This window comes from Pongo pygmaeus, chromosome 11 (genome assembly GCF_028885625.2).
Source record: "Pongo pygmaeus isolate AG05252 chromosome 11, NHGRI_mPonPyg2-v2.0_pri, whole genome shotgun sequence".
NCBI lineage: Eukaryota > Metazoa > Chordata > Mammalia > Primates > Hominidae > Pongo > Pongo pygmaeus.
The window spans coordinates 22,852,898-22,924,986 of NC_072384.2; positions in this window are offsets into that span (position 1 = coordinate 22,852,898).

Consider the following 72,089-nt stretch of genomic DNA (forward strand, 5'->3'; position numbering starts at 1 on the left):
TAAATTCTGTGTCTGTTATTTCAGCCATTTCAGCCTGGTTAAGGACCATCACTAGGGAACTAGTGCAGTTACGTGGAAGAAAGAAGACACTCTGGCTTTTTGAGTTGCCAGAGTTCTTGCACTGGTCCTTTCTCATCTGTATGGGCTAATGTTCCTTTAACTATAGTGGGATTTGAGTATAATGAGTTGTCTTCATTTCTGGATGTTTTCAGAGGGCTAAGTATTTGTGCAGGGTCTTTATTTGTAGCTGAACTCTTATCGTTCCTTTCACAGCAATGGAGCGGGGATACAGCGAAGTATTTTTGGTGTTGAAGTCTAGGCTGTGATCCAGTAGGTGGCGCTTAAGTGCAATGACTGGTAGGCTCTTAGCCAAGTGGCTCCTCTGTATTTCCTCATGATTGCAGCGGTGATCCCTCGCACTGCTCTGAAGGTGTGGGCTCTTCTTCCACTCAAATGCTGGATGCAGATCTTGGCTTGCCACTCCTGGACTGCACACCATAGCCGTGGAGCTAGCTCAGGCTTTATGGTGCCTCCGAAACGTGAGGGTAGCAGGGGCAGAGACCTTGGCAGTGGTAATGGCAGAGGGCCAGAGGGCCTTTCACTTGTCTCTCAGGGCTGCACCCCAGCACAACGCAAAGCAGTTATCAATCAGAACAATCAGTCTGGGGTGGGGCGGCTGTGTTGTGGGCCCAAGCTAGACAGCCCTGCCTAATGATGAGTAAGGGGATGGGGGGCGCTCGCGAAGAAGACAGACTGGGTTCTATTTTCCATCTTAATTGTTAAGAAAAAAATGTAAAAACTCCAGAAAGACAATCAGAAGAAAGAAATCCTGAGTTGAATATTAGATGCTTTTAAGCAATTATTCAGGAAAGTTGTTAATTTTGTTGTTTGTGATAATAATATTGTGCTTGTGTCTTTTTAGAGTTTACATCTATAAAAGTTACATATGGAAATATACACAGGTAAAGTAATATGTCATATTGAATTTGCTTAAAATACTTCTCTGTCCAAAAAAAAAAAAAAAAGAAATGGCAGGGGGTGATGGATGAAAGAAGAAGGAAGAAGAAAGAATAGAAAATGGCAACATGTTAATAATTGATGAAGATGGGTGATAAGGGCTAAATATGAGTCTGAAAATATTCATAAGATTTAGTTAAAATAGCCATTGCAACTTAATTATTAGCTATGTGATATTGGACATGTTTTAAATTTTCTGAGCTCTGATTTTCTCATTAATGAAACAGGGATAAAAATGTTTTTCCTTCCATGATCGCTTTGAAGATTAATTAGTGTAATAGGCCTGAATAATGCCAGGCTCCTACTAAGTACTTAATAATACAAAAATCCCTTGTAGATATCATGGAATATCCTTAAAACTTTGTTTAGACCAGTCCTTCTAAGTGAGCATATTCCAGCTCAGTAAAGCTGCAGACAGTGTTCCTTTTGAATCCAGATTTAAACATGACTTTTCCCATGGACGTTTCTTGAGGACATGGATTCTGTCTCATTCTCGCCTGAATTCCTATATAACAGGATGCTGGCTGTGTAGTGAGGTTGTGTTTGTCAGCTGGCTGACTGAATGAATGAGCGAATGAATGATGCCTGATAATATAGCCCATTTAAGCATGGCTAACATGCAAGTGAATGAAAATGTGGCATAGACTACTAGAGGAGGGGTGAAAAGGAAGATAGAGTTGGTGAGAAGACTGTATGAATTAAAATGGGCAATGGAAAAGAAGAAAGACTCAACTGTAAACTTTCATCAGGAGCCAGGCAATCAGTGGGAGGAGGTGTGTGAGACAAGGACAGAGAAAGAGTGGTCAGGAGACTTTGGAAAAGTACAAACAGGGAGAGAGCACAAGAGCACAAATGCAATCCTGCTCAGAGCCAGTGAAACACCTTCTCAACAGTCCTGAGAGCAACAGATCATGAATTCAGATGGAGACTTTACAGACTACAGACCAAGAAGTAGTTAGAACTTTGTTCAATACTGGACAGTTCCCTTAAAAGTTCATCTAAAAGTTCTGCAAAATTTATTTTTAGGTATTTGCATCTCCTAAAACAAGAACCACATCTTTAAATAAAAATATGATAAACTATGTCTGGGTGCAGCATTGAAATGAAATAGAAGAGCTTAGTAGAAAGGCATAAAGGTTATATTTGGGGAGTGAATATTTAGAATTAGTCAGAAATGTGCAAAGATATATGGGATGTGAGAAGATCCATTCAGTACATCACTTAGGGTTTTGAAGAACTAGAGCCAGCACAACAGGCGTTGTTAATGCAAGAGCTCAGCCAAAGAATCTCATTTTGCTCCATGCCAAAAATGGATACTTCAAGTTGAGTTCCAGTAAAGGAAAATGGCAACATAATAGAAAATGTGTTATACACAACATATCTCATTATAGAGAAGAGAACATCTTTTTGGAAAGTGATATCAAAATCAGAAATGATGTGATCAGAAATTAAAGGAATTGGAAAGTAATCTGTTGTATGTTTCAATTTTTGAAATACTGTTTGGAGGGTTTCTTATTGATAAATAATAGATTGATAATAAAGTCAAGTTAAAGGCATCAGTTTATCTTGAATAACAGGGAAGTCATTTGTAACCCAGTAAATGCCCTCGTGCCTCAAGAAGTATGCCAGAGTATAGATAGGAATGAATGAGGCTATTTCTCTTTGCATATCATGTCAAAAACAGTGTGATAAATGGGGATGCAATTTTGAACTGTCTGAGCCTTTCAGAAGTTGGAAGCCTTTTAAGAGATCTGATTAATTTAACATGTCAAACCTAATGGTGAATGAGTTCAATTTCTCCAAAGAGCAGTTAGTCAACAGAATAAATTAACATGAGATATTGTCAAATGCAAAGACTGTGCTCATTGCCAAAGATAAAACACTTTTCTGCTATTATTGAACTTGCTTCTTTGTTCTATGAAGGGCTTCTGTGACATAATTCCCTCACTGACCCCTGTGCCTGGAATAAGCTGCCGTCATTTCTTGTCTGGACCACTGCAAAAGCCTCCTAATTTGTCTCTCCTTAGCCACACTTATCCACCTCCTGTCTGCTCTTTGTATACTATCCACATGATATCTGAAAACCACAAAACTCTTTTTGAGAACGTCTTAATAACATCCCACTGTGTTTGGGAGAGACAAATAAGATTAGGGTATCTTGCAAAGCCTGAGTCCCTAAATACCCCTCAATTCCAGCCACCTCCCCTGACCCCATATCACTTTCCCATATTCTTTGTCCTTCTTTCGTTTCTTTGCACTTGCCTTGCTATCTCTGAGTCTTCTCACATCCTGTTCCCTCTTCCTGAAACACTCTTTCCCCTCCCCAGTGTCTCACATACTCAACTCCTTCTCATTCTTTAGACTTCAGGACAGATCTCAGAGCTCTTTACTTGGGAGAAACTTCCTGACATCCTGAGGAGGCCATGATTCTCTATAGTGTATTCTCACTGCCTCCTGGGCTCTGGTGTAGCACCTGTCATGGTCCCCACATCCTCATTATAAACCTTTAAGCCCTTTCATTCATGCTTCCAAAGCCACCTATCGACCAAAGTATCCTTCCAACACTGCCATGACTCTTCGTGTTGTCAAATGCAGTGGTCCCTTCTCTGTCACTTGACATCTCATCCGCATTTGACACAACTGAAAACTTCCTTCTTCTAAAACACTCATTCCTCCCAGAATTAAGGACATCACAACCACCCAGTCTTCCTTGTACCACATTAGCCACCAGTTCTCAGAATTAGCTTTTATCTTCTCTTCCTCAGCTAGATCCCTTGATCTTGGAGCACACTGACCTGAGAACTGGGCTCCCTGTGATCTCAGCCAGTCCCGTGGTTTTAAGTACCACCTGCATTAAAATGGCACCCATATTTATGCATCCATTCCCAGACATCATTACTGAGCTCCTTATTAGTCTATTCAACTATGTACTTGACATCTCCTCTTGGAATCTATAGTCATCTCAAATTTACTCAATAAAAATAAAATTATTGATGACCTGCGCAGGAACATGCATAAGCACACCCCAATCTTTGGCATCTCAACAAATGGTTCTACCATCCATCCATGTGCTCAAACCAAAACCTAGGTGTCAGCATTGATTAATCCCTGCTTTCTTCCTAAACTCCTGACACTCAATCCATCTTTCTTCCTAAACTCCTGACACTCAATCCATCACGATGCTCTACTGGTTCTCCCTTGAAAAGATGTCCTATATCTGACAATTTCTCTACAACTTTATGGCAGCCATATGCTTCCCATTGCATTTAGGATAAAACCCAAACTCCTCAACAAAGCCCACAAGGCCCTATATATCTACCCTTCTGGCCTCATCTTCTTGTCTCTCTCACTTCTTTCCTAAGCTCCAGGCACATCAGCTGAGAGGGAAGCCATGAGCTAAATGTTATCAGGAAAATCAAGGAGAAAAAAATGGGGAGAATAAGTGGAAACAGAAACTAAATCCCTATCTTTCTTGGCAGAAAGTTAGTAGGTCATAACTAAAGCAGAAAAGTCAAGAAGTAACATTTGTCTGTTATTTAGAAATATGAAGGGAAATACTAAAATAATACACAAAAAGTATTTTAAATGATTGTTTATGAAGCAAGAATTAAGCACGGTAATGGTGAGAATTGATGAAGTAGGAAAATTCCTATTTTTGTTATAAATCTCAAATACAATTTAACTTTTAAAGAATATATATTACATTGAGAAAAATAAAATTTGGGGAAAAAAAGTATTGAGGAAAAGACAGTAAAATCTTGTGAAGAGACAGACAAAGAGGGAGAAAAGCCAGAAGACCTGTAGAATGTTCTATAATTTTCAAACACAAAGGAGAAAATAACCAAGAACATCTTTTATATCTGATTAAGGAGAGTTAAATTTTGGGGAAAGGATAAGCTATGCATGCACCACTCTTAGTTGCCTCAGCAACCAGACTACCTAGTAATGATAATGATTTTATCATGTAAAAATTTACATGCGAATTCAGTAAATAGTAATTAGGGGCAAAGTAACACATGGCACTGACAGGCTGCACTTTGGTAGAAGGGCTAGGACAAGGTAGTTCCAAATCAAAGGATGAGATAATGAAAAGAATAACTAAGGACAAAAATTGAGTCTGCTCTCCTGCAACTTCACTAGACATTGCAAGCACACTGCGCCTCTCTCGAATTTTGGTAAAGCCAGTGTAGGTTATAAATAAACATTTCATGCATCCATACTGCTTCATCTATATGACTATAGCTCCCACTCTACTTTGAGAACCCTTTGAAGAAGGCAGGTGACTCTAAACTTTGAATAAGTAAGGCAGGTGGAAGGAGAATGTCAGGAATTTGGGAAGAAAGCAGGGAGTAATCAATGCTGACACCTAAGTGTTGGCTTGAGCACATGGATGGGGGGTAGAACCATTTGTTGAGATGCCAAAGATTGGGGTGGGCTTATGAATGTTCCTGTGCAGGTCATCACACTTGCCCTTGCCAGATCCTGTCGCTTAATAGTCGATCAAAAAATATTTGTTGAACAAACGAACAAATGAATGAATGAACAAAGACCCTTCAAAAGATGTGGCATAGCCAGGAGCTGCCCCCTCAAATGGAGTATAAAAGCTATCAAAAGGAATTACTTCTCCCCAGCCTGGATGTGCTCACTAAGACCTTGAGTCTGTTTTGATGGTGGGGCTCATCTGGGCTTTTTGGTATTGATACTTGATAGAGCCTCTCAAAGTGTGAGAGAGCTATAATTCTCCCTGTGGAAAACCAAAACTTAAACTAGACTACTTCTATAAATGCATAAACATGTAAGTATATGCAGATCTATGGAGGCATTTATGCATCTCACATACAAGTAGCCTTCACACTGCCCATGAGTGAAGCAGCTGATTACCTATGGCATAATTCGAAGCACACAAAATGGCCCACCAGCACAAAAATGCCTCCCTTTCTAACCAGCCATGAATCTGAGACGTCTTTATTATACTTGTCACTTCAATTAATATTATTTTTAGAAAGTCCCTCTTAAAATTCAAACACATTATGTAAAAAGGAAACACCAATATGGGCAGTGAGGGTGGTGTGGAAGAAAGGAGACCTCACGAGTATGAAATCCGTGGATCCACCACTAACTAGCTGAGTTATCTTATAAAAGTTAGCTAACTTCACAAAATCTCCATTTATTAAACTGTAACATATAGAAAAACCCAACTTCATAGTATTATTATAAGAATAATAGAGTATTTGGTAAACTGTAAACCTATAATTTAGTTTCTATTACATCTTGGGGTTTTTGGGTTATAAGATAAGCTGGCAGACATCAGAGCCTTGAGATATGGAATATGAAACAAGAAATTGCATGGATAGAAAAGATGAGCTGCTGAAAGAGCAAAGAAAAATAAATTACAGAGACACTTTACCCGTTCTCTTCACTCAGTGGCACATATGCTCAAACAGGGCCCTGCCCTTGATTCTTACTGACTCCAGCCATATAACTGCACCTGAGTCCTCAGTGAACACAACATTCTTTTCAAACTGTGGGTGATGACCCTTTAGTGAATTGTCATCAGTTTAATAAGGCATGGCCAGCATTTTAATATGAAATAGAATTGAAGAGATGAAGAAAGAAAACATCAAAGTACATTGTGTATAGCAAGGGTATATACTATCTTGGGAAGATTTTGTCTTTTGTTGCAGTTGTATTTGAGTGTGTACATGTGGGTGCTGGATCACAATGTAAAACATATTCCTTATTACTCATCACAATCAAAAAAATTTAAAAACTTCTGCCATATGCCATACGCATGCTAAGATACTTTCAGTTTCCTAAATATGAAATACTCTTTCATATCTCCGGGCCTGTGCAGATGCTCTTCCTTCTAGTGGAAAGTTCTTTTGCCCACCCTAGCCCAAATGGGGTCTCTTCTCAACAATACACAGCGAAAGCTTAGTTACCTACTGTGTGACTCCACATCCTCACCCAGACATTCTCCTTTGTTCTCTCTATGCCAAAGACTGTGCTCTGTGTGTACCTTGGTCACATTCATTGTATTTAGGTTTAATCAATTGTGTCATATTTTATTTGCAATTCATTGAACACTGCTTGTCTGCCTACTAAATTCTTGGCTTTTTGAAGGCAGAAACTCTGTCTCTCTCTCCCTCATCTTTTTACTCCAGAACATGTTGTATTGTAGGTGTGTTGGAAATGTTTGCTAAACCAACACATAAAAGATAAGTTGGAAAATAGAAAAGCCATTTTTTTTCTATTGAAAAGTGCTTCCTAAGCAGCCATCCAACTCTCACAAATGGGATTTACTCAGTTATCACACAAGACGGGACAGAAAGCCCCCACCGAGATGACTCTGCAAGTCTGCATTCATCTGCCACCGAGGAAACTCTGGAGTTGCTCATGAATGATTATTTGCCGAGCATAGACACCAAATTGATATGAGGACACCTTCAAATCTCAAATAAATGCACAGATACTTTAACAAAAATAAAACAAGAGATGGTCCACGAGGCCAATATCCTTGACGCAAAATGTCAGCAAAGATTGTCCCTTCAAAAGGTAATAATATGTTTCTATAAGACATGAAACACTTTAAATCAATATATATTGTATTAAAGCCTTGCTTTTGGTGGATAGTTTTTTTTTAATAAAACATCAAAAGACGAAAGAAAAGTATTGTTTCAGCCCCCTGAATCCCTGGGGAGATACAAGCCTTTACATTCTGCTGACATGGGTACAGGAAAGAGCCAGGGACAGGGAAATGAAGTGAGGACACTGTTTTCCCATCAGGCTGGGTGTTCTGACTGGTTTCTCTGGGGGCAGTAGCTGGCACAAAGGCCCCAGACCCTCTAGGATGGCACAGCTTTGAAATAAGATGCAACAAGGGGGCAGAATCAATTATTTCTGTGAAAGCCCATTCCTCGTTTCATCACAGGGAAGTTTTATTCAATAAGTCCAAATTTGGCTATAAGTTCTTTCATTAGCACAGGAGCTAGAATGATCTTCCTAGAATTATTCAAATCTGGGCTGTAGCCTGTTCCAGGCTCAGCTCCTCTCAAACTTGAATGGACAGTTGAATCTTCTGGGGATCTTCCCAAAATGCACATTTCTGATTCAAGATGTTTGAGTTCCTGCACTTCTCATAAGCTCCCAAGTGGCTCTGGTGTTCTGGTCCCTGGAGTCTGATGCCAAATCTTCATCAGCTCACTATTTCTTACACAGGAAAATAGCAGATAACCAAGGAGTAAGGAACCCATGTGGTTTGATCATTTGTTTATACAAGGTTCTGTCAGTTATTTTATTTTATTAAAATAAAAATAACTTGAAATACTTTTTTTGAAAAAAGAGAAAGACAGCAGACCTACATCTAGGTCCTATTGTGTGACATTCAAAATGAACGATGCTCTTTTGTCTAATCCCAGCATGACACTAGTTATGACTGTCATTTAATCAAAAGCAAACTAAGACTCATATATTAACGTTTTCAAAGTCATCTAGGCAATAAGTAGCCAAGGTGGGATTTGAAATCAGTTGTCTCTGACTCCAAAGTTTAGAGGCTTTCCGTTATTTTGGTTTCTTGGATTATTAGTTAATAATACTTTCAATTAGGGTCAGGAGCGGTGGCTCATGCCTGTAATCCCAACACTTTGAGAGTCCGAGGCAGGCAGATCACCTGAGGTCAGGAGTTCGAGACCAGCCTGACCAACATGGCAAAACCCCATCTCTACTAAAAATACAAAAATTAGCCAGGCATGGTTGGGGGTGCATGTAATCCCAGCTACTCAGGAGGCTGAAGCAGGAGAATCACTTGAACCTGGGAGGCAGAGGTTGCAGTGAGCCGAGATTGTGCCATTGCACAGCCTGGGCAACAAGAATGAAAATCCATCTCAAAAAATAAAAAATAAAAATAAACCTTTCATTTAAACTCAGTTTAATAGATATGTGCATATATATAGAGAGAGAAATATAGATTGTGTGTGTGTGCGGTGTTTGTGCACAAAGAACAAGGAAAAGAGGACACATCGATGAAGAGGACCCATTCAAGCCCTCCAGGATCACACAGTCCCCTAGAAAGTAAGGCTCATGAAGAGATCACTCTACCGCAACAAGCCCAGCACTGTAGTGGAGGCGCTGGCTGAGAGGCACGCTTAGCACAGAATGCAGCTCTTGGAACAGTTGCCACCTCAGCTGGTTTTGAGGGGTGAAGAGGAGCTTATCTGCTGAAGGAAGGTAGATGCATTGCCAGGTGGATCGCTGCATCTCCAGAAGTTCGCTGGAGAAAATTCATGGAATCATGACATGAATTGTATGTATTTTAAGAATTTTTGATTAATGACCATGGAGGATCTTCACTTACTAGTTCCAAAGTTTATTAATTAAAACGGTGATAAACAAATCAAGAAAATAAAATCCCACTAGCAGTGAAAAAAAAAAAAAAAAAAAAAGTTATTATTTTTAAAGGTTCTGAGTGATAAGAGACTGACACATCAATTATGAGTTTTCTTTTCTTTTTGACAAAATCCCTTCATTTGTCTATCCAAGATCACAGATAAAAGTCATTTTTTACCTATAATAATTTCTTAGCCTCCAGCTGATAAGGCAGACAAGAAGAAATTAATCTACGCTCCAGCTCCATGGGCTTAACCCAGCCACTGCCGCCCCTCCTAAGCCTGAGATGATCGATTTTGATGACAACAAATGATACCTTTATCTTTCTTTTCCAGTCTCTGAGAGATGGGCTGCTTCTACTCTCAATCAGAGAGCTGTTACAAAGCAGCAAGCACACGGCATTCAAATAACACCACACAAGCTAAAAATCCTGAACAATATCAAGATAATGGCTATAACTTAAATAATAAAAATAAATAGGCAGATTGTAGGTATGGTTTACTAACTCATATGAAGAAAATTCTTCAAATGACAAATTGTCAAAAAACTTCCTGCCCAAGGTCCTCTGGCACATTTGTGTGACAGAGCAGACTGATGCTCTGTTCTGCTGCCCAGCAATGACACCCTTGGCCGGAGGCCTTCTTCTAGCCATCACGTTATTTTTATTTTTTTCCTTAACATTCTTTTTTTTTTTTCTTGAAAGGGTGGATTTTATTTTTATATTTGTTTTTATTTTTCTATTTACTTTTTCATTTCAATAGGTTCTTGGGGAACAGGTGGTGTTTGGTTACATGAATAAGTTCTTTATTTCTGAGATTTTGGTGCACCCATCACCCAAGCAGTGTGCACTGTACCCAATGTGTGGTCTTTTATCCCTCTCCACCCACATCCTGAGCCAAGACTATAGAAGCATCTCACACCCCTCACTAGCTCAGGTCTTCCATCTCCACAAAGAGTTAAACTCTAAGAGGCCTGATGTTCCCAAATTGTAGAAGCCAGTCAAGTCTAAATCACTCCTGGTCAGAATGCAAATGGTAGGCCCCTCTAGACATTTATCTTCTTGCCTTGTTCATATTTACATAATGCTTCAAATATTCTGGGATATATGATTATCCTTAGGGAAATGAAAATAAAATTGGAGCCCTTAACTAGTCTATAAGCAATAATCTATCACAGACAGATCAAAGACTTAAAAAAATCGAAATTTGTAAACAGTTGGTAGAAAACAGTGAGGAATATTTTATGACCTCACAAGAAACCACAAGGAAATAATTTCTTAGTAAGACATGACAAGGGCAAACTTAAAGAAAGCAATTAATATAGTCAACCACATACAAATTTTAAAATGTCTCTCTATCAAAAGAAACCATTTGAGAAGTGTGAAAAAAATAAGAAAATGGGAAGACAATATTTGGAATGCATATAACCCCCCAAAGTATTTGTTTCTAAGATGTGTAAGGCAATCTACAATTCAATGAGAAAGACATGGGCAAGGATGTTCACAGCAAGGCTGCTTCTAATTACAAGTGTCTGGAAACAGCCCAAATGCATACCAAGAGGAAAATGGATAAATAAACTGAGGTCTGTTCAGCCATTTTTATACAAAACAACAGCTTGAAGGACTGAATTGAATGAGAGGTATAATCTGTAAACACGGTTGAATATCATAAACATAATGCTGACTTTTTTATAAAAGCAAAGTTGCAAAGGATGTATACATTAGAATCTGTTTATATAATATTTAGAAATGGGAAATGATGCCATACGTGTAGTAAATATAAAAACATTCATGGGAATGATAAACTTCCCAAAATTATGTAAAATTATGCATAATTCCCCCAGGAAAGCAAAATTATGATTCCCTCTGGATAGAGAGAAGGGTGTGCTGATTGCAGAAGAGAATGCCAAAGACTTCAAATATTTTGGCACTATTGTATTCCTTAAGCCAAATTTTATGTTTATAAATATTTATTTTATTATTCAGTATATCCTTTAATATGTTGAGAAAGCTTCACAATACATATTTTTTAAAGGAGTAAAAAATGAAATGGAAGGTTGATATGACCTTCAAGAAGAACACCACAACAAGATAAAGTAGAAAGTTAAGAGAGAGGCTGGGCGTGGTGGCTCACGCCTGTAATCCCAGCACTTTGGGAGGCTGAGGCAGGAAGTTCATGAGGTCAAGAGATCGAGACCATCCTGGCCAACAATGTGAAATCCCATCTCTACTAAAAATACAAAAATTAGCTGGGTGTGGTGGCATGCACCTGTAGTCCCAGCTACTTGGGAGGCTGAGGCAGGAGAATCGCTTGAACCCGGGAGGCAGAGGTTGCAGTGAGCCAAGATCGTGCCACTGCACTATAGCCTGGGCGACAAGAGCAAAACTCCATCTCAAAAAAAAAAAGAAAAGAAAGTTAAGAGAGAGACAGAGAGAAGAGGGAGAGAAAGAGGAGAAAGGTGAGATACACATATTCTAATGACTCTTCAGTAATAGCTCCCAAAGCAGAAAATAAAAGGGAAAAATACACACAAACCAATAATAGGAGAAACTTCTTAGAATTTAAAAAAGACATGAAACTTGAGATGAGGCCCAAATGATGCCAAATGAAGACCCATACACATATATCATGATGAACTCCAAAGAAAAGGAGAACACTCAAAAACTTGTAGAGAGATGAAAGAGTACTTACAAAGGAAAGATAACTAAATTGATATGACTCTCTGTTGACAGCATCAAATACAGAAAGACGATAAAATACTTTCTTCAAGGATCTGAGGAAAACATTTTTATCAAGAATTTTTAATTAAAGCTATCCAATATTCAAGAGTGAGGGGAAAATAAAACATATTTAGAATTAAGGAAGGCAATAAGTTCACTTTTCACAGATTATCCTAGAAGAGCTATCAAAGGATACACTCTGACAAAACAAAAACAAAGTGCATTCAAGAGTGAATGGATGTGAAACCGATTACTAGAAAAACTAAGCATTGAAACTTATCACAAAGTCTAAGAAGGAACAAAAAAAAAACAATAATAATACAAGTAAAATCCTACATTATACCAAGAAGGGCAGCTAGGTGGAGAGAAAAAAGAAATAAAATAAGGTATGTTTCTTGCTTATTCTGTGCAAGCATATAGCTTCTTATTAAGGCTAGAAATTAATTTAAAATAAATATATGTATAAATACTTCACATATCCCTTAATTTAAGAGAAATCACTGAAAGAACAGATACCCTTTCAGATCTGTTTTCAGATCTATTTCTCAAGAAGATTGACCTTACGTTTGCTTCTCAGAGTCTTATGGTTTTAGCTCTTATATTTAGGTTGCTTATCCATTTTTGAGTTAATTTTTATTTATGGTGTGATACAAGCATCCAATTTAAGAAGCGTCCAATTTTATTCTTTCACATGTTGTAATCCAGTTGTCTGATAATCCTTTCTCCATTCCATGGACTTTGCACACTAGTCAGAAATCATTTGGCTGTAGGAATATGGGTTTATTTCTGGACTCTAAATTCTGTTCTATTGGTTTTGGTGTCATATCTAAGAAGTAATTCTACAAAAGGCAAGAAAAGAAATAAAATGTATTGAATAGAAACTTCTAAATAAAAAGACAACATTTGTACCAATATATTTTAAATCACCATAAACGAAAAGTGAAAAGATATGACACCAAAAGTATGAACAACAAAAAGATAACTAGATTAAATTGGACTGCATCAAAAATTAAAAGCATTTGTGCATCAATGGACAATATCAAGAAAGTAAAAGAAATCTACAGAATGGAAGAAGATATTTACAAATTATGTATCTGACAAAGGTTTAACATGCAGAATACATAAAGAACTACAGCTCGACAAGAAAAAGACAACCCAATTTGATTTTTAAAATTTTTTACTGATACAGTTGTACATATTTTGGGAGTACATGTGATATTTTGACAGATGTATATAATATGTAATTATCAAACCAGAATAATCAGTATATTTATCGTCTCAAACATTTATTTTTTCTTTGTGTTGAGAACATCACAAATCTCTTCTATTTTGAAATATATAATAAATCATTGTTAATTATAATTTCCCTACTGTACTATCAAATACTGGAATGAATCCCTTCTAGCTAAATGTATTTTTGTACCCCTTAACCCAGTAGTTCCCAACCTTTTTGGCACCAGGGGCTGGTCTCATGGAAGACAATTTTTCCATGGAACCGGGGGTGGGCGGAATGGTTTCAAGATGATTCAAGTGCATTACATTTATTGTGAACTTTATTTCTATTATTATTACGTTGTAACATATAACGAAATAATTATACAACTCACCATAATATAGAATCAGTGGGAGCTCTGAGCTTGTTTTCCTTCAACTAGACGGTCCCATCTGGGGGTGATGGGAGACAACGACAGATTGTTAGGCATTAGATGCTTACAAGGAGCATGCAATCTAGATCCCTTTCATGCGCAGTTCACAATAGGGATTGTGCTCCTGTGAGAATCTAACGCCGCTGTTGATCTGGAGCTCAGGCAGTAATGTGAGTGATGGGGAGCGCCTGTAAATGCAGATGAATCTTCCCTTGCTTGCCCACCATTCACATCTTACTGTGAGCCTAGCTACTGACCGGTACTAGTCTGTGACCCGGGGTTTGGGTACCCCTGCCTTAGCCAAGTTCTCTTCATCACCTCTCCTGCTTCCCTTCCAAGCCTCTGGTAACCATCGTTCTACCCTCTACCTTCATGAGATCCACTTTTCTAGCTCCCACATATGAGTGAGAACATGTGATATTTGTCTCCATGCCTGGCTTACAACCCAATTTAAAAATGGGCAAAAAACCTGAAAAGACATTTCTCCAAAGATACATAAATGGCCAATAAGCACACAAAAGATGCTCAATATCACACATCATTAGGTAAATGCAAATCAGAACCACAATGAGATACCACTTCATAACTACTAGAGTGGCTATATTTAAAAACCAAACAAAAACAAAAATACAAAAAATACAGCAGTCCCTCTTTATCCCCAGTTTCACTTTCCACAGTGTTCATAGTGTTACTTATGCTCAACCATGATCTGAAAATAGGTGAATCCAGTACAATTCGATATTTTGAGAAAGAAAAAGACCACTTTCACGCAACTTTTATTTGAGTATATTGTTATAATTGTTTTATTTTGTTATTAGTTATTGTTGTTAATCTATGACTGCTCCTCATTTATAAATTAACCTTTATCATAGGTTTATATTTATAGGAAAAAAGCAGTGCATATACAGTTCAGTACTATCCATAGTTTCAGGCATCACGGGGGGTTTCGGAATGTATCCCCTGTGGATGGGGGAACCACTGTAACAAGCGTTGGCAAGGACGTGGAGAAATTAGGACCCTTGTATATTGATGGTGGGAATGTAAAAATTATGTAGCCATTGTGGAAAATGGTTTTGCTGTTCCTCAAAAAGTTAAGTGTGGAATTACCGTATAACCCAGCACCAGTCCTAGATAGAATTAAAAAGAAAACTGCGAAAGAATTCAAAATAGGGATTCAAATGAATACCTGCATGCCAATATTCATTGCAGCACTATTCACAAGAGCCAAAAGGTGGGAGGTAACCCAAACATCTACCAACTGATGAATTAGTAAACAATGTGGTATATTCATACAATGGACTATTACTCAACCATAAAAAAGAGTGAACTCTGCACACATATTGTAACATGGATGAACCTTAAAAACACTACGCTAAGTGAAATGAGCCAGACACAAAAGGACAAATATAAGCCCACTTATATTAAATATTGAAAATAGCTGGAAATTCACAGAGGCAGAAGTAGATTAGAGGTTACCAGGGGCTGCAGAGAGAGGAGAATAGGAAGTTATTACTTAATGGTTACAGTTTCTATTCAAAGTGATCAAATAGATAGTGGTGATAGCTGCACATTATAAATGTAATTGATATCATGGAATTGACTTAAATGCTTTAAATAGCAAATTTGTTATATGTATTTTACCAGAACAAAAAAATAAATTTTTTCCAAAATAAACTCAGATTGAATAACAAAATCCAGTCTATTTACTGTTTAAACGAGACACAACTGTAATAAAAACATCAAAAGAAAATTGAAACAACTATAGAAACATATATACAGTGCAAATGTTAATAAAATAAATAAGAAAATAGAGCTGTAATACTAACAATAAATATTAACAGAATTCAATTTGGAAAACAGGAGAAAGAAAAGGAAGATATTTCATTTTGATTTTTTAAAAGTCCAACTTGCAATGAAAATATTGCATAACATTGATGTATGTACCAGGCCACATAGAGTGGAAATATATGAAGCAAAATTTTGGGGAACCATGGGAGAAATTGACATCCACAATCACGGAAGCAGATTTAAATACACCTTTATTAGAGATCAGTTAGTAAAAAAAAAGAAAAAGTAGATAATGTTTGAATAATAAAATTTAAAGGCTTGATCTAGTATCTAACTCTATATAGAAATTTGTCTCTAACAGAACAACACTTTCTCTTCAAACATACATGGAAAATTGACAACACAAATTATGTGTTAGGCCACAAATGAAATCTCACCAAATTCCAAAAAGCAAAAATCAAAGAGGTCACATTCACTGAGCACTACTGCAATCAAAGTAGAAAGTAGCAACAAAAGGCTACAGTAAAGAAAATTCCTATGCCTGGATGTTGAAAACTTGCTCTTAATTAATTACAGGGTTAAAGAGGAACTCAAAAGCATAATTTTGATGGAAACATTACTGACAATTTACATATAAACTGAGGGCTCTAACCAAAGTAGTAATGAGAGGAAATATATAAAAGGCCTTTAATAGAAAACAAATGAAAAATAAATAGTTTTTTAAAAGCTAGAAAAATGTGCTCAATAAACAGAAGAGGAAAGGCTAATATAGATTAAAAGAGAAATTAATGAAAAAAAGAAATGAATTGATTAATAAAACAAAAGATAACTTGGAAAAATTATTGAAATGGATTAAAAATGGGATGGCTAATCACAGAAATTTAACATTTGAATAGACACTATAAGGAAGTAATTTTTACATACAGATGAAAAGAAAAATGTTAAAGTGACAGAGAATATTGTGTGCAGCCTTTCAACAATCTCTGAAAATCTAAAAGGAATCAAAATTTAAGGAAAATTTAAATTGTCAAAATTAATTCAATAAAAAGTAGAAAACATAATATTCCAATTGCCAAAATTGTAATTATAAGGTACAGACAGGAGCAAATCACTTTTCTGAGGAGTTCTAACAAACCCTAAAGAGACAACAACTTTGTGATTTCTTCCAGAGCATAGGAAAAATGGGAAAACCAACTTCTTTTACCCATCAGACATAAGTATGATACTAAACTGGACAAAAAACAAATGACCAACAGAAAACTATTAGCGAAATTGAAAACAACAGTGTAAAATAAAACAAAGAGAAATAGTAACAACTATAAAAAACAACCTCGTGGCAGGATTTATGTCAGAAACGCGAGCATACTTCAAGATCAAAAAACTTTAGAGGGTGATGCACTATATCACATAAAATTACTTATCGAAGAAAAATATGGAATAAAAATCATGTCGATAGATTATAAACATCTGATAAAATTTAACCCTCATTCTCAGGTTTTATAAAAAGATAACTATCTAGATTTAAATGAAAGTTGCCTCAACTTGAAAAATTTACCTCTCAAAAACCTGTAGCTGACCTTAATATAAACATAGTGGTGTCAAATTAATAGCAAGCACTATCCATTGTATAATTCCACATTGCACTGAGATCTTGGCCAATACAATAAGGAATGAAGTGATATTCTTATCATTATTGGTATTCAATATGATCATCTAGCTAGAAAATATAGAAGAATCGTTCCATCCATTATTAAAATTAATTGAATTTGACAAGGCATCTATAGTTGACAACAACTTACACAAATCAACAAATTCTTATATGCACTCTAACCCCAGGTTTCAGGTGAATCCTACAAACATGAAATATAAAATATGAAATACAAATATGAAACACAAATATGAAACATACAAAAAGTTATCTGTAACACAAAACCTAACCTAACAGGATACATTTGCAATTGAGTTTCATGAGTGTTAATTTATGTAAATATTTTATTTCCTTTGTTCAGTATATAGTTGTTTCTAATCTACAGATTGACACTTGTTTTCATCTGTGAGCAAGAAGGGATAATCCAAGGAGCTTCAAGCATGTCAAGTAATTTCAGAAAAAGTAGGAACTCAGAAAAAGAGCCACGGAGATTGCTTTAGCAAGGTTGTTCACACAAAATAAGGCAGAATGGAGCTCCGATGATTTGTAGATAGAGTGATCATATACAATAACCAAACAGAGAGATGGTTTAGCAGTAGTTTCTAAAATGTTACATCAGTAAATTTTGCTAATTAAGAGAACAAACCAGGCAGAAAAAATCCCTCTTCTGCTAGGAGATGAAAATTCTAGCAGGCTCTACCAATTATAACAAAAGAATCCCAGGGTACACACAAGTTTTAACAGTGTTAATAGACCAGGTTAATCCATCATCACGCTAGAATGACAAGTTATATAACAATGGCCAAGTAAGATTTAAAATTGCATATCGTAAAAAAGAAACATATTGCAGAAAATAAAGGAAAGGAAGAAGAAAAAGGGGGAGGGAAGGAAAGGAGGGAGAAAAGAAACTCAACGTGAAAGGAGTGGATTTAAAAAATCTTTTTAATGTAAGAAGAAAATGTTATATTTGAGAAGAAAATTGGGGCAGCTGATGAGTGACTCAGAATCTCTGACAGGGAAACAGCAAAGTTTGGTGCTGTACATAAAAATCAGTTTGCTATTTCAGATCCTATAGGTTCAACCAGTTGATAGTCACTTTTTATTTTCTTTTAGACCTGGAAAGAGTACTCTCACTGTGGGAAGGATTGAATTCTGCCCTAAAGGTTGTTAAGAACTATATTAAATAATAATATAAAGATAAATGTAAACTAAGTAATTTAGATCTTGGTCAGCAAATCACTTACAAAATGAGCTTTTAGCAAACTTTCTGTGGTGCGCTAACATATTTTGAGCACACCCAATCACTCTAATATGTCTGGAATAGTGCAGAGTACAAGTCCTGTCCCACCGACTGTAGATGTCACAAAACCATTGCCATGGAGATTGCACTTGTTTGGACACTCTATTCTCCATGAGACAATTTCTGAAAGAGAATGGTAACTGCAATAATTCTGGCTAAGCTGAACATCAGACAGCCCCCTCTCAGGACCTCCTGGCCAGATACCATGCAGCCACTGGCTTATCCCAGGAGCGACAATTTCAAGGTCTCGTTTGCCCAAGTACCTTCTCAAGAAAGGACAAATTAATTATTGTTGTTATTGTTGTTACTATTATTCTTGATTGTTAACACTAGAAATAATGCACAGATTTGAGTAACTGGCAAAAAGAATTGTATGCATCTGTGCACAAAAAGTGAGGAGGGGCTCCCAAAGACCTACCCGTACTCCTTTCTCCCCTGCTTAGTATCCAGTGCCTGCAGCTTTACACTTGTTTCATCCTCTTGGGCCAACTTTGCAGATTAGAAGATGTTCTCTCTGCCTCAGACCCCACTGCCTTTTTTCTGGTTCTCTCTCACTCTTTACCCAGACTTAGCTGAGGCAGGCACCACTTTCTCTGGAAATCTCTGGGGCTCCTCAAGATTCCCAGGATGCCTAATACCACTGCAGTCTTCACACCCACCACACTGTGCTGGCATTGCCTGTAACTGTGCTGGCACTGCCTCTCACCCACATGAGACCCTAGAAGGCAGAGGCTGGATAGGATCTATCTTTAAGCCACTTCATGCAGTATAATCTTGATTCACAATAAACATTCAGTGATTATTTATTGAGCTGAATTAAGCGAAAAATGAATGTAAGTCTAAAGAAGAAAAATCAACTCCTCCGTCTGTATTAGCTATCTCCTACTCACTCTAAAGTTCACCAAAATTTAGTTAGCGCTAGAAGCACCCCCAACTAATTCAGACATAGATGAACCAAACAGACTAATAGACTTGAAACACCAACCCCAATACCAGACCCATAGAAGATGCTTGTTCATCTTGGTCACTGTCATGTCTTTCTGGTCATTTACCCATGAGCTATCCTCCCATCCATCACGGCACCTTCCAGGTTCTTCTTGTGCTCACTCCCTGTTTCTCTGGACCCACAATTCTTCTTTGTCTACCTGAATTCTCTCACTCCAGCCATCACAGATTTTTACTTCCAAATCCTTATTTCTGACAATGCATTCTGATTTCTCTCTCTTCATTTATTCTCCATGTTCAATTATTATCTCTGTTTCTTTTTTTTTTTTTTTTTTTTTTTTTTTGAGATGGAGTCTCACTCTGTCACCCAGGCTGGAGTGCAGTGGCGTGATCTTGGCTCACTGCAAACTCCACTTCCCAGGGTCAAGTGATTCTCCTGCCTCAGCCTCCCAAGTAGCTGGGATTACAGGCACGTGCCATCATGCCTGGCTAATTTTTGTATTTTTAGTAGAGATGGGGTTTCACCATGTTGGCCAGGCTGGTCTCAAACTCCTTACCTTGTGATCCACCAGCCTCGGCCTCCCAAAGTGCTGAAATTACAGGTGTGAGCCACCACACACGGCTGCTCTTAGCTCTGTTTTATCTTCTGGTTTCACCATTAGGTCCCAACCCTAAAAGGGAGGTTTATCTGCAGAGTGAATCCACACGTCCTCAAAAAAGGAAGTTCTACTGCAAAATGAGAAGCAGAATGGCAGTGAAGAAGGCTCTTAATGCAGCCAGCACCACTTTCCTCAAAATGAGCAGTTTTAGCAAGTTTGATCACTGAGGGAAAAGATGGGGCTACACAGGAGACAGAAAGAACAGTTGCCCTAGCAATAAACACCAGACATAGAGGCAACAGCTAATGTTGCACGTTACTGTAGACTGCAGTAAAATCTTTCCAGCTCAAAGTCCAGTACAGTTAGAAATACCAAATTGTGCAGCCCATATAGAATTTGGCAATATTTAACAAATATATACATGCATTTGTCCTTAACTCCAACAATCCCACTTAGCATAAATATACATTTCAAATAATACCAACAACCATGTGCACTTTGTTATTTATTGAAGTATTATTTGACTTTACAAAAGATACCAAAGAGTCATAGGGAGACGTAGGGTATAACCTGTGTTTTAGACACATGGTGGAGTGCTATACAACTGTGAAAAAGAACAAGGAAGATTTCTATGAACTGACGTGGAGTGAATTCCAGAAGATATTATAAAGTTTGCTTAAGGCAACGTGAAAAACAGCACACGCGCATGCTGTCTTGCAAAAAGAGAAAAGGAGAAATAAGAAAACATGGCTGTGTATTCTCATCTTCACCAACAGGAGCACAAGAAGTGCAAACTAGAAAACAATGATGTTAGCTATCTAGAGGAGGTGGGGAGAGATGGGGTAGAAGGGGTGTGAGAGGAAGTACATCATTTATAAAATGTTTGACTTTTAAAATTGGTATTCTTCAGAAATGTCTATGTCATAAGAGACAAAAAGCCTATGGAAATATGCTAGACATACAACTAAATACAGTAATTTATCAGTGAAAAATACCATAAAAATTATTGAATCAACTGATAAAATCAGAAAGTGGAGGGTAGATAAAAGCATCACAATTATGTTAAATTTACTGGAGTTGAGAACTACATTGTTTTTATGTGCAGGAATGCCCATATTCTTAGGAAATACTTAATAAGTTGTTTAGAGTTAAAGGGCTATAGCGTATGGAACATATTATGTATTGGTTCAGGAAAAAAGACAGAGAGGAAGCAAATACAATAAGTGAGTCCAGTCAAAGAGCGTATGGGCATTCTTTGTAATACTTTTTTTCTTGCCACTTTTCTAAAGTTTAACACATAAAATTAAAAGAAAAATGAACAGAGAAGAGGGAATCTGTAAGAAGATTTTCTTTCTTTTTTGGGGGGGGCAGTCACAGACCCTACTCCCTAATAAATACTCTTAGAATAATAATAACATATAACTACCATTTATTATATACCTACTATGTGCCAGATACTGGACTAGTGATTTTACACATATTTTCATTTATATTCATAACAACCATACAATGCAGGCTTCCTATTTTCTGCACTATTTTGTATTACTTTTATATCATCTTCCAATGTCTGGAACAACTACAGTTATTTGTAGCTTTATATTAAAAACTTGATTCTAATCAAAGATATGTAGATGTGCTCTAACCTATTAAAATAAAGAAGTATTGCAGCCCATTAGCTGATTCTCAATGATAAGCAGCAATAGATAACAGTGTAGCTAAGGCTATTATTTTTCCCTTCTGCCATTTCCAACTTCTAAGCCCATATCAAGCCCTATTTTTTGTTAAAACCTTTCATTTTAACCGTACACATTAAAAACTCAGAGATAACCATGTTTTCTATTTATGGCTTTCTCTCTCTAATCTCCAGGAAGTTATTAGAAACTGTATCAGCAGTACCTTGCATTCGATTATTCTATTACACTAAAATATTTCCTTTCAAAAATCAGAAGTTGCATCCTACCTCCTTCTAGCAAATTGCAAATGGAGCTGGTCATATGAAAAGCTTAACATGAAAGACATTGGGATAAATGTGCTGTCAGGAAAAAAGAGAAAGATGGGTCTAGGAGAAGCCAAATATATTCTAATATCTAGTTTCCTGCTTCTATACAGGACTGCAACTTAACAGAAATCTTTAAAATCCTCCAAGACACTGCCCGGCGCGGTGGCTCATGCCTGTAATCCCAGCACTTTGGGAGGCCAAGGCGGGCGGATCAAGAGGTCTGGAGATTGAGACCATCCTGGCTAACACGGTGAAACCTCGTCTCTACTAAAAATACAAAACATTAGCCGGGCGTGGGGGCGGGCACCTGTAGTCCCAGCTACTCGGGAGGCTGACGCAGGAGAATGGTGTGAACCCGGGAGGCGGAGCTTGCAGTGAGCCGAGATCGTGCCGCTGCACTCCAGCCTGGGCGACAGAGTGAGACTCCATCTCAAAAACAAAAACAAAAACAAAAACAAAAACAAACAAAAAATCCTCCAAGACACATCATTTCCTACTTGCATAGTTATCTTTTAGCCAGGTTTAAGTGTATCAGGGAAGAAAATTAACTTAGCTCCAAGGAATATCTCCACTTCCTTAGTTGAGGAGATTAAGTCAGTTTCCTCTACTTTAGTATAGTTTTCAGATAACTGATTATGTGATTCATTATTTATGTAGCTGATGATATAATTTATTATTTGACCACATAATTATCACTCAGTGATCAGCAATGAATAAAGAAATGAAATCTCTGGTTTTAAAGAATTTGTTATATTAGCAATAAGGATAATCAGTTTAACTCTCTGACCCCAGGAGACAGAAGACTTCAGATAAAATATACTGTGAAATAATACACAATAGCATTTTTGTCTACCATTAAGCTTTGCAGTCATCTTGCTAGATGAGAACCCCTCTGCTTTACAGATGAAAGTGCTGAGGCACAGAGAGAAACTATGACACCCTAAGTGCCTAAAGGGGTTGGCATTGGAGTTTCTCCTCCATGGGGCTGTAGCTGACCACCCCTGCCTCTGCTTCTGACACCTAGAGTCATTATGTTCCATGGGGAATGTGTAAACGAGCTGTTCATCTTGCAAAATCTTTAGGAAGTGACATTTTCTCTTTCTGCATTATACTTCCTATTCTAGTATACTTTATACTTAAAAAAAATACTGGAATAGAACCACTACTTTTTTTTTGAGATGGAGTCTCGCTCTATCGCCCAGGCTGGAGTGCAGAGGCGCGATCTCGGCTCACTGCAAACTCCGCCTCCTGGGTTCACGCCATTCTCCTGCCTCAGCCTCCTGAGTAGCTGGGACTACAGGCGCCCGCCACCGCACCCAGCTAATTTTTTGTATTTTTAGTAGAGACAGGGTTTCACCATGTTAGCCAGGATGGTCTCGATCTCCTGACCTCGTGATCCGCCCGCCTCGGCCTCCCAAAGTGCTGGGATTACAGGCATGAGCCACGGCGCCCTGCCAGAACCACTACTTTAATTTTAAATTAGATGCACTAATGAATTGCAACCCCCAGGTCAGGTCTTACTTTCTCCAAGGGTACTTCCTAACCACATGCTTTTCCTCCTTGCTTGTTAGTACTCAATGTGTGCTTGGTGAAAGACTGAATGACAAATGAGTGAAAGGCCCAGAGAAAACTCCCAAAGACAGTGCAATCACCGTGGATAATCCTCTTCCAAATCCAGGAATTCAGACTTATGACTTGCCTTCTCTGAGCCTGTCACTCTGCAGAGACCCTTGTTAGAGAAATGGCTGTGGACAAGTAGCTATGGCTCCCTCCACAGAAAGCTAAAGACCCTTCCCAGTGAAGCCAACTACCACAAGCCGTATCTGTTCACCTGAGCAAGTGACCAGCAGGTTGATAGATCATTGGACCATCTCCAGGAGAAGAAAGGAAACAATGACTTTTGAAGGGCATGCTAGTCAAAACCATGCCTCTTTACAGCCCTGGAGGTCCCTCACCCTCTCCACTTGCTGAGCTAGTCTATATCTCTGTTCTTTCTGACAGGCCTTCTTACTCTCTCGACTGTTTTCTCTCCATGTATAACCAAGCAAAGACTTCATTTTTTGAGACTCAATAGAGTTGACTGTCTCTGTGAGCTTTCCCCAATTCCTCTGAGAATTTAGAAATAGAAGACTTTTCCCTTTTCTCCCATAATTATTGGTACCTACACATTGCAGTATGGCATTGTGGTCTATTATTTTACCAAATTTCCAAGTCTTTATGTAGAAGATAGAAATGATATCTTATCCCCTGCCTCCACTTGCTGAAAACATCAGATATGCACCCCCGCCCACACCCAAAGCACTCCCTGACTCAATACTACACACTCTTCAAGAGGCTTATCTCAGAAAGAATGACCAATCTTCTCCCCAGAGAGCACCATGTCAAAGCCCACGAAGCATTGCTCTTCTCTTACCTCAGTCACCATAAGGAGCCTAAGATGCATCCAAGGACTCATGACCTCAATGCTTGACAAGTCCCCCAAGCAGACCCAAACTCCCACCATTCTCTAATCCCCCAAACTTGATAACAGACCATGAGTTCTGGAGGGCAAAGCCTTCCCTATCTTCTCACTCTCACTGACCATTTCCTCCACCTTATCCTAAATGGAAGCTCTGTCTCCCTGATGACCCTATATCCCTGTAACCCTCTCTCAAGTGGGAGTAGTGTTTCTTTCACAGCCATATCCCATGGAACAGGTTTCCTCTTACACTTCACAGTTGCTTCCATACCATGTTCTTCCCTTCACTCTACGACCCCCAGCCCCTCTAAAGCATGTTCTATCAGATGGTAGCCCATCCCCTGTCCTTGTACCAAGCACCTGCCCCCCTCCTGGTCACTTCCCTTCATTCAATGTGGATTCTGTTCCCTGGACTGCTGTTTTTCTCTTCACTATCACTCCTATCACGATTCTTGGTGGTTACAAAACCTTTGATCCATCTATCCAATGTCTGGCCTCTCGTTGTCTTTATCTTTTCACTGGCAGTGAGTTCGTTTTCTACCCCACGTCAGCCTTTCATCCCCAATGATTTTTAAGCCACAATAGTAATTGATTATTGGATTATGAAATCAAGTTTTGTATTACATTAAATGAAATAAAATATAAGAGGATATATCAGGGTGCATTGCCTGTAATAAGGATAGGAATTATTTCATGAAACTTTGCCTCAATTTTATATATATATGTGTGTGTATATATATGTGTGTGTGTGTGTGTATATATATATATACTTGGTCATGATATAAAATGTATCTCTCTTGTGTTGAGTCATGATCAAAACAGTTCTGAAACCACTGCTGTAAACATACTCACTACCAATAACTGCACCTCATTCAATGTTCCCATGGCAAACATCTCACCCTGTAACCATCACCTTCTCTCTCTTGCTCACCGTCTCTAGCATCCTAGCTCCAGAAATTCTTCAGTCACATCAAAGCTTTCAATCCATTAGCCCCGGCCTTTTCTGTATTCTTTGTTCATCTCAGGTACTCACTTTCCCTCATTGCCTGGCAGCAGTGGCTGACCACTACATGCTGAGATCTTCAAGGACAAAAAACACATCCCAGTTAACTTTTTATCCCTGACATTAACGCTGTACCTGGCACAAAATAGGTGTTCAGAACATCTTTGTTAAATTAACAAGGCTGTTAAATTTACAAGACCGAGTCCTACTGAACAGATTGATAAAAGACTCTATCATTTGTGTTTAATTTTGTTTATCATTGGATGCATACGCCAGTTAATCTCCTCTATCAGTGCTTCTCTAATTTCTTCTTTGCAAGGTTTTATTCCCACAGTTTTCATTCAATAAAGTCAGGACCACAGAGATCCTCAATATTGCACTACACCATGAGAGAAATTGCAGTGAGTGAGTAATTTCAGCCATAACTCTCTCATCATACACCTAGACTGAGAGAAAGAAAACCCTCAACATCTGTCAAAAGATTAATAATTTTTTATATACAGTTCAAAGCTGTCAGGTATACTTCATTAGAATAATAAATCTATTAAATCTTGGAAGGATTAACATCTCATTATCTCACCCTTATTATAAGAATGAAGGTTTTATTATCTTGATGACTTCAAATAACCCTTCCCACATAATGCATTCTCCTCACCTCCTCCCCCACCCCTCACAGTTAGGCTTTGACACAATTTTTTTAAGTTGGGCATTATCATTTTAAGAGAGCAACAGAATGTCAATCCTGGCTATGGGAGGCTGATGGAAGGCTTCGTTTTAAATAATTCTTCACATGTGATTCATTCGTGCTTGTACACTTTCTTTCCTTAATACCTTTACTATCACATTTGGCATTTAATCATTCAAAACTCAAACCAAGATGCAGAACGTGGCAATGAAAAAGAACACTGGATTAGGAGTCCAGAAGCCCCTCCCTGGGGAGGTGGGTGTCTCCATTACAGACTCACTGGGGGAGCCTTGTCAGTTCCCTGCTTGGAATATTCCTTTGCCTCATTCAAAGCTGAGCACCAGTAGCTCCCCTATGCAAGCCTTTGTGGATCCCTCCAGGATAGCAGACTCTTTTATATGCCCTCACTCAATCTTAAAATCTTAAAACCTCAAAAATAAGTAAAATACCTATAACTATATTTATCACATTTTCCTGCAGTCTTTTTTTTTTCCACTCAGTTTAGTGCCTGGCACATAGTAGGTTCACAACATATTCGTCGAAGGAATAACAAAAAGTGTCTCTCCTAATTGACTCTAGTACATAGTAGGTACTCAATACTGGTATTGATTTAATTGAAGAATTTGTGATAGAATTTTTGTTTCTATTCTGTGGAGAAATCACGGTGATTTAATAACTCATTCCAGGCCACAGAGGTAATAAGTGCTGGGGCTGGGATTTGAACACAGGCCTGCCTAGCTTCAAGCACTCATCCATTCCACTGCATCAGTCTTCCTCCACGTGAGCCTCTGGTGTCTCTCTGTGTCATCAGAGGCTGCATAAACATTATTGACTGGCCACTTGACTTGGACCCATTGGAATATCATCGGGGCACCAATTGCGCACATCAGATGAGGCAAAATATCACTGAACTTACTGCTGCTCCTCTTTGTTGGGACAGCGACTACTGAGTGCAAACCCTTCCCTAGCACATCTCAGAATGTACTTTAAAAAAGGTAGAGGACACTCTTTTCCCTCAGGAAATGTGTACATTAAAAGCCATTGAAAGAAAGAAGACACACACTCTGCTCACAGTGACATCATCTCACCACAATCTCCACCCAGAGGCATCAAGAAAAGAAGTATCAATGGTACTTCTAATGACTTCTCTGGATCCCAGAGATGGGCTTCTCAATCAATGTTGCTGAAACCAGCATGGCCATTACATGTTTATTAGGAAGATAACATCATTTCATTTTACCTTGTCAGGTAATTTTATATCTAACACAAAGACGGCATATAAACAATAACAAACAGCTGGAGAGGAGAAAAATGGTTATGTCACCCCATTGTGTAACATCCTAATGACAAAGCCAATCTCCAAAACAAATTGCAGACCTCTTGGAAAGCTGCTGGTTTGCCCCTATTGACTGATTTTCTTTGCTTGTTTCATTTTGTTCAGACTTGATAAAGGTGTCATCAATTAACACTCCACCCCCACTCAAACTCTATCCTTCTAATCACACAGGCTTGCCCAGCACAGGCCATGAATGGGCACCTTATTCTCAGAAATCACATAGCTCTTTTTGAGTTGGCTTCTTTGAAGCCAAAGTATTCATTCTCCTTGAGGCTGATTGAATCATGCTCTTCTAATTCCTCCATGTCTGTCCTCTGTGTTTGTCTGTTGAGTTTTAATTAAGACACTTTGGAAAGTTTTATACTCCTCTTTCAAATAGCAGCTTAGCCTGATAAAATCTCCCAACCTTGGCCACCCTGGCCAACTAGACTTAGGATAGTGAAATAGGACATCTTTCTAGGTGTCAGCTTCATTCTTTTCCATTTGCAAATGATACGTGATGAGCCTTTGTCTATGCAACTCATTGTTTCTTCCCAAATAAATTCGCCTACTGTCAAAGTTTAGAAAATCAAATAAGACCCTTTAGACAACCCCAGAACTTGACCTTAGCAATATTACTTTTTCTTTATTCTTACCAAAAACCTTTGATATCTATGTTTTATTTTTAATCTGATGTATTTAAAATAGTTAATGTGGAGCTTCCAGTTAATGACAGTGGAATAAAGCTTGTCTATTCCAATTTCCTCTTTGAAAGCAAGAGAAAATAACAATAAGAATAAAAATAAAAATTGAAGAAAGAACTCTCTTCCTCTTGGCATATGTAGAAACAGTCTAAGGATGCAAACCCAGCTGCTAAAAGAAATTATTCTCCTTATTTTTCTCTGATAGGTAAGGCCCCCCACTCAACAAAGTGGTGAAAAATTAGTCTATACACATGGCAAGTAAGCATATGGAAAGATGCTCCACATCATATGTCATCTTAGAAATGCAAATTAAAACAGCAATGAGATACCAATACATACTTATTAGAATGGCTAAAATCTAGAATACTGAGAGCACCAAGTTGTTGTTGGGATGTGGAACAACAGGAATGCTCAGTCATTGCTTTCATTGCTGGTGGAAATGCAAAATAATACAACCACTTTGTGAAACACTTTGGCAGTTTCTTACGAAGTTAAACATACTCTTATAGGATCCAGCCAGCCATTGTGCTCCTTGGAATTTACCCAAAAGAGTTGAAAACATGTCTACACAAAAACTTGCATGCGGATGTTTATAACAGCTTTATTAATAATTGCCAAAACTGAGAAGCAAACAAGACATCCCTTGGTAGGTGAATAAATAAACTGTGGTATATGCAGACAGTGGAATATTATGCAGTGCTAATAAAGAGTGATCTATCAATCCATGAAAAGACATGAAAGAAATTAAAGTGTATATTACTAAGTGAAAGAAGCCAGTCTAAAAAGGCTACATACTGTATAATTCCAACTGTATGACACTCTGGAAAAGGCAAAACTAAAGAGACAGTGAAAAGAACAGTGGTTTCCAGGGGTTGGATGGAGTGAGGGATGAATCAGTGGAGGGCTGAGGATTTTTAGGGCAGTGAAAAGACCCTGTATGACTATAATGGTGGATCCATGTCATTACACATTTGCTTAAACCCACACAATGTATAGCACCAAGAGTGACCCCTAATATAAACTATGGACTTTTTGATGACAATGATGTGTCAATGTAGGTTCAGCAATGTCTTTTCTTTTTTGTTTTGTTTTTTAAATTAATTTTTAATTAATAAATAATACCTGTACAAATTCATGTGATAAATGGATATGTGATGTTTCAGTACGTACACGTTCTGGTCAGGGAGGTCAGTGTGTGGGAAGAGGCTCAGAATGTGTGGGGGGAGGGTTATGTGAAAAATCTCTGAAGCTTCTGCTGAATTTTGCTGTGAACCTAAAACTGCTCTTAAAAAATAAATCTTTTAAAAAAATTATCATTAAATATGAATATGCCACATTTTGTCCATTTATCAGTGGATGGATAATAGATACTTTTTAAAATTATCATTGTCTTTACGTTTCTCTAACAATTAAAACCCCAGGCAGTGAAGTGGTGGGAAACTCAACCTCAGTTGACTCTGGTTTCTTTCAGACGTTTCCCTTCATGTCCAAGTTCCAAGGATGTGAGTGTTCGTATCCTCTTGTGTATAGGAGATGGGGAAGCAGTGGGAGAAACCTAGAATTGAATACATCTGTCCGCAGACGAAATGATTACTCCCATGTCTCAAAGATTCACAGTCACCAATACACACAGGATGCTGCTGCTAGGGGACCCTGTGCCCATTTGTGCATTTTCGTCTGACTCTTCTGATGCTCACCTGTGACTCCTAAGGGCACGGTCAGCATGTTGAGGTCAGGTTGGCCATTGCTGAGCGGCACCAGGCAGCACACCCTAGCGGAGGTCGGTCACTTTCCTCTGCTCTGTGTGGGAAAGAGGCATACATTTTCCCTGCTCTTGAGTCCTCCATTTTCCCCCGGGGTCTTGCTCTCCACTCAGGAGTCTGGTGAGGAGGTGAGGCACAGAGCCCCTTTCTCCAGAATGCATAAACTCTTCTCTCTCAGCCGCTCTTCTCAGCCTCATCAATTCCCAACTCCTGGGGAAACGGTTTCTAGTCTGGAGAGAGGGTGGAAGGATGCGGAGCCCATTATTCCCCTTCCTTAATCTTTTCCTCTAATGCTTTAGGCTTCTGGAACACAAAAGCCAAAGTCTTCCAGATAGAGATTAAAAAATTCTATTAATATGCAAGTCATTTCTAATAACACAATAAGAAATATATGGTGTTTTTTAAGATTCATCCAAGTTGTAACATGCATCTATGCTTTATTTCGTTTTATGGTGAAATGACATTTCATTGTATGGATATGCCACATTTTTGTTTGTTGATTTATCAGTTGATGGAAATTTGGGTTATTTTCACTTTTTGGCTATTGAGTCCTGCTATAAACACTTGTGTACATGTTTTGTTTGAAAATCTGTTTTCAATTTTTTTGTATATATGCCTAGGAGTGGAACTTCTGAGTCATGTACTAAGTAAAAAAGGCAGACACCAAAGGCTAACTATTGTATAATTCTATTTCTTTCTTTCTTTCTTTGAGACAGAGTTTCGCTCTTGTTTCCCAGGCTGGAGTGCAATGGCACCATCTTGGCTAACTGCTCCACCTCCCGGGTTCAAGCGATTCTCCTGCCTCAGCCTCCTGAGTAGCTTGGATTACAGGCACGTGCCACCAAGCCTTGCTAATTTTATACTTTTAGTAGAGACGGGGGTTCTCCATGTTCTCCATGTCAGGCTAGTCTTGAACTCCCGACCTCAGGTGCTCCACCTGCCTGTATAATCCTATTTAAATGGAATGTCCAGTATTGGCAAATTGAGAGAGACAGAAAGCAGATAAACGGTTGTCAGGACCTGGGAGGAGGGGGAAATGGGGAGCGGCTGTTTTCAAAGGGATGAAATGTTGTAAGGTTAGATAGTGGTAAGCGTTGCACAATACTGTGAATGTCCAAAATGCCATGAAATTGTATACTTTAAAATGGTAAATTTTAAACAATCAAAAAACATAAAGAGATAATGTCATATATTATATACTTGTACATGATATAAAATACATTGTACATACTATAAAATGTGCACTCTACTTATATAACATAAAATTATGTAAAGTTTTATACTTACATAAATGTATAATTTTTATATGGATATAATACATTAATATAATGTATATACATACAAAAATAGCCCCCCAAATAGCTATAACCCTAACCCACAGTCGATGAAAACTAGGCATAAAAATTTGTTAAATTGTGGATAAAATTAGGAGAACACCAATTCAACTTTTGGAAAAAAGCGGACGGGTAAGTTATTGATTAGCTCATTTCTCATACCAAGAACCCAATGATTATTGCTTAATACTGAAAACCAAGAAATAGAAATTTGAGTATATTATTTAAAGTATAAAAATAGTCATGTAGGGACTTAAGGCAAGGTCACGGTACTTGGAAAGAGACAGAAGTTAGAAAATGAAAGGGGTGGTCTGTAGAAAAGAAGCAGGTCAAAAGTCAAAGGTCAATAAAAGCAAATGGCAGTAAAAGGAAATACATATGCACTAATTATTTCAACTTTCATAGGGGAACAGCAAAAGATACGGCCAGAGATACTTTCATAGCTGAACAATATAGGGTTAAATGTATTATTATCATTTAATAAGTTTCATTTATTCCTTCAGTTTCATAGCTGAAGGAATATAGGGTTAAATGTATAGGAAAAAACAATAACAACAACAAAATGGAAGCAAGCAGTAACAATATTAATAACAAAAGTGAAAACAGAACATAAACTTTCCAGGCTCTCAGAAAGAATACACGCACATGCGCAAAGCAAAGAAAACACAAAGATGTGCCACAATGCAGAAAACACTAAAAGCAGAGGTTGAAAGAACACACCAAATATAACTGTCATATCAATAAATGTTAATAAGATGAACTCATTTTTTAAAAGAAAATATTTCTCAGATTTCATAAAACATGAAATCCATCCACATGCTGTACACAGGAGACACAAATAAAAGACTCAGGAATTTTGAAAGAAAAGTGATAAATAGTAACAGATTATACAAGCAAATGGAAACAAAACGAAATCAGGTGTCAACTATTAATATTAGTCCCAGCTGCATGCAAAGCATAAGGTAATAAGTGAAATGAAGTGTACTTAATAATGATGGAAGGTGCAATCCACAGTGAAGATCTGTCATAAATCTTCACACAAGAAAACATAAACATTTATGAAGCAAGAACAATGAGAGAGAGATGGAAATACAGAACCAGTTAAGATGTTTTTCTCATTGGCCTCTGGCCATCAAAAATAAAGTAGAACAAAATAAACTATTAGAGCTTAAAACTACTTAATTAATATGTTAGATGTAATAGACATATCAAGCTGTATATTGTGAAACTAGAGCATATAATCTTCTTTTCAGATGCCTGAAGAACGTTATTTTTAACTGGTCATATATTTTGCCACAAGAAAGCTTCAACGTACACCCCAAATTAGCCTCCCATATACTCTGATCTTTCAGATAACATTTTAAAAATTTAGAAGTTAATAATACAAATAGACAAGAAAAATATCAAACCACTGATGTTTCTGAAAACTTTTTAAAAATAATCTGTGGCTGAAAAGGAAAATCAAAAGTCAAATTACACAATATCTAGGAAATATGAAAATTGGTTGCAGTAAGTATCAGAATTTTAGTGCTGCAGCCAGCTAACAGCATGGTAGGAAAATTCATAGCTTTAAATATTAAATTTCTAAATAGAAAGTAATTTAAATAATTGAGTTAATCATTAAAATTAAAAAGATGAAGAGGTAAACAGTAAAATAATCCAAAGAAAGCAGAGTGTAGAAAGTTATTTGGAAAAATTAAAACAACAAATAAGTAGAACAAAAGAAAACTATTAAATAAGTAAATGGATCCTAAAGCTTTTCTTCTTAAGAAAAGAAATGTATATAAAGAAACAAAACAATAAAGCATAAACATACAGCATTACAAATGAGAACTGAGAAATAGTCACATATAAAGAGGAAAGTCAAATGAATCACGAATAAAGGCTTTGTTCATCCCTAGATAAAAATGTATGCAGACTGGATACAATGAGTGTTAACTTAAGAAACTGTAAATAAACCATTCTCCCTTACCAAGGACAAAACATCTAATAGATCAATTACTACAGGAAAATTTGAAAAATTTGTCATAAAATTACCTCCCCCCAAAGAAACAAAATTATTTATAACAAATGAAAAATACATAATCTCACTCCAAATTAAAACAGTGAACATTAAGATTAAAATGAAGTACATTTTGTATTTTGTATTTTGTAATTTCCAATTATCAGAAGGCAAAGATTAAAATATTGGCTAATTTAGTGTGGAAGGCCTTCTGATACTCTGCTGTAGTGTTTAAAACCTCTTTAGAGTGCAACATGGCAATAATTATAATTTTAAATGCTCATTTTCTTGGACTCCAAAATTACGCTTCTAGTAAATTATCCTGCATACATAACCCCTAAAGTATAAGAAAATAGGTATGAAGATGTTAAATAAAACATTGTATGTAACCAAAAAGAAATCATTAAAATTCCCATGATTAAGGAAATAATTTAACAAATTAAGATCCATCCAAACAAACAATGGAATATTACAAGAATACTGTTGATACTGACTAGAAGCAAGTTGGAGAAGATGCTGACAAGATTATGTTTGTTGATCTGGGTGCCAGTGACATGGGTATGTTCAGTTTGTTAATGTTCATCATGCTGTACACTTGTGTGCACTTTTCTATACATCGTATCTCCCATCATATCATATTAAAGTTGACCCTTGAACAATAAGGATTCCAGCGGCACAAGTCCACTTACATGTGGATTTTTTTCAACCCATCGCATATATCCACAGCATGCAAAATCAGGGCACACAGAGGGCCCTCTTTTTGTTGGTTACCCAGGGCTGACAGAAGGACTTGAGCATGCATGGATTTTGGTATTTAGGGGTTCTGAAACCAATCCCAAGAGATGACTGTATGTTGCAGGGATCAGCAAATAGTTTCTTAAAAGGTCAGACAGGAAATACTTCAGGCTTGTGGGACGCACAGTCTCTGTTGTAACTACTCAACCCTGTCATAGTAGTGCAAAAGCAGCCATAGAAAACAAAACAGTAAATAAATGGATGTGGCTGTGTTCCAGTAAAGGTTTATTTAGAAAAACAGGTAGTAGATCTGTAGCCATAATTTGACAACTCCTTTTATACAGTATAGAGAATATATATAGTCTACACCATATAATCACCTAAAAAAATTTTCAAAAAGCAGCACATGCTTCCATATTTGTTCATAGATTTTTTTTTTAAAGATTCTAGGTCAGAACAATGCTATCTGCTGTACTCTTGTTTCTGTTCTAAAAGAGAGGATTGATATATAAACTACGTACTTGTGTGTTTATGTGTGCACAACATGCAAGGAACATGTCTGGGTATTGACCAGGCTCCACTCCAAGTGGTCACCCTTGAGTGGGAATAGGCACTGAGCTTGGAGAAAGACTAAATTTTCACAATGTATGTGCAGGAATTATTTATGAAAATAAGACTTAAGTCTTAGGATCATTGATTTTTATAATAGTTTGATCAGTTTCTTCAAAAACAGGTTTCTAATAGCAATTTGTTTCATAAACTTATTTTCCCCTTTATTTATTACAACACATTAAAATTTTATTATCTCAAAGAAAACTAATACCATTTTTTTTAATTAATGTTTGGGGTTTCCATGGAGAAGTGTGTGAATAAAGTAAAAAAAGAAGAAAATTTTAAAGTGGATAGAGTGTCCATTAACAGCTATGTTTTAGTAAGCCACAAAGATGAATGTTATATTTTATTTATTTCAAAGTTATCAGGATAAATCCTATTATTAAAAAATCAGGATTACCCCTTTCATCATTGACATATAATAAACTTCAACGATACATTTCTGTAGTCACCACGGTATAGAAAATCCTTGCACCCTAAGTAGATCCTTCAGCATCAGAGAGAGGAGAGACCTCAGGTCAATTAAGGGAGGGGTCTGGGCAGAGAGCAGGTGCAGAAAATATACTTAAATATAAGGTCCATGAGTTTAACATGTGAAAAATAAGAGGATTGAAACCTAAAAATACTTGGGGACCAATCTGTGTGTGCATGTGTGTGTGTTAAATGGTTAGTTGAAGGCTTAATGGAAGATGCAGATATAAAATACACCTACACAGGGATAAGAATAGTTCAGACAAAGGTTAATGTTGGGAACACATGCCTGGGTGACAGCAGTATTTAGAACCAAGGATTCACAGTAACAAACAAGGCCATATGTTCTTCTTTATAAAAGTAAATGTCTCTTTTCTTAAATATTTAAAAAAGAATGCTCTCACAGCATTCTTTAAGTTTCCCAGGGATTCACTGAAAATTCTAGATCATTAGAGCATAGGAATAGATATAATTTTAAAAAATAAAGATGTTAGTGAAGTTGCCATCTATTCTACAGGCTTTCCCCTTTTTTCAGTCTGTTTCATGGGCTCTTCATGTCATAAAATGCTCGTGGGACTCCAAGGTGTTGTAGTTCTTTACTAGTCTCTATGGGAGGAAATTAAATATATAGTTATAAACTGCTGAGATTTAATTGAAGATACCCACAAAACATTTTCTCCAGTGAACCTAATCTTTTTATCTTTAACTTAATGAGAACACATCCTGTCTGAACTCTCAAGGGGGAATAGACTCATGTGCATGAACTACTGATGATTCTGGCAGAATTATAGAAGTCAAGAATATCTGTAAGACGTTAATGGTCTTTGGACTTATTGTTCCACCATCTGTTCTCTGCATTAAAGGGAGATCTTGGATTTCAGCCTAGACTCACTGAAGTGTTCCCCTCAATACTAAGCCAACTTAATATGTTAGGTAACAAAAGTTGTGTGTTTCTAATCAACCAGCTCTTAGATTCCCCCAATCATTGCTAAACCTATCTGCGTATCTATGATCTGATAAAGCTTCTAAATTTCTCTTTTCTAGTGTTAGAGACATTGGATGGGAGGAGAGAAAATCTCAAATACCTTTGACATTTTTCAGTTTGTGTGGAATAATAAAGGGTTAAATTTAATAGTTTTCCATCTTTTCCCATGGCCAGTTATCTTCTAAAATGCTCCCAAGATGGAAAGTTACCCTACATTATCAGGGTAGATTCTTCTAACTTTCCATTATTGCCCAGATCTCTCTTAGACTAAGAACACTTAAAGTAACAAGCCTCTGCTGAGCACTTCCTAACTCTACCTGCTCTGCAAGGATCATATTTAATCCTAGCTGCAGATTTATGAAACATGTGCCATGATTGTCCCTTGTTTCTCAGATGAAATGAGCTGAGCAGCACAAAGAGGTGAGCTAAATGCACCCGGCCAGTCAGCAGCGGAGGTGGAGTTTGAAACCTGGCAGCTGGACTCCAGCACTGTACTGCCTCTCTGTCCTAACTAGGTCTAGGAGTGCTCAATATTATCAAGTATTGCCAAATACATATGGATGGAATCTGGTTAAGCTTTGCCTTGTTACCCACTGTAGGAAAAGGCTCTATTTATTTGTAAGCATTATTTAAATGATCCAATCAATTGCACGCAAATGGTGCCAGATAGGCATATTTTGCAATTTTAACTTGCCCTTGCAATTTCGTTAATAGTCTGAATTTACCAGGCAAACGCTTTCTTAATTATTATAACAGCAATTTATTGATTACCTACTATGTCCTCCTCTTTCCTACATTGTCTCTAACCACAAGATATTTATACTCCTTTAACAAATATGGGAACAAGGATTGGGTCACTGGAATTTTCCCTGCAGCACCTTTAACAGAAACCACCTTTGCTGTTTTTTTAAGTTGAAAAAACCCTGACTCATCTTCATCTTCAGACAATATCCATCTATCCTGCTGGAATTGATTCTTGTGTTTACTGAAATAACAAATTGTTCTGCTGCTGCACGACAAAAGGAATTCCTGTTTCTGGTGCTTTAAAGCCCACCAGATATTTAATACTATTGCACCATTCTTCTAATTTAAACAATGCATTACTGCTCTCCCAGGTTCCACTTGGGCTCATTTTGATTGAAAACTGCAAGAGTTCACAGTCCTAAAGGAAACTTTTGGCTCCTTATTTTGAAAGTCTTTGCTCATGGCATCAGCCAAATTCTTTATAAATACTTGCTCATTTCTCACAAAAGAATTTTTCATTTGACACATGCACAGTTTAATGTATTAGGCATGGTATACTATGACACGTTTAAATTTTACATGGAAACTACTCAGTTGGAATTATATTCTACAATGCATTGGTCTGTTCCCACCAATCAGTATTCATGAAGTTGGAAGGAAGTATAAACAGTAAATTACGGTTTATAATGAAATCAATCACTCCTTGTATTAACACCCAAGGCTATGGAACCCTGACCATTATATGCACTGATAGCTTCACATATGCATGGAGAAATGAAATGGAATATCCCTCTGTCATTTCAGGGATGAACCCCAGCATGTAACCTAAAGGAGGTAATTTTTGTAGGTGTTCTCCCCTATAGAAATTTACCTTTCCTCACTACCACTTACCCTGAGTATGAGGCACTAAGGTTTAGGAGTTGGATCAACAATCATCTATGTGGCCTTTTAAGGGCAATTGAATCTGAAACTCTGAGCTCAGGTCCGATGATATTCTGAAATTCCTTTCTGCTAAGGACTGTTATATTTTTGAAGCTACTCACTTGACAAGGAGAAAGTGTACCTCAAACTTGGAGAAAGGAAAAAGTGAAAACAAAGGGGAAGAGAGGAGGAAGGATAAAACCAAAGACGGGAAGGAAATTAAGATGAAGGTGGGAGAAGAAAATCAATGACAGTCACTTACATGTAATAAACATATGTTCACTTCAGGTTCATAATGGGAAATATTTTAGCATTTCTTATCTATTTCTTTTCAACACGTTAGTACTACTTTTCCAGGGGTTAACTAAAAATAAATCTGGTTTGAGACTCTGTTGAAGCAAAACAAAATAAAGCCTAACAAGGAAGTTCAGTTCAGATTTGGGCAATTTGTGTACCTTAGTCCCAACTTTACTTTTTTTTTTGACTTGTTAATTTAAAGGCCTGGTGTCATCATGCCTGCTCATGCACACATGCTATCATATATGACAAGGACAAAGCCTTGTATTTGTTGACTGATTGTCCCCTGTTCTGAAAAAGCATATCCCAGAGACCTTTTGTTGCACTTCTGATATTCTCACTGAGAAGATTTAAAAACCAGGCCATTTATGCAACCACCAGAAGATTCCACTATTTCAGATACAGTTAAACATTATTGTTTAAAGGCTTTATGGCCTATATACCATTAGCAAGCCTGTGGAGATTCCATTTAACATATAAAAAGGTTGACAATACTGCATAATAAATGGCATACCATTATTACTTTCTTTGATGTTTATTTTAATGGAATAAGCTGTGATGAATCCTTTAAGTTCTCCTGCACAATTCCACAGCATTTCCATCATGATTTGCAAGGAAATAATGCACAACATTTTTACAGTTCTGCCACCTTGCAAAGGAGCCAGAGGAGAAGCATTTTAATAGGATAATAGTTTTTTGGTCTAGCCTGACAGCACAGCCACTGCTGTATTTCACCCTGCATGTAAAGGCTCCCATCTTCTGTGAGGTCTCCATGACATTACATTTTATTGGCTTAATCCCTCTTCTAATTCCCTTCACTCAAAGAAAGCCTTCTTCAATGCTGTGTTCTCTCTCAGTATTGAGCAGTCTTTCACTCCAACCATTCAGCCTATATTAAGCTCCTACTCTGTAAATTGCTGCTTATAGGTGGCATTTACAAAGAAGAAGAGAGAGTTGCTTGTTTCAAAAAGTTTCTCGTGGCCAGGCGCGGTGACTCATGCCTGTAATCCCAGTATTTTGGGAGACCGAGGCGGGTGGATCACCTGAGGTCAGGAGTTTGAGACCAGCCTAGCTAACTTGGCGAAGCCCCGTCTCTACTAAAAATACAAAAATTAGCCAGGCGTGGTGCTAGGGTGCCTGTAATCCCAGCTACTCAGGAGATTGAGGCAGGAGAATTGCTTGAAACTGGGAGGCGGAGGTTGCAGGGAGGCAGAGGTTGCAGTGAGCCGAGATCATGCCATTGCACTCCAGCCTGGGTGACAAGTGAAACTCCGTCTCAAAAAAAAAAAACAAAAACCTTATCATGCAGCAGAAGGTGAAGGACGTGTGCTGACAGAGCACCTACTATGGACCTGTAGTGTCAGGAACATAATGGGAGCTCAGTCATGTGCACGCTCTCCTGCCCTGCATTAATGTATGCAATCCTTGCAAAGGCTACTACATTATGCAGGTATCATCATCATCCTTTATTAAATGAAGAAATTGGGATTTAGAGTCAATAAAATCCATTGTCATGATAAGACAGCTAGTGAGTGCCAGAGCTGATATTTGAACCTATTCCACACACTACACTACCATGCTTCCCTACTGGGTTAGAGAAAATAATTCATAATACACATACCATGCATCATACTTACACAAAATTCAGGAGGTGTATGATTAATTGATAAATATCTTCATAAAGAGTGATCTGTGGTGAGTTAGCTTGAGAAGACAAGTTGAACATGAAAATATATAGAGAATTTGATTACGCTTAAGTTTTATTGGCCATGTTTTACACCAGAAATATTGTATCTTCTAAATATTTTCTTAGAAGTGCTTCACTTTTTTCAGACCATGAAATGAAATTTGCCAGAATGTGTGGCTAAAATAAGCAAAATAAAAATCCAAATGTTACACCCTTCACAAGGCAAGAGAATTTTCAGGTTAGAAATTTAAGACACTTTTGTCCCAAAACCTTTATTTAAGATGAGAATATTGAAGTCCAGAGAGTGAAAAAGTTTTGCTTATCTTTAGCTAAAGACAAAATAGAGAGGAGAAGCCAGATCTCTGGACCAACTTCTTCACTATATTATAATGAATATTTCCCAGTTTCTTAACTAACTGACCAATTATTTGTAAAACAGCCTTAGAAAGCAAAATGATAATAAGTCCAGTGTCACTGCAGGTGATGAATTAATCATTCATCTTCTGCAAAAAATTGAGCAGGCTTCTCCGATGCAGCCACATCTTTCCTTTGCAATTCCTCATCTGCGTCTCCCTGATCAGGTACGGTGATACTTCATTGGTTCATGCTCCCCCTAAGAATGGGATAATGAATGACACTAGACAGATACAACTGGTTCATTTCAACAATGGACATTTATTAAACATCCACTGTGTGTCAGGCTCAACCCTGGCTTCTGAGAAATCAGCATTGCCTAATGAGGAAAGTGATGTGAAAATAGGGAACTACCATAATTAGATGATTGCAATACTTTTATTTCATTAATTCAGTAATAATTTACAGAATCAAGCTTGGTGCTAAATCATGAAAAAAGCAGATGTAGTTCCAGCCTACTGAAGGAGGAAAATGTTAATCAGATCATCAAAAAACAAGTACAAAATTGCAACTGGGACAAATGATAGGAGAGAGAGGTGCAGAGTGTCACAAAAGTAAACTACAGAAGGAGTATACCAAAGACAAAAAATGTCAGGGAAGGCATTGCAAAAGAAGTGATTCCCACTTAGAAAAAAAGTGTGTATGTGTGAATGCATACATCATAGTGTGCTATAACTTACACTAAAAATTTAAAGTTGGTAAGAAAAATGTCACAAGAAAAAAATGAGGAGAGTGATGATTAAAGGAAAAAGCAAAGGGGTGGGGAGGAAAAGATTAGAGAAAGTCAGGGGTGAGTTTGTGCATATCATACTTGCCTGGAGCCCATGACTCGGAGTAAAGGTGAGTCCAACCAGATGGACTGTACCCATGGACATATTTTGAAATAAAGCTATAACTTTTACAAATGTTCTACCTTTGCTCAATTTACTAAAACTTACTTTAGGGTCTTATAATCATTTACTATAGGAATGAATTGTGTATCCTATAAAACCTCCAATCCAAGATCAAGGCACTGTCGAGTTCAGTGTCTGCTGAGGATCCTGGTCTCTCCATCCAAGATGGCACCTTGTTACTTCATCCTCTGGAGGGGACAAAGGCTGTGTCCTCACATGGAGGAAGAGATGGAAGGGCAAAAAAAAAGCTAAGATAGTTCCATCTAGCACTATTATAAAACACTAATCCAAGATTCGTAAATGATACAGTATTTGCATATAACCTAAGTAGATCCTCCCACATACTTCAAATCATCTCTATTACTAGAGATTACATACCTACCTATAAACCTAATTATAGAAATTATAGATTATAGAGATTTTAGATTACATACTTAATATAATGCCAACACATTACTGCATTTGAGTGGGTTCATTGTAGTACTCAGGGCATGGCAAATTCAAGTTTTACTTTTTGGAACTTCGTGGAATTGTTTTTTTCTGAATATTTTCAATCCATGCTTGGTTGAATCCAGGAGGGCAAAGCCCACACCAGATGGGCTGACTGTATATGTTTACTCTCTGTTCTTTGGCTAGTTGATAAGCTCTACTAAGGGCAAGAAGTTCTGCCATCTGAGTTGATTTTGCCTCAGGTAGAGAGCTATATTCCAGAGGACTGCTTAATTTGGTGATAGCACATTCTGCTTGATAACCTCCACTTCCAGCTCTGAAACATGACTCACCAACCAATAATCCAAGGTCAGGGTTCTCAGTGGGAGTCTCCAATAAATCAAAGTGAGACACAGGATGTTCGCTAAATGAGGTAAGACAATCATGAGGTTTCCCCTTCCTCTGGTAAAGGCAAGTGAAAGGCAGGACTTAGAGTATTGCAGCAGTGAATGGCAATATGAATCACAAGAGAAATTCAGATCTTTTCAGTCTTTAAGACCTAGAAAAAATATTACTTTTTTAAATCTCTAGAACATAACTATCCAGGTCTGTGCTGTTTTCCACAAGTAAAGGCAAAAAGATATTGGCTGCCCTGGTCTAGAGGCACACTGCAGAAATATGGAGCAAAGATACACTACAGTGAAGCAAGAGGCTTCAGATGGAATTAACGACATTATTGGTATTTGGGTTAGATGCTACCACATTGAAGAATAACAATGTTATTGGTGGCCTTGGTGTCTTAGACAAGTCAATATTCTCATCCACTTGGTATCTTTCCTGGCAGAACAAGCGTATTGTAGTAGCTAGTCCAGGATACCAGAAGGCCTTTGGATAAAAGGCTTTTAAGTATAGATTTGAGTCCTTCTTTTGCTTTTGGCTTCAAGGGATATTGTGGAAATAATTGCAACAGTTTGGTAAAATCTATCTGAACTTTAGTAGGTTCTGCTCCAATTATTTTTCCTATTTCAGTGGAATGTTTAGCCCATAGGATGTCAAGTATAGTCTCAAGATCTTTATTTGCAGTGTGCATCAAACACAATAGAGAAGGCTAAAGTACATCTAGATCAGAAAACCCCCAATTATAAGCAAAGGAGTTCTCTAAAGCCTCAAGTAACAGTCCCTCAAGTGTGCATATCACGTGACAATTCCATTTGCAAAGTAAGTCTCTTCCTATTAAATTTGCAGAGGTTGGTATCACAGAGCAGGAAGGAATGCTTTTCAGTCAAAAGTCTAAGTGTTACCAATAAGAGCTGAGAGATAGAAAAAACTATAGTTTATTTGAAATATCTACCACCTGTGTGGTATGTTTACTCTGAGGAAGATGTTGAGCAAAGGTGGGAAGGTTTAATATAGAAAGAGTAGCACCATATCTACCAGGAATTGAGGAGGTTGACCATTTGTATTTATTGCTAATTCACCTTGAATGTTTAAGTGTAAGGCAAGATAATGAGTTCTTCCCTTCCTTGACGCACGCTCATTGATCTGAATCGAAGGATTTTTCTTTGTCTTGCTTTTCCTTTGCATGACCAGACTATCTTTTTTCCAGTGTCCCTTCAATAAGTGTCCTCATCAGTAGATAGTTGATTAGAAAGTGGGCCACTTAGCTGGTTGATTTACAGAATATAAGTTTATTTTTGTTCTTATTTCATATTTATTCTAAAACTCTTTCAAAATGCTCTCCAAGGTGTTTTGGTTCAAGAGAAGAGGCTATTTCTCATTCTAACTTCTGGTTTTGAATTAGGTCTCTAATGTCAAATTTAATTCCAAGAACAAAACGAAGTGAAACGGCCACTGTTACATCAGTGCCTTCTTTAACTCCTGAATGTTGTCAGAAGGTGTTTTCTAATTTGTCCTGAAAATCTTCTATAGTTGCATCTTTTCTGTTTTCATGATTTAATTATAACCCAAACCATTTTTACTAGAAATAGTTCAGATATGGCTTTTAGAAGATGCTGACCTACTGTTCTGGCTTTTTTTGGGGGGGTGGGGGGTGGGGTCGGTGGCAGGGGAGAGTCTTGAATTTATTACAGAAAAAGGCGTTCTGTAGTTCTTTTCCAGGTCATTATAATCAACTTTTGCCATCTAGGCTTTAGCATCTGAGGTTTGACCAATATCTATACAAGCTGGGGCCAGGTTCACACCTGTAATGTCAGTGCTTTGGGAAGCCAAAGTGGGAGCATCGCTTGAGGCCAGAAGTTCAAGACCAGCATGGACAACATAGCAAGACCTCACCTTTACAAAATTAAAAAAAAAAAAAGTAGCCAGGCATTGTGGCACACACCTGTAGTACCCAGCTACTTTGGATGCTGAGGCAGGAGAATTGTTTGAGCCCAGGAGTTCAAGACTGCAGTGAGCTATAATCATGCCACTGCACTCCAGCCTGGGTGACAGAGTAAGACCTTCTCTAGTTAAAAAAAAAAAAAAAAAAAATCATTAAGGAGCAGGTTATTTAATTTCCATATATTTGCGTGGTTTTGAAGGTCTCTTTTGGAGTTTATTTCCAATTTCATTCCACTGTGGTCTGAGAGATGGCTTGATATAATTTCAATTTTCTTAAATTTATTGAGGCTTGTTTTGTGGCCTATCATATGGTCCATCTTGGAGAAAGTTCCATGTGCTGTTGAATAAAAAGTATATTCTGTGGTTGTTGTATGGAATGTTCTGTATATATCTATTAAGTCCATTTGTTCCAGGGTATAGTTTAAATCCATTGTTTCTTTGTTGACTTTCTGTCTTGATGACCTGTCTGATGACCTGTCTAGTGTTGTCAGTGGAGTATTGAAGTCCCCCAATATTATTGTGTTGCTGTCTGTCTCATTTCTTAGGTCTAGTAGTAATTGTTTTATAAATTTGGGAGCTCCAGTGTTAGGTGCATATATGTTTAGGTTTGTGACATTTTGCTGTTGGACAAGGCTTTTTATCATTATCTAATGTCCCTCTTTGTCTTCTTTAACTGCTGTTGCTTTAAAGTTCATTTTGTCTGATACAACAGCTACTCCTGCTCGCTTTTGGTGTCTATTTGCATAAAATGTCTTTTTCCACCCTTTTACCTTAAGTTTATGTAAGTCCTTATGTGTTAGATGAGTCTCTTGAAGGCAGCAGATAGTTGTTTGGTGAATTCTTATCCATTCTGCAAATTCTTTATCTTTTAAGTCGGTCATTTAGGCCATTTACATTCAATGTTAGTATTGAGATGTGAGATACCATTCCATTCATCATGCTATTTGTTGCCTGTATACCTTGGTTTTTTGTTTTTCTTTTTTAAATTGTATTTTTGTTTTATAGGTCCTGTGAAGTTTATGCTTTAAATATGTTCTGTTTTGATGTGTTTCTAGGATTTGTTTCAAGACTTAGAGCACCTTTTAGCAGTTCTTGTAGTGGTGGCTTGGTAGTGGCAAATTCTCTCAGCATTTGTTTGTCTGAAAAAGACTGTATCTTTCCTTCATATATGAAGCTTAGTTTTGCTGGATACAAAATTCTTGTCTGATAATTGGTGTTTGAGGAGGCTGAAGATAGGGCAGCTCAGACAGCACATGGTCCTACTAAGTGCCTCTCTAATGTGACTCATGCTCTGGGAGGGAGCATCCACTGGGGAAGAATCTGAACCTTCAAGAACTTGGACTAGAAAACTTATAGAGACCCCAAAGCCTCAGCCATAACCTAAACTGAAGTAGTTCTTGGCCTTTTTTGGGACTCAGGACCTTTTGATAATCTGATAAACTCTAGTGACTCTATCCTCAGGAAAATGTGCATAAGCACACATACACATATAATTTTATGTACAATTTCTCATGGCTTACTCTATCTCCACCCCCAAATTCCCCCAAACCTCTCCATGGATTCCCACATTAGCACTTACAGTTCCACTGTCAGAATCCAAAGCTTGCTGGAGTCATGAGGATGGGTGTTGGTCTAAACCCATGGAAGCCTTAGAAGATGTCATCTATCTTGCTTTATCCTAAGGAGCAATAGGCTGAGTAGAGGCATTCCTTGGTGCCTCCAAGAGTGCCCAGCCTGCCTATTGAACATTTTCTGCAATCCTGGATATTGACTAACCAAGTCACTAACCTAAGAGCTGCTGGCCATTGTGCTTCTCCAAGCCCTGGTTGAGAATTTTAACCAGCAGCACAACTTACCACATTTCTACCAGTCTGGCTTTTGAATTCTACTTTTTTAAATGACTCACGCTCATTTCTTCCTTTTTCAAATTAAAGAATTTAGGAAAGCAATAAAAAAAGAGGTTAATATAGGGTGGGCAATGCGGCTCATATGCACTCAATATAATTCTGATTTCTTCTACCAATAGTTGCTGGTCTAATTTGTATTTAGAGAAATCCTTAATTCAGCTCAGGTTCAAGGCTTAAATTCTATAGTTACCTGCATACCTGGCTCATGGGAGAGGTGGAAGTTTGGAAGCAACCTACAGTTTGAGGTCTTAGGCAAAAGGGAGGGAGTCTGAACAGGGGTATAATAAGGGAGGAGTTGATAGGGGTGAGTAAGGAGAGACATCAAAAAGGTAAGGGGAATGAAGGAGAGTTTTGTAGAGGGAAGCAACTGAAAGACAGGATGGAAAAGGATTTAGCAGGGAAATGAGTCTAGTTTGTTGTTGCTTAATTTAGTCAAATTGCTCATTAGCTTTAGCCAAAGACTCTTAGTGAAGCAATTATTAAATCAGAATTTCATTTGGAGGCCTTGCATACCAATTGAAAAATGCTGCCCATTGGGCCTGAGAAAACTTATTTCCTTTTTTTTCTAAAGCACTTCTCAAATGAACAATTTTGTTCTAGTCAAGTCTTCCCCAGAGTGGCCACTAAAAACTCAAATCATCCTTGATGAAGTTATGTCGTTTAGAGATAGGCACAAGGATTAGCATTGTACTGGGAGTAAGTATAAGAAGCAGGAGTTTTTCCTAGAGGATGCAAGGATTTATACTTGGACAACCCCACGAGTGCTAGCAGTGGTCAGTAGAAATGTGAGGCTTGAGCACTTCATGTTTGGAGTCCCCAGCATGATGGCTGTCCTCCTCCCAATGCAAGCTTGACAATCTGCACCACCAGCAGACAAAAAACTAGCGAGAACACTGTCTGTGGAGCCAAGCCAAGCACTTAGACAAAAACTTCAGATGGAAGGAGAACCTCATCCAGTTCTATTAGTCACTTACAGCAAAATTAGTCCAGGTGGATATCAGCCCAGTGAGAACTGTACACTCACCAGTCTGTGAGGCTGGCTCAAACAACAAGCTTACAGGATCTATGCCTGCATTCTACCTTGTAAGTCTCCTTCTGGGCCAAACAACAATTTCAGACAGGACAATGCAAAACAGAAACATAAAAGAGAGTAAAGAGGGATAAAAAAGAATGGCCTAATTCCACCAAGGATGCCAATCAAATGGGCACCCATAACAAACCCAGGTACCAAGCTGAGAATAAAACCTAGGAGATCAAGGTAGAGAGAACAGAGTTCAGACCTGGTGCTCACCAACCATGTCAGCAGTGACTCAACAAGCCACAAGCAGCAAGGGACAGGGGCCTCTTGTACCACACTTGGGTGAAGGATGCTGCCCTCTGGGCCCTGATGGCAGCTTTGCCAACACCTGAACTGCCTTTGAGGACATTCCTTCCTTCTTGTAAGGATAACACATATTTGCAGCTGAGTAGCTCTATTAGCCCATTTCTTGCTTGTAGAACCCCAGAATCCTGACAGCCTTTCTTCATTTCATCCCATCTCTGTCCCTTCAGTCCAAGCTGGCAGCATTTCTGCTGAAATGGTTGACTGGATCCACAAGCCACACACTGAGTCTCTCTGGCAAGTGGTTGTCCAGCCACACCTTTGGCCCTGTTTCCAGAGCACACTATCTGGATACACTGAGAATCTTCTGAAACATTAAGTGCTGATTTCTTTTTGCTAAGCAGTCCCTTCTTTGATTCATCTCTCTCCTTTTGCATTTTACCAAAAGCAGCAAGAAGAAGCCAGATCATGCCTTCAACACTTTGCTTAGAAATATCCTCAGCTAAATATCCTATTTCATTCCTTATAAGTTCTACTTTTCAAAAAGTAGAACACAGTTCAGCCAAGTTATCTGCACTTTGTAACAAAGGTCTTCTTTCCTGCAGCTTCATATAACATGTCTCTCATTTCCATCTGAGGCCTTACTGGAAGCACCTTTGACAATCATATTTCTACAACAGTCTCCTACAGGCAATCCAGGCTTTTTCTGTCAAGCGTCTCAGAACTCTTCTAACCTCTGCCTATTATCAAATTCCAAAGCCCCTTCCACATTTTTAGCTGTTTGTTACAGAAGCATCCCACCCCACTTTCTGTTACCTAAATCTGTATTAGTTTGCTAGGGCTCCCATAACAAACTACCACAGACTGGGTGGTTTAAGCAACAGAAATGTATTGTCTCACAGTTCTGGGGGCTGGAAGTCCAAGATCAATGTGTGGGCAGGTTTGCTTCCTTCTGAGTGTTGTAAGGCAGAACCTGTTCCACGCTTGTCTCCCAGCTTCTGGTGTTTTTCTGGCCATCTTTGGTGCTCCTTGGCTTGTAGCTACATCACCCTGATCTCTGCCTTCATCTTGACATGGTGCACTGTGTATGTGTCAATCTTCACATTTCCCCTTCCATAAAAACACCAGTCACATTGGATTAGGGCCCCACCCTACTCCAGTATGACCTCATCCTAACTAATTGCATTTACAATAAGCCTATTTCCAAGTAAGGTCGCATTCTGAGGTACTGGCAGTTAGCAATTCCACATACGAACTTGAAGGGATGCACTTCAGCCTATAACAAACTGTTTTCATGTAAGTTTTATATTTTTAAAACATATCCTTATTTCCTTAAAAATGAATAATTTCTTAAGTCTTTGATAGAATCTGATTGCACGCAAGAAAATTTCTACTTTAATATCAGACTTCTTTTTCAATTAAAGCTTAGCTTTAAATTAATATGTAAAGAAAAACGTAGTGACATTATAATCTCTGGGATTAAACAAAAATGTAATTCTGTCATTCAAAAGTGCTAGAAAGCAATATAGCTAGCTAGAAAGGCTATGTTCATAGTTTTTTTTTTAATATACTTATAACTAAAAGGTAGTTATATTTGAATCCAAATGACAGTCGGAAGAGAAGTGGGTAGGGATCCGGACCACGTGGACATGTAACGCACTTCAGAGAAAATCAGCAAGCAGATAGAAGAGCAGGACACTAGGGAAAGATTCTTAATGTGTTAAGAATTGCCCAGGAGAAGGAAAGGCAAACGCAGGTCTTCTAATTTTAAATCCACTGTGCTTCTACCAAGCAATGCCTTTTGTCTTTGCTGATTCAAAATGAAATTTACTCAAAGTACAGCCTCGGCAGCATACAGTAGGGGAAGGTCTGTGAGTCTGACCCTGGTCTTCTCCTCTGCTCACCCAGGTGGTCTTTGAAAAGTAAAGACATCTCTGAAAAGAAAGGATGGTATTATGTTATACAGAGACCTCCACAGGGTCCCTCTATCATGTGAGTTAAATCTATATCTGAATAAACTTTTCTTCATTCACAAAAACTGCTACTCCTAATTTTAATTGAAAGATGAGCACCCTGAAAATGTGAATGAAAATAATCTCAGCCTTTACCTCCTTTCAAAGAAAATGCATAGTGTTAATAAGACATTTGCATAATATTTTATGGTTTATTGTATATATGCATCTACATTTATATTTACATTTCAAAGTGTTTTATTCCCTGTGAAGTTCAGATTCTTTCTCTCCATTTGAAGAATGGCAGATTTGAGACACAGAGAAAAGTTCAACTTGCCAAACTTCCTAATGGTCTAATTGGAACTAGAAAGCAATGTAGCTAGCTATAGGGGTACTAGTTAACAGTAAATTAATTGAACACCAATTTATTCAGAAAGTCACCTGGGTTGGTTTCAGGACAACGCAGTCATTGTGATTCTATGCAGCTTCTTATACAACCTTCTAATTTCTTTGTTGCCTCTTTGCTTGTGTCTACCTGCAAAGAAATTAAATTGCTTCTTGTCACACAAAGCATGTTCCACAAGGCACATGTCACCTAAATTTTCAGAAGCAGCAGCTGTCTTCTTAGGGAATGCTATTGTTACTTCTGTAATTAAGGCAAGGTGGCCAGGTGGCCTCCACACCAAGACACTTTAATTTACTCTACCTGAAAACCCACTTAAATCAGAAAGTAGAGTTTCCAGGGGATTCTCCACAAATGGTGAAGAGTGAAAAGAATTAAGAGTATGTGTTGCACAACCTACACAGACACACAGGCAGCCTGGGGAACTAGCGATGATTTCCAGTGTAGACATTTGCGAAAATAAGAGTAAGCATGGGAAAACAGTGATAGTCGACATTTATTGAGGGGTTAGTCTGTGCCAGACCCTGATCCAAAGGCATTCAAAGTAATTACACATTTGATCCCCAAGCCAGTCCAATGAAGAAGGCACTATTATTACCAGTATTCTACAGATGAGAACACTAGGGTGGTGAGTAACTTCTGCAAAGTCAGAGCCAGTGTGAAGCAAAGTCAGGAGCCCAACCCAGGCAGCTCACCTAAAACCACAGGCTAAGAGCAGCTTTTTGTGCAAATGCATTTATAGATGTTAAAGGGAAAATAAAAGTTTTGATTGTTGTAAATGCAGCTGGAATGGTAGATTATGGGTGTTAATAATTACATTTATTGAAGACTCTGGAGAAACACTGGAACATGTTTAGGATAAGTGAGTAAACAAGACAAAATGGTATGGACATCTTACATTTAAAAAATGCATCTGTAAAGAAATAGAGATAAAGGCAGCAATAGACCATTAAACACGAGCAGATTATCACTTAAAAATATGGTGGACATCATGTTCTTTAATCACAAAACTGTGAAGGAAATGTTCTGTTTGCTAGGAAAGGAAGAGAAAGCTATGCACATGTTTTCTTCTAAGTCTCATGAAAAGAGTCAAAGAAGCAAAATTTGTGTTTATTTTATTATATTTTTTAGAGACAGGATCTGACTATGTTACCCAGGCTGGCCTTGGACTCCTGGGCTCAAATGACCTTCTCACCTCAGTCTCCAGACTATTTGGCATACAGGCACATGCCACCACACCTGGCTGAAATTATTATCATTATCATAATTATTATTATTTTATTCAGGTTAAGCAGTTAAATAAAAAGTTTTCCAGCAAAAATTCCTACAAAGAGTCACATCCGGCCAGGTGTGGTAGCTCATGCCTGCAATCCCAGCACTTTGGGAGGCCAAGGTGGGCAGATCACCTGAGGTCAGGAGTTCAAGACCAGCCTGACCAATATGATGAAATGCCGTCTCTACTACAAAAATATATACAAAAATTAGCCAGGTGTGGTGGCATGTGCCTGTAACCCCAGCTACTCGGGAGGCTGAGACAGGAGAATCGCTTGAACCTGGGAGGCGGAGGTTGCGGTGAGCCGAGATCATGCCATTGCACTCCAGCCTGGGCAACAAGAGTGCAACTCCATCTTAAAAAAAAAAAAAAAAAAAAAAAAGAATCACATCCAGTCTTCAGAAAGGCTGAATGTTTGGAAAGAACATTGCCTAGAAAGCAGTCTGACCCCTAGAATAAGAAATGTGTATGAAATATACTTATGCCTCAATGTTACAGCCAGAATTGCATTAAGTGATGATTTAAAATATCTGGAAATTTGAACAAAGTCCCAATTGCAACTTACTACATATTATTTATTTAATCCAATTATAAGTCCTGTTTAAAATACACATATAGTAAATACTTAATAATAAGAATGCAATGGTTTTAATAAAAATTAGTTTGAGAAGTAGAGGAAAAAAAGTCATTGTACTTTTTGAGGAAACATACATAAATATGGAAATAAATGTTTTTTGTTTTTTGTTTTTCTTTTTTATTTTGAATTATACTTTAAGTTCTGGGGTACATGTGCAGAATGTGCAGGTTTGTTACATAGGTATACACGTGCCATGGTGGTTTGCTGCACCCATCAACCCATCATCTACATTAGGTATTTCTCCTAATGCTCTCCCTCCCTTAGCACACCATTCCCCAACAGGTCCTGGTATGTAATGTTCCCCTCCCTGTGTCCACGTGTTCTCATTGTTCAACTCCCACTTATGAGTGAGAATATGCAGTGTTTGGTTTTCTGTTCCTGTGTTACTTTGCTGAGAATGATGGTTTCCAGATTCATCAATGTCCCTGAAAAGGACAGGAACACATCCTTTTTTATGGCTCCATAGTATTCCATGGTGTCTATGTGCCACATTTTCTTTATCTTGCCTATCATTGATGGGCATTTGGGTTGGTTCCAAGTCTTTGCTATTGTGAACACTGCTGTAATAAACATACATGTTTATGTGTCTTTATAGTAGAATGATTTATAATCCTTTGGGTATATACTCAGTAATGGGATTGCTGGTTCAAATGGTGGAAATAGATGTTTTAACTCTCATTTTTCTCATTTACCTATATTTAGATTACATCTGTTAAGCCAAATAGTGTTAAATAATCATCACTAACCTCCATCCTCCTTGCTTATAAATTCACACCTACCTGTGCAGGAAATGCTGCCTGCCAAGTCTGAAATAATACTTGAGGCTGCTGCAAAGTCCAACATAAAAATACTTAGCTAATTAAATAAATAAAACTGTATTCATCATAATTGGGAAAAGGAAAATATAGAAAGCTGACCTGCCTATAGCAGCTATTTTTTACTAAAAAATAAAAACAAAAAACAAAACAAATAAGCAAACAAAAAGCACAGAAGTGGCAGAAGATAAGCTTTCAGTAAAATTTTTGGAGGAAATCTGTGAACCAGCAGAAATTTGCAACCCGTTGGCAAAGGGGTCCACATGGACCCTGAGGACCCAAGTTTAGAATTCACAGGAATTGTGGCGAGAGCTCTGGGCTCATATAGTCCATGAGACTGAAGACTTGAGTCATGTTTCCCTAAATATTCAGGATCTAAAGTAGCCCCAAGTGACATCTGGGCAGCCCCGGGACACTGGACTAACAGATAAACTGGCCCCCAATGCAAAGTGCAGTATTTTGAGTCTAATAGTGAGTCTAAGTCCACCGTCATCTTGACTGTGAGACCAGGGAATCTACAGCTCAAGGAAGAAAGATAACTGTCTCTGCACGGGCCATGTTGATGCTTGGGCCAGAGAGGAGGGGTCACAGAACCCTGAGGTTCACATGGAAATGTACAGAGTAACACACAGGTGAGGCAGGTAGAGACAGCAACACATACAAAGCATTATGTGGTGTCTTAGCCAGGGCATTGCATGACAAGGAATAAACTCATCAACCCACCAACCAGAGGAAATCCTGGCCATGGGTGATTACAGCAGCTTCTTAAGTGACACACAATCCTGAAAAAGGAACAAAATACTTTGATCATTGAGAAGGGCCTTTCTCCTGATTCACCTGCTGGGGCAGACTCCCCAGAGCCTGGTCTCCTCCTAAGGAGTAACTGCCAGGCAAGCTGGGATCCACTGGCCACAGCCACATGGATGTGAGCCAACATACGGCATCTGCAAGAAGGCAGAGCCAGATTGAAGAGGAGGATTCTGAGCTGCTGAAATGTTCCCAAGGAGTCAGGCCTCAGATGTGGAGAAGCAATGGTAATAAATAGAAAAATTGTGTGGTCCAGAATTGAAAATTATACAAGGTCAAAAAGTCATAACTCTCCCTGTCTCCAGGGAAGAATATCCAACAGCACGCAAGCATGCAGGAACGTGCACGGTATTGTGATCTATGTAGCAGGTTTCTGAGTACACAGCACCAGGAAGAAGAAGAGACCTCAACGTGTAAAACATCCCGAGATTTTGGCAGTAAGCTGCGTGCCAACTCCTCCTGATTGCAGTTTGGAAGACCAGGTCCCACTGGAGCAAGCTGATGAGGAAACAACTGCCGGCAAGACATCCCTAGAGAAACTAAGCCCATGCAAGAATTGCTGATTCTTGCTCATTTAGGAAGACAGATGGAAGGTGGTGGTCATCTGCTGCCCCCAGGAGACAAGCCTCTCAGAGGTCTGGAAGCTTCAGCTTACATCCCCAGAGCCAGAGCTTACGGAGGCGGCTGAACTCCCAACAGGGAGAAATAATTGTTAAGTTTCCCATTCCACTCAGAAGCGATCTTCAGAGCAAGCCAGAGGCTCTGAAGAGACACTGCACCCATCCGCCTGGTGCATGTGTGACCCTACAGGCAGCTATTATATGCGAGCCATTAGAGCCCAAGTACTGTGGAGAAAAGGCAAGAAATACAATATTCCTCAAAGATTTGGGGACATGAACTGCCCTCCATTTATTTTGCCTTCAACTCTTAATGGACAACGTGGGGCAAATTGCACCAAAAAGAATTCCAGAAACTGAGGTCAGAGAATGAAGAAAAGCCAGTTAGTACAGGTACTCCCTTCCAATCCTAGTTCCTGGAAGAAGGGTCAGAGATGGGTTGGCAAACCTGTAAACCCTGGCTCTGAGGGTGGAAGGAGTTGCCCAAGTCTCAGCCTGGAACTTCCACGGCCCTCCTCGCCATCTTCACACCCTCACTCAACTCTTTCTGCATCCCAGTTGCCTGAAAACTTCTGCTGACCATGAGTAGCCCAGCCCAACTGAGAAGCCCTGTGTAGAAGGGACAAGATATGTCCCCTACTAGCTTGCACCATGGAAACAGATCCTCAAATAAAGTCTCAGAAGAGTGCACTGCCCGTTACCTATGGAGTAAGCAGTGTCAGAAGAGGTTAGTCTGGAGGCCACAGTTCGGCAACATTTCTTGTCTTTTCCTCATCCATCCCCTGGACAGATCATCTGCATTGGGACCATCACAAGATATCAGAAGATGAGAAAAAAAAAAGTTATTCACTGGAATTTCAGGAAATTGTATGAAAGGCAAAGTTGCCTAGCTTGGTTGATCCCTGAAAAAAACTCAAAAAAAGTCAGAAAGAGGCCACTCTGTTGGGGGAAAGTAGAAGGAATAGTTTTGGCTGGGTGTGGTGACTCACGTCTGTAATCCCAGCACTTTGGGAGGCTGAGGCAGGCGGATCATAAGGTCAGGAGTTCAAGACCAGCCTGGCCAACATGATGAAACTCCATCTCTACTAAAAATACAAAAATTAGCTGGGCATAGTGATGCATGCCTATAATCCCAGCCATTTGGGAGGCTGAGGCAGGAGAATTGCTTGAACTAGGACCGGGGAGGCAGAGGTTGCAGTGAGCTGAGATTGAGCCACTGCACTCCAGCCTGGGCTACAGAGCGAGACTTTGTCTCAAAAAAAAAAAAAAAAAAGAAGAAGGAATAGTTTCCATTTCCCAAGTGAGTGCTTAGGGTATAGAAGGTCACCCGCTGGGATTTAAGTTAAAGGAGTCAGTGGACTGGAGGCAGGCAGGCATGCAGGGAGCACACTGGAAGCTGAAGATAATCAGACAGTCAGCGGCAACCCTGCACCATGGCACCCTAATGTCCTTCATGAAGCCACTCAGCACACATTGCTTGGCTGGAGCAGATTTTCTCACCCAAATGGCAGATAGCTGAGCTCAGATTATCATGGAGGTAGTAGTGAGATGACAGTCACAACCAAGGGAGTAGAGATGGGGGCATCTCTGGAGAAACAAAGCATTTTCACAAGCTTTGAACCCCTCGGGTTGAGAGGTGAGCCAGATTCATCTAAACCTCCAAGAGCCAAAGAGTCTTCTGAGTTTATGAGATTAAATTTAAAAAATGAAGACTAGGCTCTTCTAGTAGCTAACCTGCTGCCAAGCCCAGAATAAGAATCTATTTGACTCTTCCATTTGTTAAGTGAGGGCTGACTTTTGGTTTCAGGCTTTAGGTACCTACTCTGTGCTTGGGATTGTGCCAGGGACCATGTCCCTCTTTCTAAGAGTCGTACATTCCTTTGGAAAAGGCATTGCCTGTACTCAGTGTGACACCTGATCATGCAAGGATTCCAGGTTAATATCCCATGCAGTACTGGGCGGCAAGATGGGTGCTGCACCCACAGGGGTTGCTTTGTTAGAGGTCCATCCAGACAGTGTGTCTCTGGGGTTTTGGAGCCTAGGATTCTGATGCGTGTGTTGCTGTGTGTGTTGAGGAATTACGAGGATCTTCTTTGTATTGGACATCTTAATAATCATATTTTAATATAATTATTTTCCTTTGTAATCTTAATGTATTTACTTCTTATTGGGGTATCATTTAGACACCATAAAACGTGTGTATGGGTTCAATGAGTTTTGACCATTGCATATACTCACACAACCACCACCCTAAACAGAATACAGAGCATTTCCAAACCTCAGAAAGTTTCCTCAAGTCAACTCCAATCCAAAACTGAACCTCCAGTGTTCGGATTTCCATCACAGTAGGTCGGTCCTGCCTGTTCTTGACTTCACCCACACATCTTTCCTGGGTGACTTCTCTTGCTTGACACAGTGATTCTGAGATTTGAAACACAACGCATGTATGGAGTGTGTTCCTTGGGGTCTTGGAAGGAAGACTATCTGGAATGTGTTAGGGGTGTTTAATAAAGGGCTACAACATTGTGATCAGGGAATAAGGAATCCACAAGCCCCTCAGGGTGAGTCACAACCTGAAGCCAGCATGTTCTTCACCTGAAGACGGGCAGGAGCAGTCACTGGAAGAGGAAAGACAGCTCCATCAGGCCAGGAGGCCTTCAGTCAGGAACAGCCAGCCTGGGCAACCACACAGGGAAGAAGCCAAGAATAAATACCCTGTTTCTCTCTCTCTCCTTTCGAGATGCCCCACTGGCCCAGCACAACTGTGAGCTAGAAGGTAGGAGAGGCCGTTAATTTCCTGCAAAGAGGCCAGCCAAGGTAGAGAACTGCAGGAAAGCATCTGGAGCTGGAAGGAGAAGGTGTTCAGCACATGCCTGCGTGTTCAGGAAAACCCAGAGTATGGGTAAAGCCATGGGGTCTGACAGCAGGGAGGGGCACAGTCAAGGAAGTTCTAGAAAATTAGCTTTCTTACCCTTCCCTCCTTCCTTCTTCTCACCCTTCCTTCCTGCCTTCCTCTTTTCCTCTCTCCCTCCCTTCTTTCCTTTCTTCCTTCCTTCTTTCTGCCTTCCTTCTTTCCTTCCTCTTTTCCTTTTTTCCTTCCTTTGAAAATGGCTGCATCTGCTACAGACAATGATTGTGTGTTTACTACTATGTGCCAGATACTCTGTTAGGAGCTTTACATACTTATAAATATTTAGTTTTAATACTGAATATTCTTCAAACAGCTATTTTGAAGGAATGGCTATACCCATTCTACAGACTAAAAACCAGAGGTTCAGAAAGTTTACCTGTGGGACTATAAGATAAATTTGCCACGTTCCCCCCAGGTTAATAACCAATGGATACAAACAGCTATTGTACCCAGGGGCCTGCCAGAAATGACACCCAAAGAATGCACCAGACTGGAGCGAACAGGGAGCTCGTAGGAGGATGGGGCCTCTGACCGATGCTTGAAGGAGGGGGGATGCCCTGTGCAGGGTGCCGAGGGCATTTCAGGTGTATGGACAGCAGCAGCAAAGTCACAGAGGAAGGGGGTGAGCTGCCAGCTTGGAAAACGGAGACCATCCACTTGGAGGTGATGAAGGTTACTGAAAAGAAAAGATAGTAAGGGATTAAGGTAGAAAGGCAGTGAACACTGAAATTCTGAGTTTCATACCATAGACAGTAAGAAAACAGTAAAAATTTTGATCAAGGAATTTGCAGAATCATAATGGATCTCCCAGAAAATGTCTTGTGTCAGTGGGCAAAATGGATGATCTGTAATAGAGGCAATTGGGAAGTTATTGCAGTGATCCAGGAGAGAGGTTCCAACTAGAGTGGTGGCTACCACAATGAAAAGAGACAGTCCTGAGACAGATTAGGAGAAAAAAGCTGAATAGGACCCAGCACTAGGGTGGACAGCGTGCTGGAAGAACAATGAGTAGTGAGAAAACAACTGGAGAATCCAAGCTGGAGGCAAGATGAGCACAGGGAGGAGAGGAGAGCTCAGCAGAGGGAAGAAGTTAAGGGCTGAACCAGAGACATGGAAAAGAGAGGCGCTAAACTGGTTTGGACAAATTGCACCGAGGTGCCAGCAAGGTGTCCAGGGAGAGCTCTTTGGTAAGCTATGTGGGAGGTGTTGGGGAGTCCGATGGAGAGCTCGGCTTCAGACAAGTGCCTGGTCAACGCTGCGAGCAGAGGAGAAAGCTGAGGGAGAAACAGTAGGCAAGAGAAGGCAGCCAAGGATGAGATCTCCTGGGCGCTCTATGCTCAGCTGTTCAGCCACCACTGTGCAAAGACCCAGCACATAGCAATGGTCAAATTACTGTCTGGCTGAGTTTGTTTTCTTTGGGGAAAGGGGAGGAGGGAGAGGACATTTCAGATGTATAATAATAATACTCCTTAAACCACAGGTGACAGACTCACTTTCTTCAAGTCAGAAGTTGGCAAGGGCACTTTATTTCTAGACCATTCTTTTTAAAAATCAAATCGTCAAGAATTGTGCTTCTGGGAAATGCTGTTCCAAACACCTATTAAATATGCAGCCATGCCGTTTGTTTTGCATTTGTCTTAAGGGTAACAATTAACCTTTAAAAAGTCTGACCTTTCCAAAGAGGTAGACCTGTTGTGGGGAGCTCTGAGGTGCTGGGTAAATGTTTCAGAGAATTGTTTGCTTCATGAGCATTGTAAACTTAGGGCTGCAGTGGTTTTCTTATCCTGTAATGCTGTGGCTCTGAAACGGTTCACTAGCATGATATGTTTAATTTGTGAAATGAAGCCATCAATTGGAGTCACAGGGCTCAGTCCCCAGCACCCTGAGACAGGGGAAGGAAGCACAGCCAGCAGAACAGGCACTCACATCTCACACACTCGGCAGGGAACACATGACCCACAGCAGAGCCTGACTTGAGATTACCCCTCAGCTTATTCCTAACCACTACCCAGACGCTCAGCCCCAGCCCATATCTGCTGGAAACCAGCCTGGTCACCTCTTTTCCTACCACCAGGGGAATCGGCCAGTCCTTGCAATTCACCACCAAAGTGATCTTTCTACTTGGAAATATTACCACGCCACGCCCCCTGATTAAACCTCCAGCATCCCCGTGTTTATCCAGGACACAGTCAGGACCCTGTGATCTGGCCTCTACTCACTTCTTCAGCTTTATCTGCCATTCCTTATTCTGTCCCCTCCCTTGTACACACAAACACACACTATTCTTAAGATAAACCAAAGTCCCCATGGCTCCCTACACGCCTCCACTCAATGGGCTCTCTGCATGCCCTGCTCTTGGAGAACCCTCCAAGTTCTCATTGGCAAATGCCTGCTTTTCCTTCCAACTCAGCTCAGACGTTGCCTCCTTTGGAGTGCCAGCTGTGACCCATTTCCATTAGGTGGCTCTTTAGGTACCCATAGCATTTTACAGATGCCTGTTTCCCAACAGGGACTCTACTCTGTCCTATTCATCATGTAAAGTGCTCCAAGCTCCCACGGAACCACACACAGAGGAGAATCTTAAGCAATTTTGTGCAATCGATACAAGAATAAATGAATGATGAAAACTTTTCCTCCAACAGACATACATGAAAAGTACACAGGCACACTTTCCCCAGACATTTCTGGAAAACAAAAACACCTCCAGTATCAATCTGATTCCAACTAATGCATGATGGTATGCCCACAAAAGGTTAAACTGAAGAGACCCAGGGAAAAGGATGGTTGACAGGAGCGTGTTGGAGATGGAGTGAGCCACTTGTCATTGGGCTGAATTGTCATAATATGCATGAAAAGGCAGCTCTCAGCAAGCCTTGACCGCACACTGGATGGGGGCCACAGAGAGATGGGTGAGACAGAGGCCCCACTCTAAGGGAGCTTAGAGTCTAGTAGGGAAAGAGAGAAGGGCCGACAATAAGGACCTCGAAGGGAGAAAATGGCCAACACTCCCGCGAGGTGGAGGCAACCTCTCAGAACTTAGCCAGGAGCAATGGCTAGCCAGGAAGGACCCTGAAGGGAGAGGGAACAGCAGGCAAAGGCACCTTTGAAAGGAGCTTTCAGAAAGTTGCAAGCACCTCTGCATGACTAGAGATCAGGCTTTCATCACAGGGGGCCAAGAGCTGAGGCCAAAGAGATAAGCAGTGGATGGATTTTAGGAGACTTCCCACGGCGTGTTAAGGAGATAAATCTTATACTCTAAGCAGGTGGGAGCCATTCCTAGAGGAACAGTAAAATCACTGAGCAGCACTATGTGTGGAGTGTGAGGAAAGAAAGGGATGGGAGTCCTTGCTGGCATAAGCCTCAATTATGTACTCAGATTAAAACAGAAATAATTCCACCTACAGGCCCAGCAGGGCTCCCATGCACAGTGGGGGATGCATGCAGTCAGACATCCCAGGGAAGCGCAGATGGGCTCTCACACAGCCTGTCAGGTAAGGAGCAAACACGTGGCTCTGGAGAGAGGTCTGTGGTCAGAGGTGTGCTGCATGGCAGCAGGGAGACACCGCCCGTGGTCAGTGAAGCTCTGTCAAGGTGCACGTTGGACAAAAATTCCCTCCACTCACTGACCTAGAAAGTATGCAAGAAAACAAATGAAAAGGATTCATTACCTCAAAGGGCCAGCAAAGATCATCTTCTCTTATCAGATAATGAAAGCGCTCTTCAGGAGCTAAACATAAAAGAGAATCTATTACAAACACTGATCCCAGATGTGATGGGAAATGCAGCATCATCACAAACTGTAGTTCTTTACCAAAAAAAAAAAAAAAGACACTCCATAAATTTCAGATACAATTAGAAATGCAAAGATAACAAAGTCATAAGAGGAGAAGGAGGGGAAAAAATATTGGTTTTAGAGAGACAGTCAACAGTGAGGAAATATTAATATTGATTTCTACTTTTACAGCAGCAAGAATAATTAGGCTGAACCGGTGACTCAATTAACACACCAACGCTTAACCAGAGCACCAAAAGCAAAGTTGGATGTGCAGTACACATCAAAATTCTGCATGAATCAATTTAAAATCATTTCCCCTCTTCTAGTATGGTGACGAATTTATTAACAGGCTCAATTGAGAGGATTACTCAGTCCCCACACCTCCCTGTGAGTACTCAGGCTACAAGCCTTAAAATCCCAGGGTCACTAATGGAAGAATCCATGGTGGGGGCACAGCAACGGAGGCAGAGATGGGAAAATGTGCACCTGGATGCTCCGCTCCCCCAGCACATCCTCAGATCTGCAGTGTCAGGGACAGGACGAGGTAGGGTTTGCCAGGTATCAGCCTAGATCAGCATCTTCTGTGGCTAGCAAGAATGCACCAGAAAACAAGAGCCAATTCAACATTTGCATTAGCCAGTGTGTCCCTACATTCAAACAGGAAAGAAATATATAATAGAAAGGGAGTGGATGCAACGATGTAAAAGGAACAGCAAGACTACCTCAGTTCAAAACAGCCACTGAGCTTACTAGGAGAGGAAATGAGGAGGGGTAGGTCAAAGGAGGCAAACTTGCCGTTATGCAGGATGAATAGCTCTGGAGAGCCAATGAGCAGCATGAGGACTACAGTTAATGTTATTGGATGATATACTGAAAATTTGCTCAGAGAGTAGATTTTAGGGTCTCTTACAACAACATAAAAAGCTAACGATGGTAGGTGATGGATATGCTAATTTGCATGACTGTAGTAATCATTTCACTATTTAGATATATATCAAAGCATCATATTGCACACCGGAAATCTATATGCTAAAAAAACAACCACTGAGTCCCTTGAATTCTACCTCCTAAATAATTCCTCAATCAGCTCCGCCCCTGCCTCCCTACACTTTCCTAGTCCAGGCCTTCATGCGGCCTCCCAGGTCATTCCCAGAGCCTCCTGATTCATCAGCCTGGCATGGGTCCTGTGCCTCCCTTGGAGGAGTGCCACCAGCATGGCACGTCCAAGGCAAGATTTCATCAGAGCTCTTGCTCAACAGTCCCTGGTGGCTTCCACTGCCTCCTGAGTAACCCCAGATGGCATGCATGTCCTCAGCCTCTCTGCAGCCAGCTCCATCTGCCTCCACCTTCCCCATCTGCTTCCCACCATGTCATTTTGCAATCCTGGTCCCCTTTAGTTCTTAGAGCACACATGGGGGCATCTCAATCCACAATGTCCATCTAGACTCATGCTGTTCCCCCCGCCTGCAGCACCCTCCTCCTGCTTCCTGAATGACCTGAAAAAGTCGTGTTGGTCTGTATTAGTCAGAGAAGCCTGGCTGCTGTAACAGACAATCCTATGCCACCACGCATCAACACCATGACGGTGTGTGTGCTCACCTGCCCATCCCATGACTTCTGTTTCACTCAGCCATTCAGGCCCAGGCTCCACCCCACCAGTGGCTCAGCACCCCAGGGCCTCAGCATCCAGCTAGCAGCCAGGGAAGAGGTACCAGGAAGCCTGACAGGGAGGGTTTATGGGGCAGGCCTTGGAAAGTTAAAGGTGGAAGGAAGTCATCATTTCTGCCTGCATTCCATCCTGGAGTGTATCTGTGTGCCTAGTGGAAAAGGTAGCCATTTGAGAGCAATTAGCCTGTCTCTCCAACAACATCTTCTCAGGCCAGACAGGACACCATCTCTTTCTGCAGTCTTACTGCTCCCTGCTCACCCCGCCCTTACACCCACCAGACACTAAAGGTATTGTAGCTCAGACTGGGTCTCCGCCTCTGTACCCCACCCCCTTATATGACAGGCTCTGGTGCATCTGGAGGTCAATCAGAATGCACCAGAGCCTGTCAGCAAAATGGAGACTCGTTTCATGGAGCAATGCTTGATGCCAGGAGAAGGTCTCCTCTTCCAGGCACTTGCTGACCTGGCCTCATTCTCTCACTGGAACCAAACAGGACCATGGTAAACAAATATATACCAAAAGGAGCCATAGCATGCCTTTGGACAATGTCTGTCTTTAAAATGATAGAACAAAGTGAAATGAAACAGGCCTGGGTCTATGGATTAATATATGAGGACTGGAGGAAGGAAAGAAGTGAACTTTTTAAAATTTTTCTCCTGCTTTGATAAACAGGTACGTAAAGGTGTGAATAAACAGAGGGAATAAGTGATCAAGGTGAAGGAGAAACAGAGCCCTTGTGTTTAAGCAACAGTGACAATTTCTCCAGTTCATTGGTGTGACGGGCACTTGGCTGAGATCCTTGTATCTGCTATTTCTTCCAGTGATCAGTGATAATCCTACAAGATACGTGCTATTAATATGGACACCTTAAAAGGGGAGGGAGCTAAGATTCAGAGATGGTGGACAGCTTGCTCAAGGTCACACCCTCAGAGCATAAAGCAATTAAGATTTGAACCCAAGCATCCCATACCCAGTGGTGTACAGGATGACAGCATCTGTGAGTCAGAAGGAGGATAATCATCTACAATGGGGTGCATGTCAGGAAAGGCATCTGGAAGTCAATCAGAATGCACCAGAGCCTGTCAACAAAATGGAGACACGTTTCATGGAACAACGCTTGATGCCGGGAGAAGGTCTCTTCCAGGCATTTGCTCACCTGGCCCTATTCTCTCACTGGAACCAAATAGGACCATAGTAAACAGATCTATGCTAATATCATCTCTTCTTCCTTCAGACAGCAAACTTTCTGAGCCATTCTACCCAAATCTTGGAGTCTGGGATCCACGAGGACTGCTCCATTCATCGCAGGAGAATGCAGGAGAAGTGTTGATATTCCAAGCCGCATGTTTCATTTGTAAATTAGAAACACTTACCTATTAATTCACATTCTCACCATTTTTGCTATTACTTATGAGCACTCGAATTATTTGTGCCCTGCTTTTATGAGGCCCCTAATCTTCAGCTCCGAGAGCCTAAAATTGTCATTCAGTCTAAATTAATAGCAGTCTTATTGGCTCATTATTTTTGACATCTGGTTGGAAGTGCAAAGCAATAGCTATTAGGTAATAATCGCAGTAGGCTCTGATTAGAAACTAATAACATTAGCAATAAACGTTAAATGTGGTTGCCATGAAGCTTTGAAGCTTGATTGAAGGAAGAGGACACAGGGCTGCTCCACAATGGAGAGAAACTGGGGGAGGGGGCTGGAACTCACCTCCCAGTTCCTCCAGATCAGACCACTAACACTGGTAACTTACATCACCAAAAACAACATCTGCTTCTGTAAAAGGAAAGAAAAATGTAGTAGACAAAAATCATAAGGCTTGAATGGAAATACAGAAAAATGAATATTCTAAATTTCCCAAGTTCACAAATAATTCACAGATTTCTATTTTTCTCCCAACATTTTCCTTTCTTCTTCAATAAATGTGCATAAAGCCGTTTCTTGCGCTGGTAATTATTGATATTTATTGAGCATTAATTATGGTCCAGGCCCTCTTATTCTAAGCACTTCATATACATTATTGCATGCAATTCTCACGCCACCCCCCGCCCCCCAGTAAAAAGCCTATGGAGTTGCTGCTGTCATTATTCCCATTTACAGCTTGGGAACCTGAGGCACAGAGAGGTAAAGTCACGTATCCCAGGCCACACATCTTGCACAGTAGCGAGCCTGAGACTTGGATCCCAGAGTAATGGTCACACTCATACAATGCTGTCATTCTTGCTTTCATTTTCTAACAAGTTTTTCTTGAGCACCCACAATTTGCCAAGCATTCTTTTCTGAGCTATAGCAGAAGGAGACTGGAATAGAAGGAAACACGGGCAGATACAGTCCTGGGCACTAACCGACTTGCCTGGATTATTGCAATAGTTTCCTAACTTCTGAGCACCTCTTCCTTCTGGTATTTCCCAATGAAGCAGCCAGAGGGATCCTGTTAAAATGTGACTCAGGTCATGTCACTCCCCAGTTCAGAACTTTCCTCTAACTCCCTGTCTTGTTCACAACAAAGGACAAATTAAACAGGATGATTTATGTCCACCTGGAGCTCCCCTCGTCTATCCCGCCTGTCACTTCTCTGGCCTCTATCACACCTATCCCATTTGGTCCATGCCAGTCCCATGAGCCTACCCTCCACTAATAAACAGACCTGCACCTCCTACCTCAGGGCCTTTGCACTTGCAAAGTGCTCCTTCTAGAGTGCTCATCCCATTCTATCTCTTTTAAATTTTTTTAATTGACAGATGTTTATGGTGTCCAAAATGATGTTCTGAAATATGTATACATTGTGGAATAATGAAATCAAGCTAGTTAACATATCCATCACTTGCTTTTCAATTTTGAGATGAGAACATTTAAAATCTATTCTTTTGGCAGTTTATTATTAATTATAGTCACTGTGCTATACGATAGATTTCCAGAACTTATTTTTCCTGTTTAACTGAAACTTTACACCCTTTAACTAACATCTCCCCATTTCCTGAACCCCGGCCCTCAATCCCTGTTAACCACCACTCTGCTCTCTGCCTCTATAAGTTCAATTTTTTTTAGAGTACTCATGCAAGTAAGATCATGCAGTATTTCCTTCTGTGCCTGGCTTATTTCACTTAGCATAATGCCCTCCAGGCTCCTCCCATTATCTCTGTTGCTTGTCCCTTAACTCCTTCAGATTGTGTTCAAATGTCACTTTGCAGTGAGGCTGTCTGAACCTTTTTAAATTTTGGTAAACACCTCCCCCAGTGATACTTCCCATCCCATCTGTTTCTTGTTCTATTTCTCCACGGCACTTCTACCACCTAGCAAACTATACATGTTGGTTGGCTGGCTAGTTAGTAAGTTTGTGGTTAGTTACATTCTCTGTCTGCTCCCCACTAAAATGTAAGTTTCAGGAAAACAACAGAATGTGTCTCTTCTGTCCATTGCTTTATCCTCTGTGCTTAGAATGTTGTCTGCACACAGTAAATGCACAATTCATATCTGTTCAATGAATAAATAAATCCTATCCTCAAGGATCTTATCTGTTTATAAAAATGAACTATACTCTCCCTGGGTCCTGCTTCAAAACAACCAACTTCACAAATGTCACACATAAGCCACCCCCACATGGTATGCTAGCAGGCAGTGTAGGAGTCAGTGTGTAGATGGGGTAAAGGCTGGAAGATGTGTGAGCTCATAGCTGTGTGAGGTCTTCCAAGGCACAGGATGGAGGGAGCCTTCTGGAGGAAATACAGAGCTAAGCATAGAAGTAGAAGCTCAGGATGGTTTAAAGCCTGATATTGCTGCTTACCAGCTCCTGTGCTTATACCCTTGAGTGAGTTTTTCAACCTCTCCAAGCCTCAGTTTCTTCATCTGTGAGAACTGAAATAAAAGTCCTGCATGCCTTCAATGGACTGATGAACCCTCCTTTGGCCAAAAGACCGTAGAGTTTTAAGTTCCCGACCATGACAGGACAGAGACAAAATGTGTCCCACTTGCTGCAAGTCCCTTTACCTTACTAATCATTGGCAGATCTTAATCAAAGGCTGACTTGAGGAGGACAAAAAGCCAAGCCAGAAGACTTCACTTCTTCATTTGACTACCAAGCGCCTTCCTGCTGTTTGTATGGTTCTGACCTGACAGCCACCCTGGGCCACAGACACTTCCTTCTTGTTGGATGGATGGCTGCGAACAGGTTTGGACTGGTGTCTTAAGACTGCCCAGAGGGTGGGCTTGTACTCTATTACACCTTTTTATGTTTATGATCCAGATAGAATACATTTAAATGTTAACTCTCCACCCCAAAGTGAACACAGGTCATATGTTGTCATACATTTCATGCATGCAAACCCACGAATAAAGTTCTCCTTTAAATTTACTGATTCTGACTCTCATTCAACATCTGTAAGCTGACGATAATATCTACCAGGTCACAATGTCGTGAAGATGAAACGGGAAAAGCATATACACACTAACGCCACGCCTCACATACAGGGATGAACAGAGCAAATTCCGCTTTCCCTTCCCTTGGAAACATTGGGATGAGCTGGAAAAGGCAAGAAGGAGCGAAGGAGCAGGAAGTCTTTTTTGGAATAATCTCCACATGCACGGAAATATCCTCAAATGACAGCCAAGATTTCAGGCAGACCCAGCTGGCCCTGAAAGACAACAGAAATCCAAAGATAGGAATTGAATTTGTTTCCTGAAAGCAAAAATCTCCTCAAGAGCTTTGCTGAGCTCCTCCATCTGCAGTGAGGACCGACAGATCCAAACAAGCCTTACTCCCGCAGCAGGCTGTGGGCCAGAGTTTCCAACTTTGTCTGTAGCATCACGTCAGCCCTGGTGTGATACCAATGTTTTGCCTGAGTTTCCTAGCTGAGTGTTGCCATTCACACCAAGTGTTCCTCTGGGGCGGGGACAGGGTCCTGTCCCAGTTTTGTGTAACACCAACAACACCTCTGCATACAACTCTGGCATGGACATCACCTTGTAGATCCTCCAAACAGCCCTATGAGGTCAGCACATGGGACAGGGGTCACTGCCAAGCTCCCAGTTTACAGAAGACGAAACTGAGGCTTGGAGTGATTCCATGTCTCATCCACACTCTCAGTCTAGCAGGTGGCTGATTCAAGACACGTACCCGACTGCTCTGACTTGGGTCCAGTGGCTGTTCCACTACATCACACAGCATCTGTACCTCTCAGCACTCAGGTGTTCCTAGACATGGTTCAAACTAAACTGATGTGCCAAAAAATTGCCTGGCAATGACTACTTCCATTCATTGGTATATACTCGATGCTAGGAACAGTACTAGTTATGCTGCACACACTCTTTGCTCTAAACCTCAACATAATCCTATGGGGTATTACCATCTACCTCTGCAGCTCCCTTTAGTGATAAGGAAATTGAGACCAAGAAAAGTGAAGTAACTCTATCAGTGTCATACAGCTAGAAAGAGACAGAAGTGAGACATAAAGTGACCCCTATGCCAGACTCTTACCCTGCACAGGGACACCTCTTGATGCTATGCAGGGAAGGAGTGCCTGGGGAGGTGAGGAACCCCACTCCTTTGTAAGTCTCTGGAAGGAGGCCTCTCTGGGAGAGGAAAGGAAGCTAAATGCCCCAACACTGGATCTCTTTCCCTGGTGCAAGGAAGTGTTATACAACCTCTGAAGTGGATTCAAATGTCAATCACCAGCTAAAAGATATTGGTCAATTACCCAAACTTCATGAACATCAGTTTCCCAGTCTATGAAATGGCACATACCATACAGGATTATTTTTAGAATTAACTGAAATAATCAATGCAAACCATTAAGCACTGATGTGGGGAACGTGCTCCATCCCTTTTCTCCTTTCCCACGTGATGGAAGGGACAACACTGGACATTGTTCAAGAAGAACGTGGAGTAAGAGGAGGTTATATCAAGCAAGACTTGCTGGAGGCCCACAGAGACACAGGCCAGGAGGTGCTGACGGGCGGCAGTGCAGGCAGGGCAGCGGGGGCAGAGGCCTGCAGCAGGACAGATGCTGAAGTTTCTAGAGAATCCAACTTGCGCCTTTGATTATGATTTTGTCCCTTCTTGGGCAAGCTCAGCCCCAGACAGAGAAGCAGAACCCAGAGCACTTATCTCACCCTCAACCTTCCATCACTCACTTGCCACACACAGGGCACAGCCAGGCCTCTCTGTCCCATTGCAATCTGGAAGCTGTGGACTCAGATCCACAGGATCTCTACCAGAGCTTGTGGGGCTCCGCGGCAGTAGGCTGACCCCCATCCCCCAAGGCTCCTCCCTCCAGTCTCTTACCAAGGCTGTGGTTACTCCTTTTCCTCACCTAAAAGGCATCATTTTTCCTGTTCAGGGCAGTACTGTACAATAGTTGGGGATGGGGGAATCTGAGGCATGCAGGGTGGCAGAGTAGCCATGACTATCCTTTGCAAAGCAGCATCATCTCCCTTGGGTTCAAAGGACAGGGAGCCTGCAGGGAGCTTTGCTCTGTGCCACCTCTCCCTGCCATTCCATAGACAGCTGCCTGCCAGTGGGGAGGCGGAAGCACATCCATCTCTCCAGAATTGGCCTCAGCCTGGCTTTTTAGTCCCTGAGGTTGGGCTAATACACAGCTAATTATGAATGTTTCTGGCCCGGGTTCCCTCCCTGAAAAGCTGCCACATTCAGCATGGCTTATGAAGTCCCAGCTATGTTGACAGCCCCCAGATTCCTTGAAGGCTAAGGAGATGCCTCCAATGGCCATTGCCTGCAGGTGCAAGGTGAACATCAGCAGCCCTGCCAGAGTCGTGGGTTTCCTGAACCAGAGATCCGCTGGACCTACAGAACATTGGGACACTTCCTTTTCAGCAGAGTTCTGATGCCTTTAGAATTGCAGATTTGTTAAAGCACCAGCTCTTCACAAAACCTTGAAAATGAATGGAGACTGACCAAAAGCAAACCCTCCAGGACAATGATGTCTGTAGATGGTCCCACCATGAGCTTGCTCCCTCCCTCCCTCTACCCTCCCAGGCACCCAAACCTGCCCCAGGACCACAAGCACAGGAAGTCATGTTAGGGTGCCTTGGCCACAGGACAGAGGATGGATGGAAGTGGCAGTAAAATAAATAGGTCTTTATAGTCAGAAAGCCATGGTGTGAATCCTGGCCACACCGTTTATAACCTGAGTGACTAGGGACAAACTGCTTCATCTCTCTGAGTCTTGGTATTTCCGCTGTAAGATAGGGAACAGTATCAGTCCTGAAATGTGGTTATGAGAATTACAGCACAGAATGCAAGGCAGAAGGCCTGGCACGGAGCCAAACACATAATAAGCACATAATTTACCTGCCTTCCACAGTCGGGAAAGGAGACATTGAGAAACACATTGAAGGTGATGAAGTAGTAGGTTTCTAGCTTTAGATCAATGGATGTCAAGAATCCAGCTGCCAAAGCGCCCAGGTTCTGAGGCCATGGTGGTCAGCTGGTTTCCAAGCTATGGAGTCTTAGCTATAAGCAGTTTGGTAATTTATATTGATGGGGTCCTGGGAAGCCCTCAGCCTCTCCCTTCAATATGTTTCTCTCCCTCGGCTATCAGGGGGTTAAAATTCCTCCATAAGAGTTTCCCTGTAGAGCCACAGAACTGCTCCTTCTTAGAAGCTGTCAAAGAATGATGACTCTAAGGCAATGATGATGTAGTATCACCCCCATCTCCCATCCCATTAGGAACGCCATAGCCTATGGGATTGAGTAAGACTCCTTGGCAGAGCTCTCAATGCTCTTTAAAATCTAGCTCCACATATAGCTTCCCAGGCTCATCTCCAGCAATGTTTTATGACATTGTCACCACATCACTTGCTTAGTTATCCATCCTCAAACTTGCCATGCCCTTCCACAGCTCCTCACTTTAGCCTTTGCTATTCCTCTTCCTGAAACACCCTCTCTTGCATGTTCGTCTCATGGATTCAAGCGTTAAATCTCATCCCAAACCCCCAAAACCCCTTGCAGGTGAGTACCATGTTTCCGCCCAGGGCTAAGGAAAGAGGGAAGGGAGAAGGTGGCTGTCATTTCCTGAACACCTGCTACCCTGTCCCAAGCACTGTGCTGGAGGATTCATAGAGGCATACTTACCTGTTTTAATCCGCAGGACAACCCTGGGACTATGTATTTTCTCAATTTAGAGAGAGGAGAGAACTGAGATGTAGGAAGTTAAAGTAACTTCTTTTCCAAAGTTACAGGGTTAGAAAGTATAACAGGGAGATCTAACCCCAAAGCCAAGGTACCTGCCCATTACCTCACACTGCCTCCCCTCACTGTGTTAAGCATGACAAGTGCCTGAGATGGGGGTTCAAAGAGGCTCTGGTGGTCTCATGGCCACCTCTGACAGGGGGTTCTGGCTTCTGAACTCACTTCCTCGTGTCTGCCCAGCAGCCACACAGATGAGTAACCCACCTCCTCCTTACACTTCCCTCTCTTGGCCACCAGTGCCAAGCAGTCACAAGGGTGCTGGACTTCACTCAAGTCATCAAGCCTGACCTCATAGGAAGGGCCATCTAGGACTCTTCCGTTGCCAGGGATGTCTGCCTGTGGTCCTTAGGTTAGAGCAGAGAGGAGAGAAAGTAGCTCGTGGTGAAAACAGAAGTCACCAAGGGCCTACTACATGGAAATACTTGGCAAGTAAGTGGACAAACAGGATGGACCCATGTCAGAGTCACCAAATGTCCTCTCTGCCCAGTTGTTCTAAGCCTCCTTCCTGGGTCTTCTTTCTCGGTTTGCCCCCAGGTTCCATGCTACCCACTCTGGGCTTGGCACTCCAAGTCCACTCCATGCATCTCACTCTCTCCTCAAAGGGCCTCATGCTCCCACAATAGCTCCCACGTTTACATCTTCAGCCCTGACCGCCTTCCTTCCTTCCAACCCTGTGATTCCCTTGCTACTAGATATCTTCTCCCAAGTATGCCAGAGGCATGAGTCCAAAATGAGCTTGATCATCCTTCTTCCTCTTCAACCAGCACTTGTTTTTCCTAATTCCTTTATCTTGCATGACAACACCCACCGAGTTGTCCAGGTCATAAACCCAGGTGTGTTATTCTTGACTCCTTCATCTCATCCCTTGCCCATGTCCAATCAGTTACTGAGTTCTGTAGATTAATGTCTCTCTTATCAGTCATTTCCCTCTATTTTAAGACCACTGTTGTAACTCAGGACTTATCTCTTCTTTTTTTTAGACGGAGTCTCACTCTGTCACCCAGGCTGGAGTGCAGTGGTGCAATCTTGGCTCACTGCAACCTCCACCTCCCGGGTTCAAGCAATTCTTCTGCCTCAGCCTCCCGAGCAGCAGGGACTACAGGTGCATGCCACCATGTCTCGCTAATTTTTGTATTTTTAATAGAGACATGATGTCACCATATTGGCCAGGCTGGTCTTGAACTCCTGACCTCGTGATCCACTCACCTTGGCCTCCCAAAGTGCTGGGATTACAGGCATGAGCCACTGTGCCTGGCCAGGACTTATCTCTTAATGGGTCTCTCTGCTTTCTGTTCCTTTGCAAGTGACAGCAATGGTAGAACTTGCCAGACCAAATCTTATCTTGTTCTCCCCTTTGCAAACCCATCAGCACCCCTGTACAACTTCAAGAGAGAGACTCCTACTTCTTAAATCCACACATGACACCCTAGGGGATCAGAACACCCCTGCTGTCTAGCCTTGTTTCCTGCTGCTCTCCCCGTCATACAATATGATCCGCAGTCCCCAAGCCCCAATCTGTTTCGCACTCTGTGTCACACATACCACTCTCTGCCTCAAGTGCCTTTCTCACCCTTCCCAGCCCCACACTGGACCAACTCTTACTCACTCTTCAAAACCCAGTCCATGTGTGGCCTCCTCTGGAAAGCCTTGAATGGTGCCAGTCTGCTTTAGAGATGGGTTCACTGCTGTCGTAGAATAACACATTGCACCTTCTGATCATCCACCTTCACACTTGAACATGGGCTCTGTTTGGTTCATCTTTGGATTGCGTTTGGAATATCAATCATTACTCCTCCCTGCAGGGAGTACTAAAAACAATGCTGCTGAGAGAGTGGTGTGTGTCCCTGTGCATGTGCACACACACAGGCATGCACACGCACCTCTGGCTGGCCCAGGTCCTGGCATAGGGCCAATTAATACATGTTCACTGAATGCATGAAAGAATGGATGGAGG